A 72089-nucleotide genomic window follows, 5' to 3' on the forward strand; every position below is an offset into this window, starting at 1 on the left:
ACGTAAGTCCAGATAGCTTTAGGGTTGCTTTTGGCCCATGCTATTTCTGTGTAGAGATTGGTATTATGGTAAGATGATTACAAATAAAGAATTTTCAAGTGATACAATTTTTAGGAAAGCTAACAAAATCAGTCTTGACTTGCTTATTTTGAGGAAGAATTTACAGATATAAAGAAATATCGATGTATTTGAAAGAATCAGGATAAAGAAAGGATGTGAATATTTGAAGTGATTGTTGAAAGTATATACCTGAATATATGAATGTTATAAAGGAAAGAACACAAAGTAAAACAAACATAGACAGAAACAGACTTACAGACACAGAGAACAAACTTATGGTTACCAGGACTTAAAGGGGGTGGGAAGGGATAAATTGGGGATTCAAAAATTGCACCTCTTGGGAAGTGATGGAAATGTTAGCTATCTTGACTGTGATGGTGGTTTCATGGGTGTATACATCTACCAAAATTTATCAAATTGTACATCTGAAAAAGAAATATCCAAGTGAAGGGGTTAGACAACTTTCAAATGAGTACAGAAGCTAATCCTGATAATAAGTGAGCATAGTGGGTTATACCTAGGGTATCATTGACAATTAGTGCTAGAATGGTGAAGACAAAATTAAACATAAAGAAAAAAGAAGGAAGAGAGGAAACAGAACTTTAGTATGTGGGCAAAAGGGCTTAACTAATGTACATACTCATTTAATTCTCACAGCACTATAAAGTAAGCACAGGTTAAGGCTGAAGGCCACACAGTTACCCACACAACTGGATCCTCTTATATCGCTGGACATATAGAAATGGTTAAGGAAAAAAAGGCTCTCTGTGGCTTATCAAAATTCAATCATGAAGGATAAGAAATTAAGATATAAACTATCCAGAACTATCATAAGCGCAAGTGAAGTTTTTCTTCTGGACTTTTTAATTTAGGAGAAAGCCAAAATTGGTGAATATCTGAAGACAAGTAGTCATTTGGTAATAGAATTCTGGGACAAGAGGGAGTAACTATTGTTCTTACAAAAATAGTTCTTGAAAATCTACAGTTATAAAATAGAGAAAAGTTTGAAAAGAAAGAAAATTCAAAGGCTTTGCAATTTAGTCAGAGAAAAAAGTTTTATAGCAAGACATTCAAAATGCTATCTCATATCTAAGCATGGGCAAGTCATATTGCCGAGGTATGTAAGAAAGCCAGCTCCAACAAGGATTCTATTTTTATAAAAAACAAAACTGAAAACAACATAAAAATGAACAAGCAATTCCTGGGTTTTGGTGATAAAGTAGATGATTCTGAAAACTGTTCAAAACAATACCAGCTGAGGTTAATAGGTTTGCTGGAAGGTTGGAAGTTAGGAAGTGTGCCAGCTAATTTTATAGAGGTATACGATTAATGATATACCAGAAGATTCTCCAGGGTTATTTATGTTTGTTTTGTTGTTGTTGTTTTAATTGTCAGCAGAATGTCTACATCGGATGCCAGCTTCCTTCATCTCACTGAGAACTTTCCTGGAATAACGTTTTTTTAATAGTTTACTTCCTACTGATAATCAAAACCATTAAACCAAATTCTATTATATTGAAGTAGATGATGACTGGTAGTAACAATTATTTGAATTTTGTAGCTCTGTTAAACATTCCGAGGAGTTAACAAACTTTTATTAAGGGTTTAGGCATTAGAAATAGTTTAAATCATGATTTCACCACTTAGTATCTAGAAAATTTAGTACCTTAAGATGTAAAATGAACAAAATAATGCCTACAGTGTAGAGTGGTTCTTAGAATTGAAAGGACATGTAAATCTACTTGAATAGAATTTGTTACACGGTAGATGTTGAAAAAAATGACACTAACAGCTTGAAAGCCAATTGAAATGATACACATTTCAGCAATGTCAGCAACATTAAAATGTAATTTTGAAAAAGGTGTAACTGTGACTCTCACCTAAATATAATATGAATGCATTTCAAATATTTATTTTAACTCATTAATTAATGAGGGAGCATGAAAGATTTTACATCTGGTCAATGTAACCTATACCAAATGTAACCAATGTATCCTAAAAGCAGACACATATATAAGTGAACAGAAATACTGAAATAAATGTGCTAACAGATAAAAGAACTTGACTCTTCCTCAGGGTTTGTGGAAATCAACTGCACCTTCAGTAGTCAATATGCACCCGTATCTATATGAACAAAAAATATCTGCATCACTACCAGTTATCTACAAGATACAACATTCTAAAATAGCTCAAATGTAATGCAAGAGATAAGCAGGATCTGTGCACTAAACAAGACACAGTAATAATTTCTGCCCATTTCCATTTGTCCATTCACACTTACTTTTCTGACAGTCTTCCCACCTTATGTTCATCATAATATCAAAGAAATTTTATTATCAGTCACAGAAAAATAGACTTGTCTTGTTAGGTTTGATTTGGTTATTTACGTAGGTCCAGTAAGAGTTTTCACTAACCCTGAAGGTTTCCTTTAGAGTTCTTTTTCAAATCAAGTGCCATCAAGTACCGAACAACCCATGAGGCTACAGAATTCATTTCCATCCAAAATTTTTCATAAAAAATTTCTGATTATACTTTTAAATACCTCTATTTACTTGCTATCCAGAGAACGGGAAAACAAACCCAAGAAACTATCTCCAGCAGATTTCAACTACAGTGCCTATAAATTTGAGTGAATTCTTCTCTTCCAGAGATCCTCAAAATTTCCTAAGACTCCTAGCCTGTCAAAAATGTATCTTCCTTGCCATCTAGAAGACCCAGCCCTGTAAGCCAGGTATAAGACCAGTTTTCCTAACAGAACTTGGTGTGCACTGGCTCTGTCAATAAAACAATCAAGCATTGTTACTGAAAACTGGCTTGTCTTGTCACACCTGATTAAATATGAATCATTCCTAAATATAACACTCCGGATATGGCTGTGATTACACAATCTGTCAATTATGTACTGGTAAAAGATTCTTACGGAACCGATGCAATCTATTTTAATTTTCCATAAAAAGTAAGGAGACTCAGATTTCATGAATTCTGGGAGGTCAGTGAGAATCAGATTTTTAAAAAGTATTATTTCAAAGTATAAACGCGGAGTTACTAAATTGTTTGGAGTGGCAAATAGCTTAAAAAAGAAAAAGGACTTCCATATACTGGAAAATAGTACATTTACACAACATCAACAATATTGCAAATAAATAAAAACAATGTGTTTTCTCTCATCACTTCATTCAATCCTACATAATTAGTTTTTTGTTTGGGGGGATTTTTTCTGTTGGATTTTTTTTTCTGCTATGCCACCCATCTACTTGCAGGTAGCTAACTTTTTTTCTGGACTGAAATGAGCCCTAGAAATTTTGATTCTATTCACTAGTATGGTCTGAAAGTTATCTAAGTGATGTCTACTCAAAGCTTCTATCCATGAATTGACTCTTTAGTGTCAATAGTTTGAAGTGCCTAATGCAGTACTTTTGCACAAAGCTGTGAGACCTCCTTCCTCAAAAACACATTTTCTGAGCCACAGCTTGTATCAGAGTCTTCAAGAAAGCCTAACAGGAAAATAAAAACTATCTGTAGGTGATACTGGATTAATTTCTGATTGTGGTTAGTTTGTTTCTATCAGCAATAATATCAGGACAGAGGAGAGTAAAATTCTTTATGGCAGCACAGAACATAACTACCTTATAAGAGTTTTGATCAGTGCTTTCCCTGAGGGTAAATACATATTATGGAAAGAAGCATATTGACAAATCTCCAGAGTCTTCCCATAATGCATACAGTTTCTAAAATATTTATATTAATAATGCTTTATCTCTACAAACTTTGGGAAGACCGAGCATATCTTCTTATCTGACAATTTTCTATGCAACTCTTACAATAACATCAAACAAATCTATGATTTCTAGCATCTCCCTTTATATAATGAGAAAAAGGAAGTATGTATGATTTTCCAGTAGTGTCCAGACAATCTCAAAAGACAATTTTAAGGGGACTTTCTATAAATTTAGTGTAGATTTTGGAAAGGTGAAGTCAAAAGAGTTGTCAGAGATTTGGGCACTTGATTAGGATAGAATTATGGTTGCCTGCAAAGCAAAAGTTGGTTTTGTATCTAATCAAAGTGACAAAACATTTTAAGGGAACATAAAAAATAACACAGTTGTAAAGAACTTTTCCAAAGGTGAAAAAACTTTGTTTTTTTTTTCCTCCTCTAAGTAGTAAATAAAATTATAAATTCAGCATAAGACATAGAAAATTAATTTGACACAACACAGAATCTCTATCTAGGCAGACTGCATAAAATTGAAAAATAACCTCTCCTATTGAACCTAAATGCACTAATTAGAAACTCTGGACTTAAGTTCACTCCCAAACTGAGTAAATCCAAATGCTATCCTTCATTATGTCCCTTCATTCTCTGGAACCAATGGACACATCAGGATAGTAGTTCTCTCAGGGAGTCTGCAATAATTATTGTTATTTATATTAAAATGTAATGTGTTCATTATCACTATCTTCAAACAAACCAATAAGTATTAACAATACCAGTTTCTATTTCCAATACTGTAAATAAAGATAGTTAACACATTAAACGAAAGTTCTTTGAGGGCCACAAAAGTTCAGAGACTAAGAAGCCTGAGAACTACTGCATTAGGAAAAACCTACACTCTTCTTTTGATAAACAAAAACAGACACACATTGTATTCCTTTGTCACCAATATTCCTAGTATGAATTCGTAACTTTTAACAAACGTAATGACAATTTCACAGAAAAAGCAAGGGATTGGATAAATGAGAACTGTCTTACTAGTAGCTCCATGAACACACACAATAAAACTTTCTAAAGTCACACATACCGCTTTCACACATTCGTGACCTAAAGCTATAGCCTCTCCATACAATATTAAAGTAAAAAGGTATACAGAATCAAAATTATGCTTAGTAACCGGGCTTTGGTAATCTATTTTAGTTAAAATTATTTAGGTCTCCAATAAGTATCATTAATTAACTTAAGGTAATACCAGGCTGAGGTTTTAAATTATATAAGATCTCATAAATTTCCTTTGAGCTGACATACTACAAACATAATTACCGTAGAAATAAAAAGTTGAACAAAATAATTATTCAATTTGGTATAACAAATTTAAATTTTTCTTAATGTTAAATATAACTCAAGTAATTATTGCCTTATTTGATCAGTACAATTATAAAAGTTTGGGAAAACAAACCCAAGTAGAATGAACTATATACTTTTATTACACTTAACAATAATAAATCAGAGAAAAGATCACTGAAATCTAGAACTATTTTTTTGCAAAGATAAACAAAATTGATAAACCTCTAGCCAGACTCACCAAGAAGAGACGATCCAAATAAACAAAATAAGAAATGAAAGAGGAGAAACAAGTGATACCACAGAGATGCAAAAGTCATAAGAGAATACCCCAAACAGATATACACCAACAGACTTACAGATACAAAAAACAAACTAGTGGTTACCAGTGGAGAGAGGGAAGTGGGGAGGGGTGCGATAGGGGTATGGGATTAAGAGATACAAACTACTATGTATAAAATAAATAAGCAATAATGATATATTGTATAGCACAGGGAATTATAGCCATTATCTTGCAATAACTTTTAATGGAGCATAATCTATAAAAATACCAAATCACTATGCTGTGCACCTGAAACTAATACTCTAAATCAACCATACTTCAATTAAAAATTTAAAAATGGATAAACTATTAAAAAGGATAAACCACAACCCTCATACAGATAGAAAATGAACATATGTCAACATTTTTATTTAACTCATTAATTAATGAGGGAACAAGTAAGATACTGGAAAAAGTTCAAGAGAAAATTGAGAGATTCATATTAAGTAATCAGGAATGTTGAAATGAATTTGATCAATAGATGGAAAATTGACTTCTTTGGGAGGGAGAAGAAGGAAATCAATAGTACCTCTACTGGAGAAAATTTATTTTACTTGCCTATGAGGAAATCATATCCATTGCTACTATTTATATACAAATTAGATAACATAGCTAAAAGATAGTGAAGGATGAATGAGACAGAACACCCATTGATCTTTTTTGTGCATTTTAAAGTCATTCACAATTATTCCTGAATTTATCACTGAGAATAATTTGCCAAATTGTTCCCATTAAATGAACTGATCTCTAATTTTAGATAAAGAACAAGTGAATATAATCAACAATGTTCCCAACAGAACCAATCATAATTCAATGAAGAACTTAATGAAATTTATAAAATTGCAGATATTCAGTTTATTGAAAAATTGGATGTGGTAGAATGCAATCAGAGAGAAACTTTATTATTCCTCATAACGTCCTCTTTCAGTGCATCCTATAGACTGATATTCTGTCCTAACTCTAAATGAAGTCTCAAGAAAATCTCCTAAATTTCTGGTTCCTTTAAATTAATATAAGTATCTGTTAGTTTTACATCAAATCTTTAACTCCTCTTCAAGTCTACAATTTCTGTCTCATCAGCTGATAAGCAATCAAGGGAAGGGAAATGCATAGGTGTTTTGTCTTGAGCTCCTGCCCCACACCATGGCTCTTTAGGGAACCCCTCAAGATGAAGCAAGAGGAGTGGGGCGATATAAGGGTAAGAAGGTCTCACTTACCTGGAACAGGTTGTAATTCAGCACTAGTACCATGTGGGTTTAGTATATGCCAAAAAAAAAGCTAACTCATTCTCTTGTGAGACCTTCTTCATAGTTGCATAGCTTCCTGGAGTTCATGAATTAGTTGATGGTATTCCTTCTGTCACATGGTTGTTATGTCCCATCATTCATGCACTATCTCTTACAGTCCATGCTAGACTTCCAGTCTTTCCTGTGGAGGTTACCTCACTCCTGGTTGGCAGTCCTCTTGGAAGGGTACTTTAGTATGGCTCACTGTTGGCACTTTGTTCAGTATTCTTCTCTAGCACATGGAAAAACCAATACCTCTGCTTGGCAGCCAATGGAAGTGTAGCTCTCTCTCAAAGCAGTACTTTTGATGTTGTTGCAAGGAAACCAGCTCTGGTCACTTGCATTTAAACTTTTCTGACTTGAATAAAAACTTGGTTCACTTAAAGTTCACTATCATTTAGCTTGAGGTAAAGAAGAGATAGTGCCTCACCATAGGAGGTTAGAGGAAATCCACAATATACCAGCAACTCCTTCTCTCTAAAGACCACCATTACAATGTCAACTTCAATATGTTGCATGTTTTCCTCCTGCTCTTATATCTCCCAAGCACCTTATGGGATAGTAACTGGCAGATTTATTTTTCACAACATCTTAGAATTTGCATAAATAGGAACTTCATTGATAATTTCCTCCTATACCATTTGCCTTCATGGCTTTCTGCTAAAACTTAGAAAAAATGTTCAAGATCATATTTAACATTTGTCACATGTATTTAATTTTCACATGTCATGATTTGCACTGAATTAATTTTTGTAAAGTCCTTGAGGTATTTATCTTACTTTATAAAAATTCAAGAGGCTTGAATTACGTAAGGACATTTCTTTGTAATAAAACACATTGTGAATATTCATTTATATATCACCTTTTCAGTGTGGCCTACATTCACTTCTTATTTAAAATTGAAGCCACATCATTTCTAGTGCCTTTCCTTGCTTAATTTTCTTCCACAGCACTTGTCATGACCAAATCTAACTATGCTATATATTATGCTTATTCTTTTTATGTATATGTAGCTACATAGGAAACAGTAAGATTGTATCTTAGGGGAGAAAATGATAGTAGAAATAAATGGTGAAAAGTCATCAGATATAGTATAGACTTAAAATGCTGAGGTAATAGGACTTTTTGATGTACTGGATTTAAAAGGTAAAGGAAAAAAATAATTCAAATATGTGTTTTATTTTTTGAGCCAGAATAATCAGACATTTTTGTTGTAGTTGTTTGTGTTTTTTGTCATTGTTGCTTAACAACTGACTGAGAAATTGAAAAGAATAAAAAAGTGTGAACTTTGGTGAAGTCATCAAGAGTTTCCAAGAAACTAGAACACTTAATGTAAAGCTTTGAAGGATGAGGCAAGGAGACTAAGAAGGAACAGCTGGAAGGCAAACAAAGAAAGTTAGGACACTGATGTCATTGGATGAGATATTGAAAATAAAGGAAGTAGTCAATTCTGTCAAATGCCACTAAAGTAGGACAAGAAAAAGCTGGGAAAATATTCATTGTATTTATAGATATTAAGATTATTGAATAAACAGATGGATTTGAAAAGAAAGATAAGAGCCATATCCAGAATGAAGAAGTGAATGTGAGGTGAGGAATAAAGAAATCAAGCACAGCAGTTCTTTCAAGAAACTGGGATGGTGTCAGCGCAGAGCAGTAGAAGATGACAACTGGAAGGGGATGCAGGTTAGGAAAAGGGATCTGCATCTGAGGAGTATTTTATTGTTGTTTCTAAGAAAAGAAATCTGGGCGTGTTTATGGAAATAGATCAGCATAATTATAGAACACATGAGAGAAAAATAACACTTTCAAGTATAAGTGTTCTGATCAGATACAGAATCTACGTACTTTATAGGGTAGAACTATTGTCTATAAACAGGGAAAAGGTATACCATTTTATAAATCATACACATATGATGGTGATGACACTCATAAATCACACTGAGTGCTAATTATGTGTAGGAAAGAATAGTAAACATTTCACCTCTCATCTTAATTACTCATATCATTAAAATTTATAAAGCATCACTGTTATTATTGCCATTTATAGTTGGAGAAACTGATGCTTAGAGTTTAAAAGATTTGTCTAAGGTCACCCAGCTAGGAAATGCCTGGATAGAAGATTCAAATATAAGTTATTGACTGTAAAACACACACTTATATCTTTGAAGTGCAGTATTAAGGAAAGCTAAGGGGAAACGATGAAGGGAGTTTTTTCATCTTCATAACCAAGTCTAGCTGATAATGATATTTGACATGTGGGGAAAATAATTAGGGATTATAAAGTTTGTTTTTTTTTTATAATGACATTAGAAAGCTAAGAATTACTTGGTGGATCATACTCTAAGTCAGATAATTTCTGAAACTTTGTGAAAATGTATGCTTCATTTTGTAACAATTACTCTTCCAAAATAACTCTCTTGCTTCAATAAAGTTATTGAGTTTCCATAATTAGAAACAACATTTACGTTGGCAAGTATATGATGCATGCATATATATGATAATGCATCTTATCTCTTGTTTTTTGATCATGTATGGGAATATAATAAAAGACTGACAATCACTGAGCAAATTTCAACAAACTAGTTTACCAGTTTAATAAAAACAAATTCATGGAATGCATACATTCAAATACTTCACCTATTAAATTGCATGTCTAAAGGCTATTCTACAAGCAACAAAAATTACCATACATACATATTCATATGCATTGGATTGGTAGAGTGAGCCAGATTTGCATTCCATATATAAAACTGTCACCTCACATTTCCATGATAAATCATGAGAAGAATAAAGGGGTATGCAGGCATAGAAGCACTGCATATATTTTCTGGGCTGGCAAAGGTATTATCTCTGTGTGTCCAATTCATTTGTTGTGCCAATTTTCAGAACACCTGACATTTTACCAGATATGAAAAGTATTTAATATGATAGGTATACTTTAATATGGTCATTGTGAAAAAATATGGCATGTTTTCACAAATCTACAGAATATGGGCCATGAGTTTTAATTTTTAAAATTTTTATTTTCTAATAGGTTACAGATTTGGTAAAATCTTTATCAAAGAATCAGAAATTAAAGAAAAATATTTAGTCTAGTTCTCTTAAGTATTAAGTTGACTACCTTAGGATAGAACATAAACTTTTTTTATTATCTAATAATACCATTATATGAGGTAAGAAGAAAACATAGTGATGTTTTTATGTTTCATATACCTAGTTACTATGCAATAAATGACTAGGTGTAAACAACACTTAGCAAAAAGAATGTGTCCCTGCTCACATAAATATAGAATGTATAGTAGACATCACATCAACATTTCTTAAACTAAACTCTTTATATTCTCCTCCAAATCTGTCCATTGCAAACTTGCCCGGAATATGTCCACTTACTACTGTCAAAGATATTCTGTGATTTGAGATAGTATCATCCCTCTTCTACAATATCCTCTTAACTAGTCTTCCTGTTTCTATCCCTGGCACTGCTAATACATATTCTCAATACAATACATTGAGAGTTTTTTAAAGCAGTCAGATCTTGTCACTCATCTGCTAAAAATCCTGCAATGTCCATATAATTTACCTAAGTAAAAGGCAAAATCCTTTAAGGGGCTTATAAAGCCCTTAATGATCTAGCCCTGCATTATCATCCTGACATCACTTCTTATCACACCCCAGTCTCCCAAACAGGTCCCCTTCCAGTTACACTGGCCTCTATTACTCTGACTTGTCTTTCATGATCCTGCTTTAGGACCTCTGTACTGGCTGTTTCCTCTGCCTGGAGCACTCTTCCAAATTCCCGCAACCCCAGGGAGGGATATGGCTAACTCCCTACTCACCAATTGAGTCTTCATAAAAATGTCCCCTTCTTAGTGTGGGACATTTTTCTATCCCATTATTTTACTCTAACTCCAACTTCCCGTCACTCCCATTACATGTTTTACTTTTTCTTATTCCAATAATTACTATTCTCTAGCATTCTGTTTAATTAATATATTGATTATATTTGTCTATATCAATTACAATATAATTCCACCAAGCAAAGAATCGCATCTATTTTCTTCAAGGATGTAATTCAAAAATATAAAACAGGACCCTAGAAGGTATTCAACAGATACTTTGAAGAGAATAAATTATTTGAATTTAATGCTCACGATAAAGCATACACATACAATTTTAAATGTAGGAAGAGTAAGATAAGCAAGATAAGAAACATAAAATATTGTTGGTTTCAAAGGGAAAAGAATATATTTATTTGGATGGGAAGAAAAAATAAATGATTCACAGAAGATTGTATCTGAGATGAACCTGTAAAGATTGGTACAATTTTGATAAGTAGATAATCAAGGTGTGGGCACTGTAAGAATTCATTATAAGAAAAATTAAGAATAAAACTAAGTATTGTTTGCTTGTATGTTTTATCATTTTAATTAACACTGGGAAAACAAAGATGATCACTGATTTCAAATCACTTGCTGCTAGTGAAGTGTGTGTGTGTATGCGTATTTTAATTATTAAAATCAATCAATAATAAAGAGCTAAAAAAAAGAACATTTAGAAGACACTTGCAAAAGAACAAAAATTTTAAAAATCAATTCTTTTCAATAGTCAATAAATAGTCTTTACTTACACGGGGTATTTGTTAATACTGCCAAGGGAATAAAACAGCAGTTTCTAGACAGAATCTCAGTTCATGCTCAGATGGATAGGCAGTTGCAGCTGACTTTATAAAGCTTATTTATCAAATGTTCAGTTTGGACATAATATTGACACCATTGCATACGCCAAATCTATTTTTTGCCCAATTGTAGGGGTTGGCATCCAGGAATATGAATAAAAGGTAAGCTTGAGACAACTCCATGACTTTTATTCCTGAACAGAAAACTTCTGATAGCTATCCTCTTCCCATTTGTCCTATTCCAATAAAAGTGGTTGAGCAACTTAGAAAAAGACAAAAAGACCCTTAGCATTACTCACAGCTAAACTCCAGGCCTATCCTAAGCTTTCCCTCTTCTAAGCAAATCTCATTTCATCAGAATCTTCTAACACTCCAAAACAAATTACTTGCCAAAGGTTTTCCACAGATTAAAGAAAAGAGTAGAGAAATGAGAGTGATTTATACAATGCCCCAAGAACCCACCAACAAAAACCCCACTGTATCACAGACCCCAAATTCTACAATCAATCCCCAAAACTGCATACAAAAAGAACATTCTACCTCTTTTGCATGCAGTAGATTTGAGTTTCATTTTGATTCATTTGTTCTTTCTGCCAAAGCTAGATCTTTCTATGTATGTTTTCAACTCCCAGAAGTATTAAGGGAAATGAAAATAGAGCAACAGCATTTCTTTCATTTTTTGTTGTGGTTAACCTATTTTCTCTCAATCTTGTATTCAATAAATTCTGAAAGAATAAATAGAATCACTGTAAAGGGAAGAAGATGCTTCCTTTCAACTTGTATCCTTAAAATGACCAAATTTTCTTTTAAAGAGCATCTGCTACATTTTATCTGCACAAGTTTTATTGATGTGGATATATTAAACATCTGGCATGTTTTAAGTTGAAGTGTTTGTAAATACCTTAAATAAATCATTATGGTTCTTGCAATAATTCTATAATATGAATGAGTTGGTGCACAATTACCAAGGTGAACATCAGCAAAATATTTCAGTGGGGGTATATTCCCTTGGCTTTCCTCCCCTTTGGTATCGACTAAAAGATACCGTTTTCTTCTGACAGCCATCTGTTCCACTACCTTTGGGCCATAATTTACAGAACTAAAACTAAAATATACATGCAAGCTGGCAAAGTATTTTTTAAGCTTAGATGAATTAAAATAATACTGGGACAGGAGGAAAATAAAAATCTTCTTTTATCATCTTATTTTCCATTGAAGAAACTGAAGACTAAAAATTACATCCAAAAGAACCAGAATTAGAACCTTGGTTTCCTTCTGTGTTCTCTTTCCATTCTATCACATTCCACAGAACCTTCCTATATTTTATTAATTAGAAAATCATCAGAATACTCCATAAAATTAAAAACATCTCTTAAATTTTTAAACATCAATATAATCTTCTTTTTTAAACTTTGTTAAATCAGTAGTTCATCCTTTAGGTACTTTAGATACTAGAGATACTATATAAGATCTTTAATTATGCAATATTGAACATTTCACACAGAAAAATGATGTATTTCCTAAGCTCTCAGAGAAGAAAAAGAAAAACTCATTTAAGACAGAACTAAAGAAATTAATAGAAAAGTTCTCTTCAAGAGGAACACAATATGTTGGACTACAACACTTACGTATCATGAGGCCCAAAATTTCATGTGCTGCTGCCTTGACATTTTGAACCTTACAGGGCCCCTTCCTCTCACCATATATGCTTCCACACAGGGAGAAAAGCTCCCACCTGGCCAGATCAGCTGGACCAGTTGGGCCCTACTTGATCATCCTTGACCTAATGGGTTTCACCTGCCTGCAAATCTGAGCCATTATTCTAATATCCAATCATATCCTCCCACAGGTACCCAACCCTCTTTTTACTACAAAACCTACCTCCTAAACTCTCTGCTTATTCACTGTATCTCTGAGTGCAACCTCCGTGTGGCCCTGTGTGGCATGCCATGTCCTCCTCTGGGGCTGTGAGTGTCTTTAATTAATAAACTTTTGTTTGATTGTTGGATGGTATGTATATATGGCCATGAAACTGTGGGTGAAAACCATTTTACCTGACTTCACTAATCAAGGTCATTTAAAGACTAGCTTGTCCTCCAAGTGGCACACAGCCTATGTTTGCCCAAGTTATTTTCCAGGAACTTGGAGTCAACTGCCTCTAGTTCCAGCTGAGCTGGTTAAGGTTGGATAGGCCCACCAACCCTTCAACTAGGCATGTGTGAGTGTCCTTGGTGACTTTTGACATCACAGGGCAGAAAAGCACCTTCAGAAGGTGTAGAGGCCTGTAGCCTAATTATGTCTGAGCAGGACAATTACAGCACTTTTTCCTATCACCTTTCCCCATACTCCCCATGCCTCAGACCTCCCTGCTTCTTTACTGTTTATCCCATAAACACCCCAAGCCCCTTGCCTTCAAGGAGGTGAATGTGAGATTTGTTCTCCTGTCTCCTCACTTGGTTGTCTTGCAAATAAACTGGCTCTTTGATGCAAACCTCAGTGTCTCAGTGTTTTGCCTTGCTGTGTAGGGCAAAACAAATCTGGTTCAGTAATAGCCATTTCATACCATTTAGAGCAAAGGATCCCTTAATTAATAGCAAGGTGAACAGAAGGTGATCAAAACACTCTATAATTTGGTGCAAAGAAATGATAAAACAAAATAATTTCTCAACTTTTCTGCTGTACTTTAGGTTCCAAGTATCAGATTTTAATACCTTTTTCATCATCTTAGGTTGCATTACCTGAACTTAAAAACTTTATTCCAACTACAAAAAAATAATTGCATTGCATAGAATAGGAGAGTAAAAGAGAAGAACAGTAGAAAATGCAAGACCTGCCCTAAATTTTACATAAGTCCTGGGTGGAAGATTTCCACATTCACCTAGTCCCTGGTAGACTTTGGGGTTCACAAATGATATTCTAAAAATTAAGATAAGAAAATACAAAGGAACAAAAGGAATTCGGTTTCTGTCAATTTTAGTTGTTCCTTGATTCAGTGTAGTAGAATGAAAAAAAGTTAACTTAATTGAGATTAAGGACCTGAATTTATGAAAACAATGAAAGAGCCATTATAGTATTGTGCCCAAAAAACCATAAGTCCTTATGGAAGAGAGCATCAAAATGACTGATTTCGATATGAAGAAATCTTTCATATAACACTGAAGTGATTTAGAAGAATATAAGCCAAGTTTAACTAGATTGAAGGTAATGATTTTAAAACTTTTAAAAGTCAATAGGCATCTTACAAACTTCACATTAATTTTAAAATATTCAACAACTCTAGATATTAGAAGGTTTGTGGGAAGAGTCATTTGTTTTGTTCATTTTAGTTATACTGTTCAATTCCTTTGTAAGTTTTCACTGTATTTAAAAGTAGATCAATCTCACTTCACAAAGCATGCATTGTAAAATTGCAACTATGGAGTAAGCCTTTCTATTTAAAAAATGCAAAATTTTTCACAATTTTTAAAATATCATTCACTTTATTTTAAATTCTATAATTTATCAAAAGCAAATGGCTTATATCTGTCAATTTCCTTTCTCAATAAGCACATCCAAGAGCATACAGATTTGTTTCTTCTCACAAACTACAGATATTTATAAGGACCATCTCCACATGTGTCATACCTCCTTTAATTTTTTTCTTACTTCGTCCTTGTAGATTAACTTTATGAGTTTTATTCTGACCTATTACATTTATGGTATATGATACTTTGAGAAAGGATGCAAATGCATTTCCATTTTAACCCAGCACCTCGATAAACAGTTTCTTGACAGTGAGAACTAAACTGGTAGATATGTCTTAGGAAATCTATTCAGAATTTCAGATGTTAACAAAGTACATGACTGCAGTTCTAATTTGGGATTTACCACAATATAGCTATGTAAACTTAACTAAATCATAAAAGCTAAACTTCAACTTTTGTTTTTCACCAGTGAAGCGACGAGTATTGAACAATTTCAGCAACAAAATGCTATGAATATATAATTCTGAATCATTGATTTTAAATTTTTTTATTTTATTTTTTCATTCCCTTAGCATGTGAAATACATTTACATAATTCAAAAATCCAAAAGAAAAAACTGTAAACAGTGAGAAGCCTCAGACTCACCCAGTCACCATCAACTTAATTTACCCCACCTCACTCCATCAGAGGCAACCACTATTTTTACTTTTGGGTACATCACTTTGGGGTACTTTGTGCAAACATAATATATAGTTTTTCCCCTTTTTACTTCAAAAAAAGTAACTTGCTATAGACAATACTCTGCATGTTGCTTTTTCACCTGATGATGTATCTTGAGCTCTTTAATATCAGTATATAGAAAGTTTCCTTAATTTCTTTCCCTGCTTAACAAAAGTGGAATATTATCAGTTCCCTATTGATAAACACTTGGGTTGTTTCCACACTTTTGGACTTACAGATGACATTTCAGTGAACTACTTTACAGCTATGTCATCCTATCTATGCAAAAATGTGTATCAGAAAATTTCTGGGAAGAGAGATTTGTTGGTCACAGCGTAAAGGCACATATTTTGATGTATTTTTATAACTCTTTTTATTGGCATTATTCCATTTGTCCTTCCACCAGCAATGTATGAAAGAATCTGTTTTCCCTTAGCCTGGCCAACAGAACATTTTCTTATTTTCTCATCCCTTTGGATTCCTGCTAATATGAGAGGTGAAAAATAGCATCTTGGTTTATTTTTAATTTGCATTTCTCTTATGAGTGAGATTGAAAAAAATTTTAATTACTCTTTAAGGTATATTTAAATTTGTTTCTTTATGTTCTATCTATATCTTTCATCTTTTATATATCTAGGAGGTTTTTACATAATTAGGAAGATTAAACCTTCTTCTGATAGATGAGTTGAAAATACTTTTTTCCCAGCTTGTCACTTGTTTCTAGAGTTCACTTAGTGTTTTTTTTTCCCCCTTTTATTTTGCCATGCAGAAGTATTTGACTTTGGTATAGTCAAATTTATCAATATTTCCTTTAATGGATTCTAAATATTGAATCATAATTGGAAATCACTTCTCTACTCTAATCTTGTAAAAGAATTTAAACATATTTTATTTTAGTATATTTACTATTTTATTTTTTACACTGAATTCTTTCACTTCTCCGCCACATTTATTATTTCATTAGCTAGTACTTCTAGTACAGTTTTGAAAAGGAGTGATGAGAGAAAAGACCTTTGATTTTCAATTTATCTTAATGAAAAAGATTCAAGTTTTTCATTATTGAGTATGACGTTAGCTATATGATTTTTTTGTAGAAATTATTTTTCAAGTTGAGGATTTTCCCCTATATTCCTAGTTTACTGCGATTGTTTATCATGAATGAGCACTGGATTTTGCTAACATTTTTTCTGCATCTATTGATATGATCATGGGCTTTTTCTTTTTTTAGCCTGTTGATATGATGAAATACATAAATTGATATTTGAGTGTTGAACAAGCTTTGCATGTCTGGTATAAACCTCACTTGGTTGTGGAATATAATTATTTTTATACACTGTTAAATGTAATTTGCTAATATTTTGTTGAGCATTTTTGCATTTATGTTAATGAGAGATACTGGTCTGTAGTTGTCTTTTCTTCAATGCCTTTGGTTTTGTTTTTAGAGTAAGCTGGTCTCAAAGAATGAGTTAGGAAGTATCCCCTTGGCTTCTATCCTCTGAAAGGGACTGTAGAGATTTGGTGTAATTTCTTCCTTAAATGTTTAACAGAATTCACCAGTGAATCCATCCAGGCTTGGTGCTTTCTGTTTTGGAAGGTTATTATTTATTGATTAAGTTTCTTTAATAGATACACAAATATTCAGATTGTCTATTCTTATATAAGTTTTGGCAAATTATGTCTTTCAAGAAATTGGTCCATTACGTCTATGCTATCAAATTTGTGGGCACAGACTTTTTTATAATAAATCCTTTGTTATTCTTTTACTGTCTTTGGGGTCTCTAGTGATACCCCCTCTTTCTCACTTCTCATATTAGTAATCTGTGCCTTTTGTCTTTTTTTTCTTAGTTAGCCTGGCTGGAGGCTAATCAATGTGATTGATTAGAGTTGGGTATTTCCCTTCCCCACGTCACTTAAGCTCTGATGATACACCAGCAAGTTAGGCTCAGGTTAACTAGCTTCCCCTGAAGGGAGGCCTTGTTAACAAGAACAGAGTACTCTGTATTATTTCAAAATGTTTCCTTACCCCTCTCCCTGCCAGAAGCCTGAGGGTATTTTTCTCTGATGATTACTGTGGGAGCCTTGTAGAGCTCCTGAAGGTAAATCCAACAATATTGTGGGGGCTTCCCTATGACTGGCTTTCCTCAGAGTTCTTAATTCTCAGACTTGTCCATACTGGGCCTCCAATAATTTGTCAATTACAGTTCAGGTTTTCCTTCCCCAGCACTGGTTCTTATAGTGGTTTCTGCTTGTATGTCTCTCCTCTGGTAAGCTGTGACTGACTCCCTGTTTTCACCTGTCTTTCTCTCCAACTTTGGGGAAAGTGGTTTGCCTTGTGATCTCCCCTCTCACATGGATGCAAAAAGAAGTGTTGTTTTTCGGTCTGTTCAAATGTTTACTTGTTCTTAAGACAGAGCAGTGACTTCCAAGCTCGTTACATGTGGAAGCAGAAACTGTTTGAATCCCTACTCTGATTTTTCACTACTGGCTTCATTTGCTACTCCTAGACAAAAGTACTGATGTCAGAGCTCCTAACACTTTAATGTTTTCATAACTATGTTGAACAATTTTCTTTCCAATATAGTAATTTCCCTTTTTATTCAATTTTTTTCAATATAACTTCACTACGTATATTTACTAAAAAATAATGAAGAAAATGGGGAAGAGGAGACAATGGCTGGGGACAGACATCCATATCCTTGCCAGATGCTTTCACTTAAGAAAGCCTGGTAAAAGCCATGGTTAGCAAAACACCTCAAGGGGATGAGAAAAGAAAAAATGTTATTTTCCCAAAGACCTTGGGATTGGAGAAACTGGGAATATTTCCAGCCTCCCCTACTTATCTCTTTTGGCTCCAGTGCAGCAAAATATCTTCCCCTAAACACAAACATGCTTGAAGAACAAAAGTTAGTTAACCCTTTGACCACCATATATTTAGAGCAATATAGTATACATTAGAATCGTGAATCACTCTGGTAATAGCAAAACAGCTTTGACATGTTAGGCAAACATTCACTCTCAGAATCTCCCTAACTGGCCATGTATCATGCATTCACTTACATCATTCAAGGAGAAGTTTGGGGATAAAATTTCTTATTACCCACATTTTAGCAATGAAAATTCTATGTCACCTAAATACCTCTGACACTCCCCTGGAAGAGATATGGTCCAAGTATGAAATCATTTGTGGTCCTGTACTCTGAAGATAATCTTTAAAAAAAATTTTTTTAAATGTAGTGTACGTGTATAGTAATTAGCTTCTTAAATCATCAACCTGCATGTTCCGCACCTCATTCAGAGAAAAAAAGCCAGTAAAAACAGAGATTAGCTACTTATGCGTATTAAAACTGAGTTAATACTAATCTCATACTTGAAATTTTCTTTTCCTTACTCTACAATCTGCCTCTGTCTTTCTTTTCCCTTTTCAGAGAGCTTTGAGTCAAAGAACTTCTCAGCTCTTGTGTATTTTTACTTTATGATAAACTTTCATTTCAGAGAGGATGAGGTTGGAGTCCTCTGACCACCACCATTTCTAACATTAACACCCCAAGTAGTTATTCAAAAAAACATAAGGATCCAGAGTCTTAAGTTCTTGCTTTGCTTACCTACTAGATTTCTGGTTTAGTGCTTCTTCTTGGTGTCAGTTTCTGTTGGAAATTCTCAGGCATCTCAACTCCTTTGGTTAAAGCCAGTGGACTCTAAAATCAACAGGAGAAATGTACACTTTACCATTTTGGACTGTAATTTATTTTTAATCCAGTATAATTAACTATCTCAAATCTTGGGTCATATTCTACTGAAACAATCCTTCATGACTGCTAAATATAAATGGAGTCTTTGCTTTGAATGGTCTTGGTGCAATCTTAGCCTTTCGGTACCATTTCCTTGCCCAAGTGTTCTGTTGTTGTTGTTGTTTCTAATTCTTTCAAATCAAACTAATATTTAGGTCCTAATTCCTCCAAATCAACCTAATATTTAGGTTCCAGGTCTTTGTGCTAATCCATATTCCGACACCAACCTTTGAGGTTGATGAACAGATTGATGGAAAAATGTCAACTAATAAATTACATAAATATTCTTAAATGAAAAAATAACTAAAAAACTACTAAGATAACCATACAAGTAGGGGAAACACAGCATCTTCAGGCTTTCTAAGTCCCCAGTTCCCTATGAGAACCAATTATTTCTGCAGAAGACTATTCTAGCCATAAGAAAATTACTTTACTATTATGAAGAGGAATTTGTTCTGGTGACTTTTCTGGAAAACTTGGCTACTAAACTGTTATAAATAATTAATGCAAATAATTTCAGTCCATTTAAAAAGTTTTCTTGGACCCTGAATGAATCTGAATCATCAGTCTTCAAGGCAGTCCAAGGCTTCAGATTTGCTTGAGGTAAGTAACTTGCCTGGGGAGCCACAGGTGAGGTCAAACGTGAATTCAAAACTAGGTCACTATCCTTACACACTCTGCTGTGCACTGTCACTAAATTCTACAGAACTGATTTCATCTCATCTTTAAACTTTGAAATTTCACCTGAAATTATACTGAAAAGCATAGACATAGATGCAGAGCTTGCTTTGAATTAATTAAAAGTCTATGAAAGAAATTACTTTAAAATATAGGTATTTAAAATCTTCATGTCTACTTAGCACACATTTTCTCACAGACACAAGAAATTATGTTAATAACCACATTTTCATATTTTGTTTTCGCTATCAAGAAATACAGACTCTAATTCGGGAACCACTTTGTAATGTATAGGAAATTCTGGCCTCACTTCATTTACGCTTTCCTTGAATTTGTCAGTTTAACATTTTTCTTTAACAATGTTTCATAAGAGCAAAAACATCCACAATTAATACATGGATAATAAAAATTTAATAACTAATAATAACTGATTTTATTGTTTTACATAAATTATCTTGTTTAATTCTCACATTTTCCTTATGAGGTTTAAGCCTCATAAGGATTCAAGGGCAAAATCTTCCTTAAGGTTGTGATATGGAAGCTGCATTTAACTCTACCTGCATACATTTGGACCCAGTGTATCTTATAAGGATAGTCTAGGGATGCAGACTGCAGACCAGTGGCATTCTATGTGTATAACTAAAAGTAAGGAGAAGAAAATGGACTGTGAGGGATGGAAGAATCCATCAGAGCTTCTTCAGACAAAACTGAGAAGAAATTTAAAAAGCACCTAAATTGATATTTATTTAAATCTGAAGCAATTTGGTCTGAATTACTCAGTTCGATAGCTTATTTACATTGCTCAATGAAACTAGTAAATTTTTCCATTTCCCTCAGTTCATTTCTATATATAAGATTAAATTATGCCCTATCAATCTTTATTCTAAAATATGCAATGATATAACAAAAATTATTTTAAATTGCTTGAACATATTACAAATTGAAGAATACTCTACATTTAATTTGAAAATGCCCTCATCACCACCCATGCCCTTTTACTATGATTTTAGCTTACTTTCCTATAACAATGCATAGGTGCCATTTATTAACATTTTATATTGAATATGATTTATAACATTCTATTTTATTAAGGACATGTCAAAAACATCAGATTTTAATGCATTGGCTATCTTCCACCGTGGCACATAATTTATGTTTTATTCCACTAGTCATAAATTTGGCTATAAATTTGTGTCATGAAACTATTTTCAATAAATACACTGAAATTAATTTGTATTGACCTCAGTATTTAACAGGGATTCTGAAATAGAACTATAGATCAATAACTAATAAAATTCAAAATAACTGTTTTGACAGGTTTTTCCTTATTGGTAGATCCCATCAAACCAAATATTTATTGGATACTGGAGGTGTTATCTTTTTTGTGTCTCTAGTATTGTCTTAATTTCTAGATGGTTATAAAAACAGCAGGAACCATAACCTCCTTCCAGAGATACTTAAGAGACTGAAGCCTCCTGGGAAATAGACCTTCTTCAAAGATGCCCTGGACAATTAGACAATGTTGAGGACAGGGATGGAGTAATTTTTCAAAGGGAAAAAAAAAAAGGTTAGCTTTCTTTATGGAACTGTATGGAGATTGTATACTTGATTGATAACTTTAAATGGTATTTCTTTTCTCATTTGATAGTAATGATTTTGAAAATGAAATCATCTCTTTATATCTTTGTCTCTTATCACCCCTCTCTAGCTGGAAGTCCAGTGTCTTGTGAAAAAAAAACTGTCAGGAATGACTGAGATGTGACCTGAGGACCTCCACATTTGCTGCCCATGCTGGACTTTGAACACTCTAAATTAGACCTGCTGAATAGTTGCTGAGTTGCCAAAAGGACAGAATAATGCTGAGAACTGGGCTTTTCCTACACTAAGGAAAACACACCCCTCCCCAGTAAGGAATGAGATTCATGCCGTAACCCAATCACATGTATAAAACAATTTTACCCTCCAATCCAAATTCTTGGTAAACAATTTGTGAAAGCCTGCATTAACTTCCCTCTTTTTCCCCATAAAAACCCCTACACATTTTCCTCTGGTGGAACACTATTCTGGGTTCCTCTCGAATCTGAGATCCCCAAATCACAATTCTAAGACCCCCCAAAAAACTGTTTTTTTCCTTATATTTCGTGGTCCTTTCCATTGACAGTCTTAGAATCGATCTAAATCAATTTTCTGTTTTATAAACAAGTATATAGAACTTCAGGAAGATTAAATTACTTAATTGAAAAATGCATGAGTTAATGAAGAACACATCTATGTATTAAGTTAACAGTATTTATTATACCAGATCCTCGAGCAAGTGTGGCGAGGCGATAGTGTGGTAAACAAAGCAGACACATCCTCTGTCCTCGTGGAATTTCAAGGTCTAGTGAGGAAAAGGGACGCCACCAACGAAATACCTTGTAATACGGTTACAAGTATTATTAGTACTATGGAAAAAAATAAACTCCAGTTCATTTTTTGTAGAACTACAAGATGTGAGTAGGTGACCTCATCAAGCTCAAGGAAACAGGCAAAGCTTCTGTGAGAAAACGGCTCTTTACCTCAGATAAGGAGGAAGAGATGTTCAGCTATCGTTCATTTCACGGTAAACTTTTTTCTGTCACGTTTTAACATTTCTCAATTTAGGATATAACTTACTATCAGTGGAGCATCCTTAACTGACAGCCTCTCTTCTTTCTCTGTCTCTGTCTGTCTGTGACCCTCTCCCCTTCTCTCGCCTTCCCACCCGCGCGCGCGCGCGCTCTCGCGCTCTCTCCAGCGCAGGCGCGCTCTCTCGCGAGATTGCGATATTGTTCTCGCGCTCTCCCAGTCTCGCGCTCTCCCGTTCTCAAGCGATCTCGCGTTCTTGCCACATTCGCTGAGATCTTCCTCAGTTCTTCCTTACTTGACAGCAGCACTTAAGGTACTATTATAAAGCCAGAGTAAAATATCACTATGTATCTATCAAAATGGTTTTTAATAGTCTCAAATGCTGGCAAGGTTACAGAGAAACGTGATCACTCTTATGTTGCTGGTGGGAATGCAGTATAAAATGTTAAGCCACTCTAGGTAAGATTTAACCAGTTTCTTATAAAATTGAATATGCACTAACCCTATGGCCCAGAAACTGCACTTTTGGGCATTTGATCCAGAGAAGGTGAACGTTCCTAACAACTTTATAGGTAGCCAAAAACTGGAAACAGCCGGAATGTCCTTCAACCTGTGAATGATTAAACTATGATACACCTGTACTATGAAACACTACCTGTTAAAAAAAATGAAGCAAACTGTTGAAATGTATATACATATTGAGGACATCTAGCAGTCAGACTCTCAGTTTCTGATGACATGCTCTGATATGAGAAGCCAAAGATCCTTGGTTAAATGGGTAATTCTAGAACTGATGAAATAAATATGTAAGATGAGCCTGGAACATCTTGTATTGCCAGCAAGTGAGGAAGTTAAGTAATTGTTGTTAGGAAGGGAACAAACAAACCCAAAGATGGGGGTATGTGAAAGGGACACAAGAGCCAAATAAATGAGCTCCCAAAGCTGGAACAATAAGCAAGAAGATTAATAGTATTGGAATATAATCTAAAGTATAGAATAAGAACCCATGAATTTATACTGATTAAGTAAATGATCAAATAAATAAATAAATGTGGGAGAAGAGATAAATCTCCTGGAGAAGAATTCTGTGTAATTTATGTAAGCACTTCACCCTCAAGGAGGTGGCACATAACTCCCACTTGTGAAGAATGGACTATTCATAGTGACTGCCTTCCTAAGAGTACCATTTTGGAAAGGAGAGAAGGAAAAAAAAAAAACTTTTCAGTGGAGAAACCTGACAAATACTACCTCAGATGATCAAGGTTAATACCAGTGGTGATAAGTCATATTGACAGCATACACCCCTGATAAAAGAAATGAAAATGACACTTTATCTTTGTGGTCTTCTCCCCCAAACCCATAACCCCTGTCTGATCATGTGAAAAAAAATCAGACAAATCCAGTTGAGGGACGTTCTTCAGAATACCTTAACAATACTCCTCAAAACTGCGGGATTATCAAAACCAAAAAATTCTGAAAAATTGTCACAGCCAAAGGGAAACTAAGAATATCTGACAACAAAATGTAACGTGGTATTCTGAGTGGGACCCTGAAACAGAAAAGATGACCTTTAGGTAAGTACTAAAAAATATAAATAAAGCATCTACTTTAATGATAATGTATCAATCTTTTCCATTAATTGTAACAACTGTCCTGTATTAATATAAGATGTTAATGTTGGGAGACTGGATGTGGGGCATGTCAGACCTCTCTGAACCATCCTCATAATTCTTCTTTAAATCTAAAGGTGTCCTAAAATTTTAAAAATATATTACCAAAATTTTTTTTAATTAAAAGCTTACATACATTCCATTTATATAATACCCTTGAAATGAGAATATTGTAGAGGTGGAGAACAATTAATGGTTGCCAGGACTTATAAAGGGAGGGAGAAAGGAGATAGCTGTGGCTATAAAAAGATGTAACAGGGGACGACTGTGATGGAATTGTTCTGTATGTTGGCTATGGTAGTAGTGACATGATTCTACACATGCTAAAATTGTATGAAAATATACACATAAATCAGTGCGTATAAAAGCAGTGAAAACTGAATGATGTTGGTGGAGTGTATAAATGTTAACATCCTGGTTGTGATACTGCACTGTAATTATGTAAAGTGTTAACTGGCAGGAACTAGGTGAAAGATTTACTGGAATATCTGTGCATTATTTCTTAGAATTGTATAGGAATCTACAATTATCAGTAAAGAGTTCAAATAAAATATTATTGTACCTTACAATCATGGCAATCGATTTAATGGTATACGATAGGTGAAGTAGGATAGGGACACAGGTTGTGAAGATCTTTCTAGAGAGAGAGAAGATAACACATGCAAAAATAAGAGATTATGTTGCATTTATTGAACAAACGTGAAACAGATCCCATGTGACTGGAGTTTCAGAGTCTAGGAAACAGTGATTCAATATGAGGTTGGTGGGAAATAGTGACAATCTTGTTGAGTCTTTTAGGGCACATCAAAACTTTGTTCTTAGCTTTAAGTGCCTTTGTAAGCCAAGAAAGTGGGAGAGTTTGTTTAGCATTAACTTTTCAGCCAATACAGCCAGGGATAAATTTATATTTTAGAAATGCTTTGATATTTAGAAATGCTTATTCTTGTAAGATTAATTATATGTGCTTTTTGGCCAGATTTTTCTATATTTGTACAACAGATCCATATCCTTATTGGATATTTGACCTTTGAGTTAATTACTCAACCCTCCTAAACCTCAGTTTTTCATGTTATATTTACACAGATTTGCCTACCTAGTGGTCACCAAACCCTCACGAGAATGTGACCAGGATTAAACAAAATAATCCACGTGCAGCACTTAGTATAGTGTTTGGCACCTATTAACCTTTACACAATAGCCATTAATTTCTGTTTCTCATAGACTTTTAAGAATTATACAACTAATATAGGTTAACTATATAAAATGTCAGAAAATAAAGATGAAATAAAATTTAATATACTTGTTATGGCACCCTGCATTTATAATCACCCTTAAATGTCCATGCACTAGTTAAATTCAGTTATAATAAAAAAGGAGGACCATGGGGAACAACGAGGAATCTGCCGTATCAGTCTTCTTCATTAATTGTAAGGGCCCAGAACAACACTTTTAATCACTGTATCTCCAAAACAGAGAGGAGCACAAGAAATTTGCTAAATGGATGGGTAAATTAGAGATGATATATAATAGCCTTCATTTCCCCTGCAAAGTGAGGTAAGGTTTTCAACACAGAGAGGGGTGAGAACGTGAAGGAGAGAGGATTTGAGTGGTAAATCTTTGAAATAACAGCTACAGAAATGTAAAATACATAAAGAGGATTAATGCTAAAAAAGTGCTGAAGTTCCAGCTGAATTTGAAGAGCATACGTGTTGACTATCACAAATTAAATAGTTTTCCTTAATATGCTCTCCCATTGTAGCCTAGGACTAAAATCAAAGGAATGTGTAGCCCAGTTGAGCCAGTATTAAGAGCAGGCAGAGCAAGAATAGTGAGAGTAGAAGAAATATTAAAGGGTGTATTCCACATAAAAAGAGGATGTTATTGAAGTGGAGTAGACTGTAGATGCTTGAAAGAAATGATAGAAACACAGATAGTGTTGGTGTATACACAGAGTCATTATAACAGGACTAAGTGAAAGAACAGAATATTAGAATGATGAAAATGGTATATACAAATTGTTCTGTACTTCATCTTTCAACAGGACATTTATAAGGTTCACGTAAGGTGTTGAATGCATTGTCTGCACTTTATTATCTTCATATATTGTCAATTATTTGCTTTTATTCTCACATACTGTTAAATAAATTATTTATATCTAGGCCAAATTATAAATTAGAAACAACTGGTATGAGCACAATAATTATTTATATTACATTTTTAATATTTATTCAATCAAAATTTTGAGTATGTTTCATAATGTATAAATGTATTTGTATAGTACTATTTTATCAAATATATAAATAATTAAACATAAAAATATTGAGAGTACATATCACGATATGTTTAACAATTGGTTGCACAATCAGAACAGATTTGATATTAGTATCCAAGAGGATGAAAGAGCAAGTGTCAGTAGGTTTAATTAGTGTAAAAAATTGAACAGAAACCTCAGTTAAATAGAGTTGAGCTACCAGAAGGGGGAGCTTCCACACCCTGAGATGAAAGCAGAGCCCAACAGGAGAAATAGACTCTTCTTTCCTGGCAAGTGCTCAGTCATTGAGAAGCCGTGGACTTTTTGCTTATTAACTTCTTTCAACTTTCTTTTCCTCTCTATAAAAATTTTCTCTTTCTCTTGTTGTAGGGGGACTTGCATGTAGCTCACCATGGTTACATATTCCTAATTGCAGTTCTTTGCTGATCCCAAATAAACCCGTCTTTGCTGAGTAATATCTGGTAGATTTTTGTTTCAGGACAACATTAGATATTAACAAGAAAGTAAATATTAGAGAAGAATTAAGTTGGAGATATGGAATAGTTATTGGAAATTAACTCTGATTTTAGATTTAACCTGATATATTTATTCAGGAAAAAATTATACTTTCTTTAATGACCACAGAACACCTTTCAAAAGAAATATAAAAAGAAAAAAAGATTAAATTACATTTAAAAAGAGGGCCAGCCTGGGCAATATAAACAAATAAACAATAAAGAAACAATAAATACATAAACACACATGCCCCTAAAGAAATCATTTACCCTCTCTGAGTCTTAATTTCCTCATCTGGAAATGAAAATTATTGGCTTCTATTTCTAGTCAGAATTTTGTCCCAAAAACTCTTTAAGACAGCATAAGAAATAAGTATGATAAAATGATTTTTTCTTAATTTAAGAAAAATCTTAATGAAGGGAAAAAAGAAGTCAATTAGATGATGCCAGGAGAAACAATCCTGCCTATGAATAGGATTATTAATATATATATTTTTTTTACTGTGAAATTATTTTGTAAGTCATTGTACAAATGCAAAGAGTTGTTTTTGTTATCAAATATGTGAAAGAAGAAAGCTCATAGGCTATAGTATGTAGAGAGTTGATGTTTCTAACATCAGCCCTGAAGTATCACAGTATGACTTAAGCTTCTATTAATGCAAGAAGTAAGCAAAGGTTTTAGGAAGATGCCTTTAGTCCTTTTTACTCTCACACACAAAAATGACACAATTCTTTAAAACAAAATAAATGTTACTGATGTAGCAGATCATCTCTAGAGGAAAAGGATATAAAGAGCAACAAAGCTGTAGTGCCAATAGGAGAAAGACTTAGATGGAATGGCCCGATAAGCCACAAGTTTGAACCAAAGGAAATTTGTTGGAAATGATTGAGTCAGTCTTTTTATCTTTTACACAGCTGGTCAAAGGAATAAACCACTTCTAAAAATATAATCACTGGCTATTTTTATAGAACTCATATAAAAAGAGAAAGACTTCAAGTGGCTAAGATCCTTTTCAGACTTTCAATCACATATATATGACACTGCTTTCTTACTGATTTACTTCATTTTTTCGAGATTGGATTTTCTGTCTATATGGATTTTTTTTCATAGTGTATATATAAAGCATAGTGTAGCACACATATACAATTAAATTATATGCATTTCTTGGTATTTTGGAAGTGGTATCCTATAGCCAAAAATGTGTGTGTATGTGTGTATATGTGTGTGTGTGTGTGTAATTATCATTACTAGCATTTTTGGTACTATTTATTCATATAGTTGAACAGCAAAAAAGGAAATATCTTAAGACACAGTGTCTATAAAGATGTGACAGTTTAAAAATTTTAAAAATTTAATATTTAAAAATAACATTTAATGAAATGTTATTTGCATTCTTTTTTTACCCTTTTTTGAGTTGTAATAATTTTGTCCAGCTAAATACTGTAATAGTTTTATAATCCTTTATTTACCATTACTTTATAATTATATTTTATATGACTTTACCATCCACTTACTATTATTTAAAAGGACATTATCAATGAGCACCACTAAAGCAAATTTCTATGGTGCACATACCTATTTGTCTTTTTGTGAACTTGTAGTCATAATCTAATTGTGAGCATTATTTGAATGCACTAAACTCTGGAAATGTTCTCTGATATTTTGTCATATTTTTTTTTCTTTCTCCTGATTGTACATTGAATAATAGAACTACCAATTCTGAACATTTTTCCCAGAGTAGCTATTCAAATGTAGCCAGCAGATGTCTCTCTTAGACTCATCCAATCAATACAATGTGTTCCTTTCTCCTCCTTGAGTTGGAACTCATCATACAATTCAACTTTGTTTGGGACATTAGGATATAATGTTACTCATCTTGTACTTGTTCCTTGAGGTACTGTCAGTATAATTTAAACAGACTGCTAAATGTTGAGATGACCTAATTTACAAAACAAGGAGGAAAAAACAGTTCTTTTTTCTTTAGAGAAGTAACTCTGCCTGGTTCAACAATTAAACTATTAGACATAGTGAGGCTAAATGGTTAAAAATAATATCAACTAAAGCAAAAACGATATAATTCACATCTGTGAAGAAAAGGAATAGGTTTATTGAGGAAATAGATGACATATATACAGCATTGTGCAATATTTGTGTACATACAGATCTGGTGTGCTCTGTATTTGTTAAATTCTGATTTATCAAATAATGAAGAAAAACATAAGAATTGAAATTATATCTGTAATCAGTTGTATGTATGCGTAATATGGTGGTTAGAATTTAAAGGCATGTTCACCTTTGTTTTTGTTTGTATGTAGTGTTTAGGTCTTTAATCCATTTTGACTTTATTTTTGTATATGGTGTTAGAGAATGTTCTAACTACATTGATTTACATGTAGCTGTCCAGTTTTCCCAGAACCACTTATTGAAGAGACAGTCTTTCCTCCATTGTATACTCTTAAAGCCATGTTCAATTCTTGATGTTCAGTTTCTTCCCTCTATAGATGTTTCTACTACTGTATGTTAGCAAAGTAATTTAGTCCATATGCTTCTTTTGCACTTATACTGTGTCATGAATTGTAATCAAACTTAACAAATGATAATTCATATTTATAAAATTATTGAAAGTTATGAGTCAGTTTTTAAAGTTTCATTACTTTCTGTATGTCATTTTTCTTTAAGATTTATCCTTTTTGTTTTGTTTTGTTTTTATTACTGGTTGTAAATTCTACAAATAGCTATTGAAAAACCTGACACACAAGTATGCATCCACATTTCCAGAAGTGGAAAATAGCAGTTTTTTATACAAATACTAAGTTTTCTTAAAATTGGCACTGCTCTTTAGATCTGAGTTGGATGATTCTATTTGTTGGTTTTAGTAGTCATTTTTAATCATTTTCACAAACAGAGCTCATTGTCTCCTGCCACCCTTGTGTTTTTCATTAAAATTTTATGTTTTATAGCTGAAATTATTTCATCCATCTCTTCCATTTTTTAATCAAAGTATTTATAAATATACTTTGACTTTTTAAGTCAGATAGGTAATATATACTTATGGGAAATGTTAAATAACATTGGCTTATTTATTAGTTGGCTTCCTCCCATTGCTATCTGCCATTTCCCCAATTTCACTACCCATAGACAGGTTTTGATAATAATTTTTGCTTTATAAAGGTATTGAATGCATGTTAAACATATTTAACTTCCTTTTGAATACAAATGATAGAATACCACATTGTAGGAAAATGAAAACTAACAATCACACAAAGACCTGGTTAAAGCCGCATCTTCATTTACTCTGTGCATACATCTGAGCATCTGGAACATGGCTAGGGGGAAACATACAATCATACTCATTGGTCTCACTTTACCAAACTCAACTAAGCCTTTAATTGTACTTGGCAAACATACACTTTTTCTTTAATCCAGTCACTTTCTCAATCCCCAAGGTGACTATTTCATATTTCCTCCCGCTTCATAAATTTCCAAAATATCCTACTTCACTCTCAGCTGATGACTTTGTTCCTACTTCACTGAGAAAACAGAAATAATGAGAAGAGAATTTTCCACCTTTAATAGCCACACCTACACCTGTCTCAGGTACTCTGCCTTCTTCCCTGTTATTCCAGATGAGCTTCTTGCATTCCTAGCAAATATTTATTACTCATTTGTGTAGTAGATAATATCCTCTCTTGTCTACATGGGGTAGATTCTGGTAAATCTTCTCTTTTTCTGCTATGTCACTAATTGTTACCTCCCTATTTAATTATTTTCATGATGTTATTTCTGTTATTTAAAACACAATTCTATAAACAAACCTCTCTTGATCCAGTTTCCTCTTTAACTGTTGTGTCTTTTGTCCCTTCATTTATAACAAAGTTATTTGTCATCAAGTTTACCCTCCTCTACTGTCTTGAATCTAATTATATATGGTAAATATAATTATATTTATTATTATATATTATAAACTAATATAACTTATAATTATAATCAGTGGACATTGGAAAAATAAGACATTTCTAATAAGTTGATTTACATATTATTCATATTATTTAGATATTTTATATTCTTAATTATTATTTTGGGTTTGCTTGATATTTCTTCAGTAAAGAAAGAGGTAAAATAATGCCTGTTACTATTCTTGTTACTATTCCTATGTAACTTCTTTTAAAATGTTGGCTGTTTTTATTTTCCCTGATTATAAAATCTATAAAGTCATATTATAGAGAACTGGGAAATAGAGAAAACTAAAATTATGACAATATTATCTATGATTCTAGAAACATATTAGTGTTAAACAGATACTTTCTCTCACATACATTCATGTGTGCATGCACACACACAAATACAAATTTGAAATCATAGTGAAAATTCAACCTTGTTTCAACCTCTTATTCAGTTACGTGCTAGCAATCACCTCTATAATTTCTTTAATCACAGTGTTAATACATGAATAGCATTCTTCTATATGAGAATAATGTTGCTGATAATTTAGGTTTTCTACTTGTAAATTGAATAAGCATGACTCATGGAATATATATATTTTGGTTAGTTTCCTGTCTCTGAATAAATTTTGAGCAAGATTTTGGTTCTTCTTAGAACTATCAGTAATAAAAATACCCACAGTAATGTATTCTTGTAAAATACTATACTCCTTTGATCACTGTTACAAACAAAACTCTGAAATTGTTTAAATGTTAACTGAGTGGCTTCTCAGGAAATAGTGGAAACATTTTTTTCTTCTATCTTTTCCAACTTAAGCTTCTACATCTCATTTTTCATTCATTGTGGTTTCTGACCAGTTCATGGGGCACCTTCCTGCTGTTTCATATGCTTAGGTGAATGCACTCTTTTCTGGAAGTCACTTAGTCCCGCCTCAGACACTAGGAATCCTGCATTTCAGTTCCACTTTCACCTTTGCTGTAGGCTATTTGCTCCTCTTGATGGTTTATAGGACAAAATTAGAAAGATGATAACCTCCCCCCAAATTTTTTTCCTTCTGGCTCATGCATAACTTTGAGGTTCTTTATATGGACAAACTCTGAGAGTGGACACTGATCCCACAGCATTAGTGACTGTTCCAGAGTATCTGGCCAGAGTGTTGTCTTTTGCACAAAAGTGCAAGAAGTGCACAAAAACACAAATCACACTGTCGCCTCCAAATATTTTTTCTCTTTTTTTTTTAATTGAAGTGTGGTTGATTTATGTTTTGTTAATTTCTGATGTACAGCATAGTGATTCAGTTATACATATACTCTTTTTCATATTCTTTTTCATTATAGATTATTACAAGCTATTAAAATAGTTCCCTATGCTATTCAGAAGACCTGGCTGTTTAATCTATTTTGTATATAGTAGTTTGTATCTGCTAATCCCAAACTCCTAATTTATCCCCCCGCTGCCCTGCCTTTCCCCTTTGATGACCGTAAGTTTGTCTTCTATGTCTGTGAGTCTGTTTCTGTTCTGTAAATAAGCTCATTTCTGTCATTATTTTTAGGTTCCACATATAAGTGATATCATATGATATTTGTCTTCCTCTGTGTGACTTACTTCACTTACTATGACGATCTCCAGGTCCATCAATGTTACTGTAAATGTCATTATTATACTCCATTTTCTCCACACCCTCTCCAGCATTTATTCTTTGTGGACTTTTTAATGATGGTCATTCTGACCAGTGTGTGGTGATGCCTCATTGTAGTTTTGATTTGGCATTTCTCTGTTAATTAGTGATATTGAGCATTTTCTCATGTGCCTATTGGCCATTTGTATGTCTTTACCGGAGAAATGTCTGTTTAGGTCTTCCACCCATTTTTTTGATTAGTTGCTTGTTTGTTGTTGTTGTTGTTGTTGTTGTTGTTGTTGTTGTTATTACTAAGTTGTATGAGTTTTTTGTATATTCTGGAAATTAAGCCCTTGTCAGGCTTATCATTTGCAAATATTTTCTCCCAGTCCATAGGTTGTGTTTTCATTTTGTTTATGATTTACTTTGCTGTGCAAAAGCTCGTAAGTTTAATTACATCCCATTTGTTTATTTTTGCTTTTATTTCTGTTGGCTGGGTAGACTGCCCTAGGAGAACATTGCTAAGATTTATGTCAGAGGACATTTTGCCTATGTTCTCTTCTAGGAGGCTTATGGTATCCTGTCTCATGTAAGTATTTAAGGGGTTTTGAGTTTATTTTTGTGTATGGTGTGAGAAAGTGTTCTAACTTCACTGATTTACTTGCAACTGTCCAGCTTTCCCAACACCATATACCAAAGAGACTATATATTTTTGCCTCCTTTGTTGAAGATCAATTGACCATAGGTGTGTGGGTTTATTCCTGGGCTCTCTATTCTGTACCATTGATCTGTATGTCTCTTTTTGTGCCAGTACCAAGCTGTTTTAATTACTGTGGCTTTGCAATATTGTCTGAAGTCTGGTAGGTTTATGCCTGCAGCTTGGTTCTTTTTCTTCAGTATTTCTTTGACAATTCTGGGTCTTCTGTGATTCCATAGAAATTTTAGGATTATTTGCTCTAGTTCTGTGAAAAATGTCATGGGTAATTTGATAGAGACTGTATTAAATCTGTAGATTGCTTTGGGTAGCATGGCTGTTTTAACAATATTAATTCTTCTAATCCAAGAGCATGGGACATCTTTTCATTTCTTTAAATCATCTTTGATTTCCTAATGTTTTATAGTTCTCAGTGTATAAGTCTTTCACCTCCTTGGTCAGGTTTATTCCTAAGTCATCAAAACAAAGGACGGAAATCACATGATCATCTCAATAGATACAGAAAAATCATTTGATAAAATTCAACATCCATTTATGATAAGATCTCTTACCAAAGTGGATATAGAGGGAATATATCTCAACATAATAAAAGCTATTTATGACAAACCCACAGCCAACATAATAATCAATGGTGAAAGTTGAAAGCCTTCCCGCTAAAATCTGGAACTAGACAAGGATGTCCATTCTCACCAGTTCTATTCAACATTGTATTGGAAGTTGTAGCCATAGCAATCAGACAAAAATAAATAAATAAATAAAATGGATCTAAATTGCAAGGGAAAAAGTAAAATTGTCACTATATGTATATGGCATGATACTATGTATAGAAAATCCTAATGACTCCACACAAAAACTACTAGAGCTGATAAACAGATTCAGCAAGGTAGCAGGTTACAAGGTTAACATACAGAGATCTGTTGCATTTCTTTACACTAATAATGAAATACCAGAAAAAGAAAGTAAAAAACAATCCCTTCTAAAGTTGCATCAAAAAAAGATAAAATACTTAGAAGTCTAATTTTGAGGAAGCACTGCTCTTTTGACTTAAGATTAGAGAAAGTCACAACCCACCCCCTCTAGTCGGTGGGCTGGAATTTCAGAATACCCGTGTGTCTCTCTCAAAAAAACAAAAACCCAAAAACATTCTTCTCATGAATTGAATCTTATCTCATCTATGTTTCCAATCTTTCTGATTATTATGGTAACAGAGATTGTGGGCATAGTGGTGAGTAGAAAAAAAAAAAATGATAAGACATGAAAGGAATTTTAGCCAGGTAGGTAATATTTAATTATTTAGTGAAAACACAGACATTAAATGTGATAAAATGTTAGAGTAGTTATTACTAGAGGATGGAATATATGTGTTCATAATTTAGTCTTTGTTCCTGAGTGCATTTAAAAATTTTCTCAGTAGGATAGACATAAAAGGTTGTTAGTTCAGGTCAGCATTTCTCTTGCCAACTTACGTTATTTAAAATGATTTAATAAAAACTGTTTACCCCAACCCTAAGCTCACTATCTTAGTAACATAAAATAGAGTATATAACAGTATCTTGTTATTAAAAATTTATATATATTTTTAATTTTTTTTCTTTTTTACTTGTCTTCTCAAAGCTTCAACTGAAAGAAGAGAAAACAACGTGATCCCTACACCATTTACTCCTACAATATTCTAAGGCACTGAAGATGCCATGTAACTTTTTGATAGTGTCATTTTTATCAATTTAATTCATAAGACTGAAATTAAGTCAACACCTTTCTAAAATACTTGCAAGTTTTTCACCATGCCTTGGGATAAATTGTCCTATTTGTTGTTATGTTATGCCACGACTATCTAGTATTTCTTTTACTTAATCAAAATTATAATTGAGCACCTACACTGTAACTAATGCTATCTTATGTACAAGAATATAGCAGTAAAGACAATATAAATTAAATTAATTACAGTTAGAAATCATAGTCTAACAGGTGATAATGACGTGCTCCTTGGAGTGGATAGTCAGATCCAGAGATTTTGACATTAACGTTAGGACTTAGCTGCAAGAATTGTATTTCAAGGCACTATTTCAATTCCTGAGAGAAATGACACTTGACAGAACCATATTTCTGGATAAAATAATGCACTTAAATAGGAAGATAAGAATCCAGATATCAGGAACATTCAGAGGCTATGTTATAGATATAATGTGTGAGTGTGCATGTGTGTGTTTGTGTGCATGTGTGTGGTGGGTAGGAGATTGGTTCCAAGGGCTGGAATGCAAGGACCCATAAAGCAGAACCAACACATTTATTGATTCAGTTCTGGGAAGATGACCCATTGTCCTGTTTCAATGATGCAAAATTATTTCTTAATCTGGCTCTGTCAAGCACACACAAGATAAAGCTAGTCCAAGTCCTGACTGATTTTATTAGCAGTGGTACAGTGAGTCATTTTTAGATTCAGAGACTGTATTACTCACAATAGAGAAAAAAAAAATTAGCAAGATATACCAGTTTCCCATGGTCTTTGTCTCAACATCAAAAACAATGACACTGAAATAAAAAGGGCCAAATGAATAGTGCGATACTGTGTTTCTGAGGGACTAATTTTGACTGAAGCTAAGTAGTTTTATGTATTGAAGCTTTATTCTAGTGCAGAGTTCCAGAAACCTCCTATCTCATCAGAACCCAGGAGGTGATGAGAAACTGTCTCAAGATAACCTCTCAGGGGAAATGGAGGGGAATGAGTGGGAGATTGCTCTGTAGAAGCGCTTTCTTTACATGCCTTCTATCCTCTTGTGTTCTGGGAGTGTCACCAGGCATCTGCCAAGACTCAGATTAGCTGTGGATATGTGCAAGTTTGCCAAGGTGCCATGGGGCATGACCAAAAATTTTGAAAGTCATTGAAAATGCTTAATGTGTTACATTTTCATTTTTGTCCTTATAGATATTTCTAACATGCTATATAAGAGAAATTAGTTCAACTGTCACTTACTATGTGTGCTGCATCAGTTTTAAACTTCTTTCAAGCAATCTAAAAGATACTATATAAAATAACACTATTCCTTGCACTCCACTTTATTAAATTTCATAGGTAATAGACTACCCTTACCCTCTGTTCAGAAAGATCTGTGTTACCCAATGTAACTGAATATCGAGCTCCACTTTGGGGATCATCTTTTCAGTTATCCCAACTGAGTAACAGATATCTCTTGCCCCCCATATTATTTGTGTTGCCATTACCATGCCTCAAACACAAATCCTAAAAATGACTAGTGAAATCCCCAAGTAGTTTTTCTCTGTATAATGTTTAGCTAGTCTGATTAGCTGATGTTTTACTTTTCCCTCTTTTTAAAGAATAAATAGCTTTGCAGTATTTAAAATGTAATCTGAAACCAGTTTATTCATCACAAATTTTTAGTGTTTGGTGGTCTAGTATTTATTGCTACACTTTTTAAAAGGCTTTAAACCTAAATAAAATTGAATCATGCAATTATGCACAATGCATATTGTAAGGAGAGTTAATGGACTCTATAATTTTGGTGCTAACAGGCTGTTTTCTCCTCATAAATTCTATTCTTAGATTCCATCCACACTACCAACCAAAATAAAAACAGAAAGTTAGAGGAAAGAAATAGAGCAATATAAACATTTTTTTAGTTTTTTAAAAATCAGACTATTGTCTACTGACCAATGGAAAACAATCATATAATTCAGGTATATTTGAAAAAACTTCTCATTTCCTGCAAACAAAGAGAGAAAGAGGAGGAGATAGAGGGGGAGGAGGAGAAAACATAACTGGCACACTAGGAATGATCACTCAGATTTAATGATGTTAAATTTTGCCATATTTGATTCTAATATTTGTTAAAGAACTTAAATATTGTAAGGGAAGTTGAAGTCTCTTGAGTATCTTTACAATCCCATTACTTACCTTTGCTCCACTAAAGTAAACATTATTTCAGTTTTGTGATACTCCTTCCCTTGCTTGAATAAGTTTACCATGCAAGTATCCATAAATTTTCTTGTGTGTATTACTAATATTTATATCATTGTAATCTTACAAATACTTTCATTGCAATAAGTGTTGATAAGCTTCCCTTTACTTTTCTTTATCAGTGTTTTTTCTAATCTTACTTTTTTCATTTTTGTGTACATTTTAGGAAAAGTTGGATCAAATTCTGTGAAATACAATGGGTGAATAGATTTGCTTGGTCAGAACTGGCATGTTTACTATTCTGAGTTGTGCCACTCACAAACACAATATATATCTTCACTTGTTTAGCATTTTTTTTGTTTTGTCAATAGCTTTATAAGCTTTTTCCATAAATATATTACATTTCCTTTGTCAGAGTTATTCCCTTATAACGTAGTATTTCTTACCATGGTTATTGATTTTTAAATTATATTTCTTCTCTTTTAATTTTGCTTTATTTTCTCAAAATTATGCCTATAACAAACTCAAGTATTTAACTATTATCCCCCAAATCCTTCTAAAAACCAAGTAAGTTCAAAAAGACAAAAAGAAGGAAAAGATATACTACACATTACATCTTTTAAAAATGAGGCAACAAGAATACCCAAGAATTTCAAAAGAAGAATGAAGTTGACCAAGTGACCAAAGCAGTAACAATAGAACAGCAGCTGGTTGTGGGAGTGGCAGAGTGAAAATACAATACAAAAATACCTATAAACCATGTAAATAACTACCCCCTCCCAAAAAAGCCAAAAAATTCTCACCATTCAAAGCAATGTATTCCACCCTGAGTGGAAACCTGAATAGATGCAATGAGAATGACTGGTGAAACTGAGAAAATTCCTCACGGAGGCTGAGTAATTGCAGTGCAAAAGCCTGTGGACAGATACGGAAGATTAAATATTGCTATTTCAGAAACATATCCCCTTAAGAATTTCCAATATATTAAGCTAATACTCTCTTGCAAAGGAAGATGGCTCACACAAAAACCAAATACTAATTACAGAATTGAAACTGAATAGGACAAAAACACTGGACCTTCAGTTCAAATAATCTGGAATAGTATCCCAGGGAGCAAATGCTTGAGAAAGCCGTGAAATTTGAAAATGTGCCCCAGATATTTTCCCCGAAAAACCCTCATCATTTAAACATAAGATACTACAAAAATAAATCAATAATATAAAATCTAACCCCATGCAAGTGTATTCCAATAAAAAAGATAATGATAAACCAGATGTTTCAATAAATAATGGGAAAACACCAGAAATAAACAGCAACAAAGATTAAAAACAGTAATTTAATATATACAAGTGGGGAAAAAATTTTATGCAATAATTGAAAGTTCAGGTAAAATTAGATATGTAAAAGCTCAGAAATATATCTCTAGGAAACCTAAATGTATAAAACCAGACCTCTCAGATATTAGGAAAGAGATATGGGGTAAGGACTCATGGAATAAAACAAAGCAGGAGAGATACAGTAGGGAAAAAACAGAAAAGAGGAATATACAACAATATTAGAGAAATAAGAAAAACAGAGAAAAGAGGAGAGAAGCATTTTAAAAATCAAATATAAATGAAAAGTGTATTTTAAAATGATAGGTAATAAAACATAAGTTCTAGCCAAAATACAGTAACAGGTAACAGACTTATAGTCCCATCTGTAACAACAAAGAACACAGATCAAAACAAGAAACAATGGGGTTTTTTGCATATTTTAAATTGTGTTTTCCAAATTTCTTTGCAGAAACATTAGGTTAAATTCATTTTTATCAGTAGTATGTGAGAAAGTCTCTAATCATTTTAAAAGTCTTATCTGATGGAAAAAACATTGTTTTAATTTGCACTTCTTGATTAACAAAGTTGAAAATCATTTATTTTTTATCACTTATTTTCCTCCTTTTGTCTCTTTTACTTATACTATCAGTTTCCTGACAGTATTTTTTAATTAAGATTTTATTTTTAGAGCAGTTTTAGTTCATACAAAGTTGGGAGGTAGGTACAGAGATTTCCTGTATATCTCCTGCCCCCACATATGAAGAGTCTCCCTCTGTTATCAACATCCCCCACCAGAGTGGTACATTTGTTACAACTGATGAACCTACATTGACACATCATAATCACCTTAAGTCTGTAGTTCACATAATGGTTCACTCTTGGTGGTGTACATTCTGTGCATTTGGACAACTGTATCCATCATCATGCTATCATACAGAGTATTCTCACTGCTCTAAAAAAAATAGTTTTCAAGACAATAAACCTCAGACAACAAAAACAGTGATATCTGAAAGAAGGGAAGCAAACCAGCAAGAGCCTTATTTGCCCCAACTTCCTGCCTTGGGAAAGGTTCCAAGTCTGGTGCATAGCCCTGAAGACCCCCTGAACTAAGGAAGCTGAGTCACCTAGGGAGAACTAAGCAGCTATACTTGACAAGAGAAAGCACTGGAGAGGAGAAAAGTGCACAGGGAGAGAATTCTGGATATCTACAGAGAGTCTCCCTGAGTATTCAACAAAGTACTGAACAGCACATGCATATGAGCGAGACACCCAAGTATCTGGGGGAAGAATATTCAAGAAGATTAGAAGACAGTGACTGGTACTCACATAGGGCAGGGAATAGTACCTGTCGCCATCAGCCAGACTGGAATATCTCAAGATTTATAAAGCACTGAATGGAATATTCAGGACAGTCTTACCTCAGTAATCGGGATTAATTAGCCAAGTACTCAGCACTGCTCAGGAACTACCTAAAAAAATCATAAAAGCAAGACCAAAATGAATCCAACTGTTCTTGTTTTCAGGTAACTAAACTACCTCCTAGAATAAAGATTTTATATATATATATATATATATATATATATATATATATATATATATATATATATATATATATATATATATATATCTCAAATAGATATATATCTCTCTCAAATATATATATATATAGAATATTCTCAAATAGAATAGCAGCATTTGAATATAAAAATCAAAATGTATGCCATCCAATCGTAGAACTAGGCATGATAGGAAAAAGGAAAATATAACCTCTAATGAGGGGAAAAAATAATTATCAAAACTGACAGACAACTGACAAATGTTAGAATTTGTGAAAAAGGACTTTAAAGCCTTTATTGTAACTGTATTTCATATGGTCAAAAACTCAAAATTCTAGAGACAAAAACTAAAATATCTGAGATGAAAATATACACTGAATGAGATTAATGTAAGAGTATATAGTGCACTTGAAAAGATACGTGGATTTGAAGCCAAAACAATAGAAACTGCAAAATGAAACACAAAGATTATCTAAAAAAAAAAAGTTAGCATTATCCTTAATATCAAAGATTATATGCTTTCATCCTAAAATTGGGGCCAAGGCAAGTATATCTGCTTTCACTCCTTCTATTCAACATTGAATTCATAGTTCTAACCAGTACAGTAAAGAAAGAAAAAGTAAATATCAGATTGGAAAGGAACATGTAACATTTTTCTTATCCACAGACTTGACCACGGGTTTAATTTGAATATTTATCTTGTATCCATCATCTTAGTGAAGTCTAATTTTAAGGATTTGGTTTTTCGATATAGACTTTCATAAAGGATAGGCTTTATGAGAATGTATTTCTTCCTTTTTAAAGCTAAAGTCCTTTATTTTCTCTTCTTTTCTTTCTACACTGGCTAGAACCCTCATAGGTTTAAAGAAAAAAGGTCTTATTTTGTTCCTGTTTTCAAAGGAGATAGGTCTTAGTCATCATGTTGTAAGTACAATTCTTTTAAATAGAATTTGTTATTTTATAAAATCTAATGTTCTCTGTATTTAGAGAGGTAGATTTATATTTGGGCTATTTTAATCATTTTATTTTGTGTTTTGTGTATCAACTAATCTTATTAATTTTCCTACTTTTATTTCATTTTTCACTTCCCTACAATTTATAGAACTGTTTATATTACCTTTCCCCTTGACAATTTCAGATGTTATATACCCCGTATTTTGTGTACTTATACCTAACTTTTTTTTACCTCTTTATAGAAGTTGATTACTCTTAATTTTTGAACTCCACGAGTTTTCACAAAATGATCATTCCATTCTTAACCATTCTCCAGATTAAGAAGGAGATCACAAACATCCCAGAAAACTTCTGGTGTTCCCTGTCAGTCACTGTTACCTGCTGCTTAAACTTTCTCTGAGGCATGTTAGGTAATTTCCTTAGATCCATCTCCTAGTTCACCAGTTCTCTATTTAGCTCTGTCTAATCTTCTCTAGTCTTTCAAGTGATTTTTCAGTTCAATTATTTTATTTTTATTTTTTTTACTTTTTCATTGAAGTATAGTCAGTTTACAATGTTGTGTTAATTTCTGTATATAATTTCATTATAGGCCATTACAAGGTATTGAATATAGTTCCCTATGCTATATAATAGGACCTTGTTGTTTATCTATTTTATACATAGTAGTTAGCATCTACAAATCTTGAACTTCGAACTTATCTCCCATACTCCCTTTCCCCCTGGTAACCATGTGTTTTGTATCTCTTGAGTCTGTTTCTGTTTTCTAAATAAGTTCTTTTTTGTCCTTTTTAAAATATTACACATATAAGTGATATTATATAGTAATTTTGTTCTCTTTCTGACTTATTTCACTTAGTATGGAAGTCTCCAGGTTGCTCCATGTCTAATGCTGCAAATGGAATTATTTTATTCTTTTTTATGGCTGAGTAATATGCCATTGCATATATATATATGCATATATATATATATATATATATATATATACCATAGCTTCTTTATCCAGTCCTCTGTTGATGAACATTTAGGTTGTTTCCATGTCTTGGCTATTGTAAATAATACTGCTATGAACATAGCAGTGCATGTATCTTTTCAAATTAGAGTTTTCTGTGGATATATGCCTAGGAGTAGGGTTGCTAGATCATAGAGTAAGTCTATTTTCAGTTTTTTAAGTAATCTCCATACTTTTTTCCATAACGGCCTCACCAAACTACATTACCACCAACAGCATAGGGGATTCCCTTTTCTCCACACCCTTTCCAACATTTATCATTTGTGGACTTTTTAATAATGGTGGCCATTCTGACTGGTATGAGGTGATACCTGCTTGTAGTTTTGATTTGCGTTTCTCTGATAATTGGCAATGTTGAGCATTTTTTTTTAACGTGCCTATTGGCCATTTTTATGTCTTCATTGGAGAAATGTTTATGTCTTCTACCCATTTTTGAATTGGGTTGGTTGTTTTTTGTTATTGAATTGTATAAGCTGTTTGTATATTCTGGAAATTAAGCCCTTGTCAGTCAAAAAAAGGTTCAAATGACAGTTCAATTATTATACATATACTACTTACAAGTTCTATTTTTTGTTTGTTCTTTTCTTTCTTTGTTATCTCTTAAAGAATTTTAAGCGTATATTTAGTAGTTTCCTTCTTTTTATCCTATTATTTTCAGTTTTTAATGTCAATTTGTTTCTTGCATATACTAACTGTCATGGAGGCTCACTTCTCATGTTTTATAACTGGGTTTTAAGAGGTAATTTTCATCAGATAGTTTTTTCACATCTGGTTATATTCTTTCAATTTCCTTATTTCTGACAAGGTTATATGGCTTTCAGTGCTACTGGAAAAATTGTAGGTAAATATCATAAATATTACAGCTAGGCAGAGATGTGTTTTTCCCAAGACTTTGATTTTTTTTTCCAGCCATCTTTTTTACCTTTATACTAAAGACTATACAGAATGGAAATATTATGTCCACATTTTTGTGTGTAGAGATTTTTTATTTCACATTTAATAAATGGAGAATCTCTGAAAGGATTTTCAAGTAGTATTTCAGGGTCAGAAAGTAGAGTTTAACCACCTTCATTCAACAGCCTGAGGCCATTTGTCCTGTCTTCCTCTGTGGATTAGAAAGCTAGGCTTCAGCCTTTAAAGGCTAAATATAGGATGGAAATCACTATGGATTATAGGGCTGTCAGCTCACACCATACTGCTTCTTATTATTTTTTGTGCTTCTTGAATCATTCCTTTCATTCCTTTGTGCTTGATTAGATATTAGTTTTAGAGTTTCATTTTATCTATGATCTCATGTTTGTAGCAGAGGGGAAATTATCTGAGTCAGCTTAGGTCATTGTGCTTTTAATAAAAAGAAAGCGGTGTAAACAATCAACTAAGTTGTCCTATTAAAGACAGTAAGCAGCTGAACTCCATATCTGTTTCTCCTTTACTTTGGTTCTCTCATCCTCCATGTTCTCTCATCTCTTTTCCACATTTCTGTGCTAGCCTGTTTTCTCTTTCAAAATAACTAGAGACCTAATCTTGTCATTATTATGTGGCCATTCTACCACTTCACTCAGTTTTCTCCAGACACCAAAATTCCTTCTTGATCTTCAATTTAGTTAAATATAATTCCTGGAAATAATTTCTCTAGTTATAGGTTTAGATAATTATTTTATGGCATTATTTTAAAAATTATCTTTTAAATGTTGATTTTCAATAGCCTGCTCCAGAAGAGATACTTGCTGTTAGAGAAGACAAAGAACAAAAGACAAAACCCACAAAAATATCTAACATGCCCTAAAAGATTTGTAATTCTGAGATAAGAAGAAACTCGTTGGAAAATCACACACACAACTGTAAGAAGACGTAAAGCTATCGTGAAAGCCGTGACATTGCCACAACCCTTAATAAGCTGGAGTAGCCTTTATTAGATATCTTAGACTATATTTAAAGCAATATGATTCCAACAAAGAGTGGAATCATTCCAATACCTATTTCAGATTGTTTTTGTTTCTGTTTGCTTGTTTATTCCCTAGACTCAAATGTTTTCTCTATCTGATTTCTTGACACTATTTGTTTTTGTGTTTCAAAGCACTCTATACTTATTAAAAGTAAAGCACCACATAGTGAATGCACTAAATGCCACTGAATTGTACACCTGAAAATGACTGATTTTATGTTGTGTGAATTCCACTACAATAAAAAAATTGGAACTTTTCTCACCACCAGTGTTGTCAGAAAAGAGCCAATTAATTTCAACTTACGTACTGAGTTCAATCCTAACTTAGTCTTTGCTTAAGTTCAAATATGGAAATAAGACATTTGAGAGAGTTTGCCTGGCATCCCCTAATTTTCAAACCTAGTTTCTCATGAATCTATACATTTTGTTGAGTTGGAAGAGATTGCCTACCTTAAGCTTATTCCTTCCACCAGCTTACCTCCTGCTCAATTTTTAACCCTCTACAATTGGGCTTTCACCTGTGCCATTCCAGGAACAGCTCCTTCTAATACACTTTCCTACTCTTTAATAAATCCAATGAGTATTTTTTTTAACATTTTTATTGAGTTATAGTCATTTTACAATGTTGTGTCAAATTCCAGTGTAGAGCACAATTTTTCAGTTATACATGAAAATACATACATTCATTATCACTTTTTTTTTGCTGTGAGCTGCCACAAGATCTTGTATATATTTCCCTGTGCTATACAGTATAATATTGTTTATCTATTCTGCATATGCCTGTCAGTATCTACAAATTTTGAACTCCCAGTCTGTCCCTTCCCACCCTCCTCCCCTTTGGCAACCACAAGTTTGTATTCTATGTCTATGAGTCTGTTTTTGTTTTGTATTTATGTACATTCTTTTTTTTTTTTTTTTTTAAGATTCCACATATGAGTGATCTCATATGGTATTTTTCTTTCTTCTTTCTGGTTTACTTCACTTAGAATGACATTCTCCAGGGACATCCATGTTGCTGCAAATGGTATTATGTTGTCATTTTTTATGGCTGAATAGTATTCCATTGTATAAATATACGACATCTTCTTTATCCAGTCATCTGTTGATGGACATTCAGGCTGTTTCCATGTCTTGGCTATTGTAAATAGTGCTGCTATGAACATTGGGGTGCAGATGTCTTTTTGAAGTAGGGTTCCTTCTGGATATATGCCCAGGAGTGGGATTACTGGGTCATATGGTAAGTCTATTTCTAGTCTTTTGAGGAATCTCCACACTGTTTTCCACCATGGCTGTGCCAAACTGCATTGCCACCAGTAATGTAGGAGGGTTCCCTTTTCTCCACAGCCTCTCCAGCACTTGTCATTTGTGGACTTTTGAATGATGGCCATTCTGACTGGTGTGAGGGGATACCTCATTGTAGTTTTGATTTGCATTTCTCTGATAATTAGTGATATTGAGCAGTTTTTCATGTGCTTATTGACCATTCATATGTCTTTATTGGAGAATAGCTTGTTTAGGTCTTCTGCCCATTTTTGGATTGGTTTGTTTGTTTTTTTCTTATTAAGTCGTATGAGCTGCTTATGTATTCTGGAGATCAAGCCTTTGTTAATTTCATCATTTGCAAAACTTTTCTCCCATTCCATAGGTTGTCATTTTGTTTTACGTATGGTTTCCTTTGCTGTGCAGAAGCTTGTAAGTTTAATTAGGTCCAAGTATTTTCTAACCATAAGTTTTCTGCAATACTGAAAATGGAGATGACAATCTTCCTCTTGAATATCTCTTGTAATTTGTTTTTCTTTTAATGGCCTTGTCTGATTCTCCACCTTTCTCATTTCTTAGTATAGTTTGCTCATTCTAATTTTTCTACCTGTCCTTTTGATGTGGAAATTTCACATTATTTAGTGAACAGATCTCTTTTCTTATAGTTCTTTAATACATCCTTTATGCAATTTAAGCTCACACATCACTTACAGAAACACCTATTGTTCTGCTAAACCTCAGATTAATGTAGTAAATTAAGTGCAGTCTCTACTGCTACCAATAGGCTGCTGAATACCTCTAGATAAAATTACTTTATGTTGAAGGGTGCAAATTACATCTCTCCCAATCTCAGCTGTGCTCTCAGTTATTCCTTTCTGTCTTCAATCACTTGCCTATCTCATTCTCCAGAGCAAACATTCTGAACCTCTAAACACTCTTCAAGAAAATTCAGTTAATGTAAATTCCATGAGAAAAAGGACATATTAGCCATTCCATGCATATATTTACTGAATGAAATAATGAATGACAACCTGTATTTTACTTACATAATTGAATCTATGTTTTTATTTAGTACCTCGAAAATGTTTTCTTCTTTACATGTCTTACATAATAATAATAAACTATATATATTTATTCAATGATTCATGTATGCAGTAGGTAAATTTTGTATTATAAAATAGTCTATCCATTCTTCCCTGCGTATGTCAGTAAGCCTTAACTGAGATGCAGACTAATTACTACTGATAATTATTTCTTAGATGTATAAAATCTCCCTTTAGACCAGTATCAATGTTTTTGTAACCTAAACAGTATCAATGTAAGTAATCTAACATTACTTTTTCAAAGGAAAGTTACTGCTATTAAACTTAGAGTTAAGAAAGGAAGAAATAATTGTAACCATTTCTGGGCATTAAATAAAACAGTGAGTAATAATACTGTTCATTTGAAAGAACAATTTGTACCTGCATTTTTTCCTTTGGCTATATAAAGATATCTTTTAAAAATTATACGATGATGATAATATTTACTAACTTAATAAACTATCCCAATTTTTAATTATAAAAGAGTATGATAAAATCTTCCTAAAAATTAGCTACAGTAAAGCCAAATATATTATATAATGCCATAACTTAAAAGACTTTACCCAACTTATGATCAATACCATGTGATAATCAAGCTAGTGAAGTTATAGTTCTGTACTATCAGTCTTCTCACCTGATTTTGAATTAACATGTTTGTTTTGCCTTAACATTTTTATTGCTAAAGTTTACCTTTATAATTAACTCATTTTATAATTAAATCATTTTTCTTCTTCTTAGCCATTCTTGGAACAGTACATTCTTATTATATTACAATCATTGTCATTTTATTCAGTAGCCCCTTCTGCTGGTTTTATGCTGATTCTAAGCTGATGCAAATATTCTGACTTTCAAGCCATTTCATTTCCCCTACTACTTTTCTGAATAAATTATTTGTACCTGCATGTATCTTGTCCTTTTTTCTTCTTTTCCTAGCCCACTGAAATTAATTAAAAGAAAAATAGACATTCTTTAAAATATTCTCTCTTTAATCAATCTAACCTGGCTAGAGGGTGTCTGGTGGCTGAAGATTTGGTTCAGAGCTTCTTCAAAACAGTAAGTAAAGCTGAACCCCCCAACATGGCAACACCAGGATAGCTTCCCCTCAGGAAGCTTCACTCTAATTGTTCTTTCTAGGAGGCTGGTTTATTTTTATACCATGAACTTCCTTGACTAAGTCTTCATAGAAACTCTTTTTATTATTGACAACTACAGTGAATTCAAGATGACAGAAGAATATACATATAAATATGTCACAATTTAGAACAAGAAAAACAAGTAATGACAAAAAGAAAAACATATTAAAATCAATATGCATGTCTCTATTTTAGGGAGTCTTTATTTCCTCTTATTTCACAGACATTCAGAAAAAAACTACTATCTGAGCTGTCTCACCTTAGATCTCCTACTCATTCATATTTCCGTAAAATGCTGCATTTTTTTCTTGGTCATTTTTGCATGTAATTAAGCAGGATGTACGTTACCAATATACTTGTACTATAAAGATTTATGTCTACCTCACAGCCCCCATATTTACTTTCTAGGCCAACTTTGGTAAAATTTCACCTTGGCTGACTTATTCCAATGTTACTTTATCAATGAGAGAAGGTTGTTTAGACATATAAATGGTCTTGAAAGCCCTAATATAAACTTACATTAATGTAAATTAAAATAATTAAAAGAATAAGCATGGGTTCAAATTCTACCTTAAGCATTTACTGTTTGCAAGAGTTTGCCAAATTAGTTGACTTCCCTAAACCTAAGATTCTATAAACTTCGTGGGATGCTTTCTATTGTGCAGCCTTGGAAGTAATATATGGCAGCCCAAGAAAAAAAAATTTAATATGTTGAATATGAAATGTAACACAGACCTCTTTATTGTCTTTTTTCAGATGGAGGGGAGGAAGGTTAAGTTATATAATCTATGTAAGGTATTTAGAAGAGTATCTTGAACACAGCACTTTCCCAGTGATTAAGGGATATCAGTGTTAATAGTTTTTATCCTCCATCAACCTTTGCTGCACAAATACTTTTAAAATATTTAAAACTTTAGTATCCTATATCCCAGATAATTAATCCATTGTCTGCTGCCATTCATTTTAAGTACTTTGTCATAAATAGCATTAAAGTTTGTCATGTAACCTATCTTAATGTCAAAAAAAATCAGAAATATACTCATTATGCAGTAGTTTGTAAAAACACATATTTTGTTATTATGTAACAAAATAAGCATATTGCAATATCTGTGGATCTATGAATCTATGATTATTTACTTTATCTGACAATATCCTTATCCAGTAACACTTTATAGCATCAAAACCCTTTGGAACAGAGTATATACATACACAATAGAAATCTGCTAAGCACTACTTCATTACTCTAAAATAATTCATCGTAATTAATACATAATTTCAATAATTGACTTACCCTTGCTCTGCCTCAGTCTTGTCTTGAGTATTTTATGCTGGAGATGAAATGATATGCCCCATAGAGAAAACTTTTTACTGAAGACAAATTTAATTTGATTAAAGAGAACAAAATTAAAAGAAGAGTCACAATGTAACCGTTAGTGTGGAGTTGCCCAGTGTCCTTTGTGCTCGATAGTTGTCTTTCAGAAGTGTGAGATTGAAAGGAGGTTTGGGGATTGCCTCTGATTTGTAGTATTTGTTCTGAATTGTCTGGAATTCTATTTGTTTTCTAGCCCAGTGCTGACATGGGGTTGATGGCTGTAAGTGTCTTGTCATTGTCCCCACAGAATCCTTTTCCTTATCTGCTCTTGGCAGATTGTTACTACCATTTAAGGGAAGACTTCTCTACTGGTTTATCAGCCTTATTTTCATAGCTTCTTATTTCCCAGTGTCAAAAAGTATTATGTACATTAAAAAAATGTTCATTCATCCATGCCAGGCAATTGTAAGCAGAATTATATTTTAAGTGATATAGCCAGCAAAACTGACCTTGGTTAGCCTCAAAGCTTGTCAGAAATATGACCGTTTCTTCCATTCAGGTTTTATTTACAGAATGCAAGAGCTGAGCTTAAAGGAAAGTGGACTGTTTTATGAGCAGAAGGGCACAAATATTTCTTAAATATCATGCACTGTGCCTTCTTCAGCAAATAACAGCCTGGCATTTTATTTGTACAAAGTGACTAGAGTCCAGTATTCTGTTGTGTCCTACAGAGTTGATTTCCAGTATGTAGTCCCTGGAAGAGCAACAGCAGCATCGCCAGGGAACTTATTAGAAATTCAAATTCTCAGACTCCACCTCCCAAAATTCCAGGATCAGAAACTGGGGTGGAGCTCAAAATTTCAGTTGGTTTTAAACAGTCCTCCTGGTGATTCTGAAGCTCAATCAAGTTTGAGAACCACTAGAGTAAGCAAGCTGTAAGCCATATTTACAAGCAAGATGAGTTCATGTTTTTTAATTGCCATTTATTTCTGCAACTTCCCTAGTCATGAAATTCATTATGTGAAAATTAGTTAATTAATTGATTGATTAATTAGTTAAATAAAGGTCACTCAAAGCAGTGCTTGGAAGAAAACCAGAAAATGAAAGCTTACAAATTTGAAGTTCATCAATTCACACTGTTATTAAAAAAAAGAAGAAGAACAATGAGGGTAGGGGTTGAGTAGGTAACTGAAGTAAAAAATGCATACAGTAAACAGCAAAAGAAAACCATAGAGGGAGAACAACAAAAGTCAGAAAGGAAAGAACCCTAGTCCCAAATCTTGCAATAATCCCTTTGACTCACTGATAGTTACAAACAATTCCAATGATCTGTTACCAAACAAGGCAAGCATTCCAGACACACATGTTGGGAATTTACTCTACAGTGCAGCTTATGAAAACAGTGAACCCATTTGCTGCCATAAAAAAACAAGTGTGTACTACCCAGAAATGTCTCAAGAAAATACTGCCAGATTGGGTAATAGCTTTATGAATAAGACTGGAAAGTAGAGGGTTCTATGGAGCTTAATAGTCAAGACAGGGAGTTGGAAAAAATGCATTTTTTCTTCAGTCATTCATGTAACAGCAGTTTTATTTTAAAAGATTTCATGCTGAAACTAGAAATGCTCTGAAAAGAGAAACGGTGAGAATTCCCGTTTTGAAATGAGCTGAGTAGGAGTGAAAATATTGCCAAGTGGGCTGGCTGCATCTCAGGATCATTGTAAAAATAAGTTATGGTGAACTCAGGCCTGAGTCAAAGGCTACAACCACAGAGGGCAGGATAATGGCTGAGTGCTGAGGGTCACATTCCATTCCCATCGCTATGAAAATAGAAAGCAAATATGAAGAATGAAGCTTTGGTGTGCACAGAGAATGTCAGGCAGTTCAGTTACAGAATAGAAGGTTTGCTCTTTTCTCATCAAGAAAGGCTATATAAAACTGTATATTTTTCTTCAAATCCATAAAACATGCAACCTGCTAACAATATCATGATAAATCCTTGCCCTGTGCAATTGTTTTTTATGGAAATAAATGCAAACAATTAGAGTGAATCACTTACAATAATAAAAACATTATTTCCTTGCAATATGTATTTTATAAGGCAGAAGTTCCTTTAATATTGAATGGCCAAATTTTAAAAATAACTTTCAATTTGGAGAACAAACATAATATGACTTCCAAATAATAATCTTTAATGCATATTATACTTTTTCAAATCCTCAAACCTCACATAATACTTTCATTCTATATACAGTTCATAGCCAGTTGGCTGTCTCAAAATAGTAATGTTTATTTAATATTTACATAATGTTAAAGCCTGTAATTTGCTATTAGCCACTGCATTTCCTACTTATTGATAATTTTCTCCATCAGTCTTTGAGGTTAACTTTCATTGTTTTATGAAAGCAATTTAGCTATGACTCTAAATAAAAGAAAAACATATACAGAGCTCAGTACTTGAATTCAAGCCGTCAATGACTAATTTCCTACTTTGAACCAAATCATTATAAATAATGTATCCTTTGGAGAATTATCCACTGGAGAATAATTTTCTATACAAAAAAATCTTGAAAAATGATAGTATTTTAGGACCATAAAGAAATCTTACTGAAATATTGTCTAGTGTAATTCCCACTGCACAGAAAAGGAAGCTGAACTTCGAATTGCAGTAATTTGCCTATATCACATAGTGACAGAATTAAGAGCCAAATGGATTCCCAGCAGATTATAAACTCTTTGAGGGAAGAGTATTTTTTTTTATATTTTAAAGTATGCAGAGCACATATAATCACTAGGTAATTTTCATGAATGAAATATATTTTAGAGCTTTTTTCAAGTTGAAAACTGGGGATGATATATGTATGTCAAAGACAAACACTTAATCTCCCTGAAATTTAAACTTCTCTGGTATGTAGGGATAATATCGCATTTATTGTGTCTCAGAACAAAGCACAATATCTAGTACATAGTAAATGTTTAATAAAAAATGTTGAATTAGTGAATAAAAACAATATTTTACATATTGGTTGTAGTAATTAATAGTTACTATTTTTATTATATTTATATTAATATTAAGTGGTTGAGTTAATGAATATAAACATATATTATATCCAGTGTATCTAAAATATATCTCACTTTAAAAGAAAGCAAACTACAAAAACAGACAACCAAATGTGATAGTTTTATGTATCAACTTGGCAAGACCATAGTATCCAGTTATCTAATCAAACACTAAATAATATGTTGCTGTGAAGGTGTTTTGTAGATGTAGCTCACCCCTACATCAGTTGATTTTAACTAAAGGATATTACTCTGGATAATATGAGTAGGCCTCATCCTGTCAGTTAAAAACCTCAAGAGCAAACATTGAGGTTTCTTGAAGAGGAAATTCTGCCTCAAGACTATAACATGGAAATTCTGAGTTTCCAGCATGCCTGCCTACCTACAGATTTCAGAATTGCCAGCATCCACAATCACATGAGCCTAGTCCTTAATATATTATATATGTGTGTGTGTGTATATATATGTAGAGAGAGAGAGAATATCTATATACCTATATCTATATATTACTGGTTCTGTTTCTCTAGAGAATTCTGACTGACACACTAGAGTTATCAATTCAACTCGGAAAATACCTGGCACCTCCTGGTATGAGTTTTATTAGAAAATTACTGTCTTCTTTAATATTAGAGTATCTAATTCTTTACCAATACATGACCGAAAAAACAGAAAATAGTATTTTTCTGATTAGTTGGCCAAAAATGTGTATCTCATTTATTTATTTTCTCTTTCCTGACTGAACAAAGCATTCAGACTCTCCGCCAGGGCTTTCTGTTAGGTCATAATTTTCATGAAGATATTAGGATCCTCTAAAAGCAAACACAGTTTAAATATTCCTGCTTTGTGGCCTGCTTTATTTTCAATTCCTTGAATGTAATTACCTACTTCTCTATTGTTTGGCTAAAACATGTCACAGATAAGAAAACAATGGTTTACAATATATTACACCCAAATTTTGAAACATCCTAAATTAAGTTATTTATGTTTTTTTTTAAAGAACAAATTTGCAAAAACCAGACACTTAAACTGATTGGTGTACCCTTGCTGAGTATGTGTTTTGAGAAGAGTTTAACTGAAACCATCTGTTGATGATTCATTCACTGTTGAATCATCTAAAACTTTTTTTTTTTACCAATTTGTACCAATGTTCAACAAAATGCCTTCCAAACTTTCTGAATTACCTTCGTCCACTAAAAAAAGAAAGTCAACCGAAAAAGCAAATAAAGAAATAAATGAATCAGTACAATTTTCTGCAATTGATATGATCATGTGAATTTCATTAGTCTGTTTTTTCCATCCATGTGGTTTTATTTTTTTTTTCCCAGGTTTATTGATATATAATTGACACATAGCCTTGTGTAAGTTTAAGGTGTACCAAGTGTTGATTTGTTACATTTATAAATTACAAAATGATTATCACTATTATATTAGCTACCACTTCCATCTCATCATATACTTACCATTTCTTTTTTGTGATGAGAACATTTAAGATCTACTCTTTTAGCAACATTCAAATATACAATACCATATTATTAGCTATAATGGCCATGATGTACATTAGGTCCCTAAACTTGTTAATCTTATAACTGGAAATGTGTACCGTTTAGACAGTATCTCCCTGTTTCCCCTACCCTAGATCCTGGTAACCACCACTCTACTATTTGTTTCTCTGAGTTTGTCTTTTTTAGATGCCACATATAAGTAATATCATACAGTACCTGCATTTCTCTGACTTATTTCACTTTATGTGATGTCCTCTGGGTCCATCCAAGTTGTCACATGGCAGGATTTCCTTCTTTATCATGGCTGAATAATATTTCATTATATTACACTACATATATATGACATTTAGGTTGTTTCCCTATCTTGGCTATTGTGAATAATACTGCAATGAACAGGGGAATGCAGATAGCTCTACAAGATCCTGATCTCAATTCTTTTGAATATATACCCAGAGTGGGTTTGCTGGATCATATGGTAGTTCTAGTTGTAATTCTTTAGAAACCTCCATATTGTTGTCTGTAGCGGTTGTATCAAATTATATTCCCACCAACAGTACACTGGGGTTTCCTTTTCTCAACACCCATGCCAACATTTATCTCTTGCCTATTTGATGATAGCCATTCTAACTTTATGAGGTCGATATCTCATTATGGTTATAATTTGCATTTCCTTGACAATTAGTGATGCTGAGTGATGATTAATGATGTTGAGCACCTTTTCATATACCTGTTGGTCATTTGTATGTCTTCTTTAGAAAACTATTCAGTTCCTCTGCCCATTTCCTAATTGTGTTTTAGATTTTTTGCTATTGAGTTGTATGTGTTCTGTATATTTTCATGGTGTGATTCCCAGTGCTGCAGCTCTCTGTGGCCATGGAGCAGCCAGAGCTGGAAGCAACACTGGAAGGATACTGAAGCTTCATGGGACAGTGGGGGAAAAACTGAAGCTTCAGGGACACAGAGAAGGAAATCAAAGCCTCAGGGAACAGCAATAAGGGAGTGGCAACAAAAGTACAGTTTTCAAAATTAAGGCCAGAAACAGAGTTTTTAGTAAAGTATTTGGTCAATAATTTGAAGTAGAGGACATTCATGTTTCTGTAATAGATAGAACTAATAGAAAATCAGTAAGGATATAGAATACACAACACCATCAACCAACAAGATCTAATTAATATCTACAGAACACTGCACTCAACAACAGCAGAATATACAGATTTTGAAGTGCACATGGAACATTCACCAAGGTAGACCATTTAGGGAATCATAAGGACCACCTCAACAAATTGAAAAGAAGTGAAATAATACCAAGTATGTCCTTTAACTATAATGGAATTAAACTAGACTAATAACAAAAAGATAACAGAAAAAATTTGAAACATCTTGAAACTAAACAGTACAGTTCTAATTAATTACTGGGTCAAAAAGGATGTCTCAGGAAAAAAATAGAAAATACTGAGAATTGAATGAAAACAATAATGTAATATATCAAAATTTGTGACCATAGCAGTCCTTAGAGAGAAAGCACTAAAGCAATGCTACAGGAATGGAACAGCTAAACAATGCTGAAGGAGAAATTTATAAATGTTCTTATTAGAGAAGAAGAAAACTCTCAAATTAATAATCTAAACTTTCACTTTAAAAAAGTAAAATTTAAAAACTCTAAATAAATCTAAACCAAGGAGAAGGAAAGAAATAAAGAGCAGAAATCAATGAAATTGAAAACAGACCATTAGGATATACCTACATTTAGAAATGTGATAAGATGGTAAACCAGTGAAAGACTCAAGAGTTATGAGAGTAGGAAAGAAAAAAAAAGAGAGAGAGATAACTTTCTTTGGATTTTAGGGATAAGTTTAAAGAGGAATATGCTGGTCAGTAATGTTAATACTGCAAAGATCCAGGAGGAAAATTAGAAGCAGTGGATTAAGTGTGATAATTAGGGAATCATTCCTGATTTTTAATATAATGATAAAATCAAAGTGGTGTAGAAGAGAGATTTTGATTATCTGAATAGCGAGTAAGAGATAAAGAGATGGGAATAATTTTGTTGACTTTCTTGAGGAGTGAGTGTGAGCTTTATCAGGTGGCTGGATTAAAGAAAAGTGTTTTAGTATATATTCCAACTGACAATGATTGAAGGTCTTAGCAAAGAGCCGCAGGGAAAGAGTAAATAGAAGATGAATAATTAGAAGATGAAAGAACAGAAGGGGAAATGATCACTAGAACAAGATCAAGGGAATGTAGGTGTGATGGGACACCAGAATAGGCCAGAGGTGTCATGGCTGGGGAGGGTAAGATGACATTAACTTGGAAAAGGGGAATGGCAGTTCATCCTTTGAAAAGAGAAATGGTTAGCAAATCATGGACAATGAGCAGAGAAATTTTTACAAAGATGGATAGCAACCTTAAAGAAGTTCATATTAGACTGTTGCTATTTGTAAATTAAAAGGTAAGGTTAACTCACTGTTTTAGCGAGAGGGTCAGAATGGCCTTAGGGCCCTCAGAGTGGTGAAAATGCTGCAATATGTGCAATTAGGATCATGTATAAGGATTTATGTATGTATGAATAAAAAGAACCCTGTTTAGCACAGATGACCCAACTGAGGTTAGATGCAATGAATTTTAGTGAAACAAGGAAGCATGACTAAAGAATTTCTCAAAAATCTAGTGGTAAAATATCTCCACCATTTTCATGATACAAGAAGGAAACGATTGGAACCTGACAAGGGGATGGACTTTGGATATCAATTAATGGATACCTCAAATTTACAACCTTTCTATGATAGTAATTGAGTTATTAAAGTAATAGGAGACACTTACTGTTCCTGAAAATCTTACATAATGCAAAAAATAGTTTAACACTACTTTCACTCATGTTATAAGCTGCCATCTTAGTTCAAATCTCTTCATGTATTTTTATTTCTCTCCTGTATTTTCCTGGACTTCTTTATTTCCCGTTTTTCTCCTGTAGTTTTACCTGTCTCTTTATTCTACCACCTCACTTTCTTTTTATCACAGTGTGCTTTCTCCCTCCTCTCATTCTTCTCTGTAACTCTCCCAGAAATCTATATTTTAGGTAATTTAAATAAGTCAGTATTTTCTCCATATTTTAAAAAGTTAAGGTCTCTAAGAAAAAAATACTTATAAAGTATGATTTTAAAAATTAAGCAGTAATCTTTAATATTATAGCAACCTAATTATACAATATTAATTTTTAACCCATGCTCAGGTTTTCTATAAAAATTAATAAAAAGCTAAAAGCTTGTGAGCAGGACAAAACTATCAAAATAATCAATAGGAATAAATGTCCTTTTCTCCATATTTGGTTATTACTTGGCCTATCATTTTTATCGTTTTTATCCACACCCATTAAATCTTAGAACTTTTCAAAGAAAAGAAGAAAGCACTTTACTTGAAATTTTCATTTTTAATCCCAAATGTTGTTAGCAATGCAATTAACAAAAAAGCCAAAGAAATTCAGCTTTGCATATGAGCAGAGATAATTTCTTGAGCCACGATGTTCTACTAGATTTTCAGAAATATACTTTTGTCTAAGGCATGATGAATCTGATGGCAATAAGAATCCATATCAGAACAATGTTAATACTTTTGATTCACATTTTCAATTTAATTAAAATTCTTCCCTGTTTTAGATTGTTTTCCTTTCTATCTGAAGTTGAAGTTGAATCCCTTTATATCCTCTGCCTGTGGGCTCAAACTGATTTATGCAGTTGCTCTGGTAGACAGTTCAAAAACATGCTTTGAATAGTTTATTCCATTTTTGCTGTTTTAATTTAAATACATGCTTCAAAGATCAAGGGCAATCACCTCCTGAGGCCAATAGGAAAATTGTACAAGATTTCTTTCTAGTTCCCTCAGTAATTGTGGCACTACTAGACCTACTAACATGCCTAGTCTGAGTACTACATTTAAAGGCATATCTAACTGTTATGGAACAATTATAACTAGGAATGACATCAAACAAAGCTGAAAAGCACAGCCTGTGAGACATATTCTTCATAGAAATGAGAGCTCAGGCTTCAAAAAGCTTGCTGAAACTCTCAGACTCACACTCAAGTTCAATTGAAATGAAAATGCAAACATATTTTAATTTACAAATTGTATTGCCAGTTCTGTTGGTAGCAGAAAAGATTACAAAAATTAATTAAAAAGCAAAGAATCTGAAGGACATACCAGAGTATTAAATAGCATTCACTTTATAATTCTATGTGTAAAAAAGATATTTATTACTTAAACTCAAATCATAATCTTTGGAATCAAATATTTCTCCATGTTCAAAACATAATAATAAGAAATGTACAAAGATTGATAAACTGTTTAATATGGTAAGTCTGAGGTGTTAATTTTGCCTGTCATGGAATATAGCAATTTGATATAAAGTATATTTCTCAGTGGCCAATAATATTGCAGTTAATTATGGACTCTTTAACACACACACACACACAAACACACACATACTAAACAAACGAACAGTTTTATTAGAGAACTACTCTACAAATTATATAGTGAATTCCCCTACATCAAGTCCTTTGTTTATTAACCCTTGTAGGGTTTCCCTGTGCCAAGAACTCTTTTAAGCACTTTATGAATGCAGGCATACCTTGGGGATATCACAGGTTCAAATTCCAGACAACCACAATAAACTGAATATTGCAATAAAGCAAGTAACCTGATTTTCCAGTTTCACAGTGCATATAAAATTTATGTTTACACCACACTGTAGTCTATTAAGTGTGCAATAGCATTATGTCTAAAAAATGTACATACCTTAATTAAAAAATCCTTTATTGCTAAAAATTGCTAACCATTATCTGACAATGCAGGGTTGCTACCAACCTTCAATTTTTAAAAACTGTTATATCTGCAAGATGCAATAAAACAAAGTGCAATAAAATGAGGTATGCCTATACAAACATATTTAATATTCATAAAAGTCCTAAAGTTATGCACTATTAGTGCCACAGTTTTACGTAGGAGAAAACTGAGGCACAGAGGGGTTGAGTAACTTGCTCAAGGTGTCAAGTGTCAGACCCAGATTGTAAAAAGCTAAGATAGACTCAAGCCCAAGCACTCTATGCAGTTTCCTTTAGTGACCATGTAAATTACTGCTGAAAGCAAGCAAGCTTAGGGTCACCATTCTCTACGTACTGTCTACATGTATCTATTTTGGATGATTAGACCTTTTCATCAAGGTACCTATCATCTATTTTTCTTCCTTCCTACCTTTCCCCTCACCATCTTCTTTCCTTCCTCCTTTATTTCTTTCAATGCTGACTGAGCACCAGGCATTTTGCCAAGGCTCCGAGGAGACAAAAACAAGCACACAAAATGCTTAAAACAAATACAGTGGACAACAAGCATACAGACTGTGTGATCTGTACACAGGTGCTCACATCATATTAAGAGGCAGACAGGGTACAAAACCTTACCTGCTCTGATTGTAGGACCTTACTAGATTTCCTGAAAGTGACAACTAAAGGAGGCCTTGTAAAAGTTGTGATAATTCAGCAGCACGGGGCTGCAAAGCAAAGAGCAAGTGATACAAAGATGAGAGAACATGAACAGTTCTGAGAACTGCAAGAAGTGGATTATAAAGCCAGAACGTTAAGCAGGAATTAGAGTATTAAGTGACAAGTTGAGAAGGTAAGATTTTATTCTCCAGATTACACAAAACATTGAAGAATTTCAATTAGGGAAGTCTCTAAATTCTGTGAAGTAGTAAGATCGTCCTAGAAAATTCACCAAGTTAAACATGAGGAAATATTTAATCATTCACATGTGAAATTCTTAATGCCAGACTGATTGACCAGAGCAGGAGAATGAAGAAGAGAAGCCATATGGGGAAAACACCAAAAAAAAAAAAAAAAAAAAAAAAAGGTAATAAGCATAATTTAGGATGTTAAACGTTGATGTCTAACTATGGGGTATTCAGGCAGTGATGCAGAGTGGGTATTTCAAATAGAAAAATATCAATTGCAGAAAATCCTAAACTGAAGGTAGACCTCTTGGAGTCTCTAGCTTATGGAGGATAGGTACAGTTACTAGAAATGGTAAAGCTTCTCAGAAAGATTGCATATAATGGAAAGAAAAAAGGACTAAAGATCTAGCAGCAGAATGCACTAAGATTTAAAGACTGAGTTTCATGTGAGAAACTCAGGAAGAAGACTGAGAATGTCTGGGTAGGTAAGAGGAAAATCAGAACAGATGGAGCCAGGGAAACCAAGAGGATAGAGAATTTTTAAAGCATGGAGAGTTAAATGCTTTCAAATGATACAGCAATAATAAATGAGAACAGACAATGTTAAATGAATTTGGCAACAAAGATGTAATAAGCAACAGAAGCAAAAATAGTTTTGGTGACTTATTGGAGTGAAAGATAATGTAGCAATGTGGGTATCGAATGAGCAAAAAAGAGAAAAAGCAAGTATATGTTTTTTTCAAAAAGGCTTAGCCACACAGTTTCTTGGCTTCATCACTCCAATAAAGTTTCTCCTCCATTCACATTCTTTCTTTCCCAAAGTATCACAGCCACAACTGAAATTTACCATTAAGGGAAATTTCTTCACACCCCCCAGCCACAGTGTACTACCCCACAACCTCTCTCACACAATTTATCCAGCCTTCCACTCCTGCTCTCACTGCTTCTCAACTCTATAATGACCTTTCTCTGTAAATTCATAATCTCTCTATGTAACTCAGCATGATCAACCTATTAAATGATACTGCCTTAAGTACCATAGGATCCTTTTTTTTTTTTTCTGTGCATTAGTCAGGCTTGTGGGCCCACAAGTGACCAAAACTGAACTCCAAGTAGATTTAGAATGAAAGGAAATTTATTGGCTCGTGTAACTAAAAAGCCTATGGGATACCAGCTTTAGGCACAGCTGGACTCAGGTGATCAAACCATGCATTCATGAACACATCTCTCCATTTCTTATCTCTGCTTTATTCCACCTTGCAGTAATTCTCAGGCAGATATTCTTAATATGTTGATGAGAAGGATGATTCCCAGAAGCTCCAGACCTACGTACTTGTCATGGCTTGTGTGATGCTGTGATTTTAAAAAGAAATATATATTTGGTCTCCACTATTCCTGGCACAGAGCTCCTAAAACCTGTGAAAATAAATAAAGGAAACATCATTTAAAACAGAGTCAGGAAACCCTGAAGGAGGATCTCTCACTCGCGTATCACTCACCATAGCTTGCAAACCCCAGCAGGAGGAAAGATTTTCTGATCCAGCAACAAGCTGCCCACCGTCTGCAATCTACAGAGAACCACCACAGCCCTCCCTAATTTCCTTCTTTCCTCTAGAAAAGCAAACCCTTCTCCTCTGTTCTCTGAACTTAACTGTGGTTCCCCATAGTTCACTTGTCCTGAATTGCAGTTCTCTGCTATTCTCAAATAAATTCAGTTTGAATTTGCTGGTAAAATAACTGGCTCTTTTGTTTTTTAGAGGTCAACCTTGGAGTTTCTTAAGTGAGGAGAGAGCAAAGAAGATATCTTTTGTTAAGTTAATGAGGAGACTGTTGGAAAGCCATGGTTACCAGGAGAACCAGCCCTATGATTAGACAGTCAGAACTTTCAGTCCCACCCTCTGACCTCTGAGGAGGACAAAAGGGGCTGGAGGTTGAATTCAATCATCAGCGGCCAATCATTTCATCAATCATGCCTACGTAAGGGAGCCTCCACTAAAAACCCAAAAGGACAGGGTTTGGAGAACCCCTAGAGTTGGCAAACACATGGAGATTCAGGGAAAATAATGTGCTCAGACAGGGCATGGAAGCCCCAAGCCCTTTCCTCATACCTCACCTTATGTATCTCTTCCATCTGGCTATTCCTGAGTCATATCCTTTCATTATAAACTGATAGTCTAGTAAGTAAAATGTTTCTCTGAGTTCTGTGAGCCACTCTAGTAAATTAATCGAACCCAAGGAGGAGGTCTTTGGAACCTCCAGTCTATAGCCAGTCAATCAGAAGCACACTCCTGTGTTTACAATTGGTGTCTGAAGTTAGGTGGTGGTAGAGTCTTGTAGGAGTGAAACCCTAACCTGTGGGGTCTGGTGCTGTCTGCCAGTATAGTGTCAGAATTGAATGAAGTTGTAGGAGATCCAGCTGGTGTTGCAGAGAATTGCTTGCTAGTGTGGGGAAAAACATCTAAACACATTGGAATTGTGATCAAAATTGCTTTTTATTAAGATTTTGATGGGCCCACTAGCCAATTCTTGAAGTTAGGGAAAAGGAAAGAGAAGCTTCGTTAAAAAAAAAAAACAAAAAGGGAGGGATGCCATCTGGAAAATAAAACTAAATAAGGCTAATGTCCACAGCAAAACACCAACCATACTTCCCTGCTTGCCTTTTCAATCCATAAAACTGATTTCTTTCGCTAATGTAGGATATTGAAAAACTCATGGGTTTGAATCATTTACCTGGCAAGAATTAACTTGACAACCTATGTTCTGTCAGGCATCTGTCATACAATATGCTAGCCTGCTATAAATCTCCATGGAAACCCACTAGGACCTAGCGCTTAAAGCAGTCATTCCCAGTCCCCCAAACTCATGATCATGTCCAGGGAAAGGCTGGCCTTTGCCAACATGAACACTGGTATGAGGCATTCTGCCACTACCTTGCTATGTCATGAAGCTGCAACTATAAGGCTTGGAATACGCTTCTTAATGGCACCAAGGAATGAGCTGGTTCTCTCACACATGATTCATAACTACAAATGTTGAATGGGCAGGAGAGGGCTGGAGCAAAGGTTCTGTTAAGCTGCAGTACCTGAGTGGTGATCAAGCCATTGGAGGAGCCAATGTTTCTTTAATCATACAATTTACAAACCCCAGAACCCAGGGTCGTGTTTCCTCTCCCAGAGTCTGAAGCCTGAATCTTCTGGGCTTTTATGCACAGACCTGTAATGGACAATAGATAATGAAGGACCTGCACCCCAGTTTTTAAACTCTGTGCTGAGTCTTCCTTGAGAAACTTTCCTCCTGCAAACCTGCTGTGAGTGTTGTCTTATATTTGATTTTGTCCTGTGGCAGAATATCTATTTCATATCAAAGTCATTCTTTTTCTTTGGGAAAATTACTTACCCAAATGTATCCTTGATTACAGAGCAAAAGATCATTTTATAAGAGCTTAATCATTCATTTCCTCTTGTATTGTAAAATTTCCTGTATTTACCCACTTTCAACTAATTTTCCAAGATCTTACATGAAGAAATCTACTTTTTCCTTTTCAGACTTAAATCTCACACCTATGCCCCTTGTCACATACTTGCTACAACAGAAAACTTTCTTACATGTTTTCTTTTTTGGTTTATGTTTACAACATATATTATTACTTATTATTAATGTTATTATTTTTATAACACACAAAAAGTCACAAAATTTAAGCGATCCTATGAAATAGCCAGAGTAAAAATCCAAATAACGAAAACCAAGCTTAAAAAAATGCAACAATACATAAATCAAAAAACCCCCCTAATTCCTTTCCTCAATCATTGGACTGTCTCACCACTCCACTGGAAAACTCCTTTCCCTTCTTAGTAATCATTTCATTTCTACTGGTTTTCTAGTCTCTATATCATTTATTTCTGCTCTGATCTTTATAATTTTCTTCCTTCTATTAACTTTGGGCTCTTTTTGTCCTTCCTTTTCTAGTTTCTTTAGTTGTAAAATTAGATTTGAGATTTTTCTTATTTTCTGAGGTAGGGTTGTGTTGCTATAAACTTCTCTTAGAACTATTTTTGTCGCATCTCATAGATTTTGGAATGATGTGTTTCTATTTTGTTTGTCTCAGGTATTTTTAATTTATTTTTTGACTTCTTCAGTGACCCCCTTGGTTGTTAAGTAGCATGTTGGTTAGCCTCCATTTGTTTGTTTGTCTTCCAGTTTTCTTCTTGTAATCAATTTCTAGTTTCATACTGTTACTATTGGAGAAGATGATTGATATGTTTTCAATCTTTTTTATATTTATTGAAACTTATTTTGTGGCATAATATGTAATCCTGGAGAATATTCCATACACACTTGAAAAGATATGTATTTGCTATTTTTAGGTGGGATGTTCTGCTTATATCTATTAAGTCCTCTGATGTAGAGTGTCATTTAGGGTTAAACCAAGATCTTACAGATTTTCTATCTGGGTGCTCTGTCTATTACTGTAAGTGAGATGTTAAAGTCCCCTACTGTTACTATATTCTATGTCAATTTATCTCTTTATGTTCATTAATATTTGCTTTATGCATTTAGGTGATCCTATGTGGGTGTGTAAATATTTACAATATTTATAGTTATATACATAGATGTTTATAATTACATACTCTTTTTGGATTGATCCCTTTTTCTTATGTGATAGCTGCATTTTTTGTTATTATCTTTGTTTTAAAGTCTATCTTGTCTAAGTATTTCTACCCCAGCTTTCTTTTTATTTCCATTTGCACAGTGTATCTTTTTCCTTCCTTTTGCTTTCCATCTGTGTGTCTTTAGTTCTAAAGTGAATCTCTTGTAGGCATAGGTCTTGAAACAAGACCCATCTAAATGATGCCTACAGAAGTCTTGCTATCCTGTGATGTTTAATTCAAGCTTTTAGTCCATTTATATTAAAGTAATTATTGACAGATTTGTACTTATTGCCTTTTGTAAATTGTTTTCTGGTTGTTTTGTAGTTCTCTGTTTTCTTCTCTTGTTCTCTTCTACTGTGATTTGATAAATTTTGTAAGTGTTATGTTTGTATTTCTTCCTCTTTATATTTGTGTATCTGTTATAGATTTTTGGTTTGTGGTTATCATGAGGTTAATGTAGAACAACCTATGTATATAGGAGTCTAGATAGTCACTTAAATTTGAGTACATTTTAAAAGCACTACATTTTTTATATAGGGCTCCCCATTTTTTAATGTTTTTGATGTCATACTTACATCTTTTTAATTTTTTTCTATTGCTTAGTAAATTGTAGATACAAATGATTTTTACTACTGTTATCTTTTAACCTTCATATCTGATTGACCCACTACCTTTACTATGTATTTGTCTTTACTAGTAAAACATTTTCTGTGGACAAGATCTTCCTACTCTGCCGTCTTAATCTGGATCTCTCAACATCATCTTCTTCAGATTCATCCATGTGGTTGCAAGTAGCTGTAATTAATTTCCTTTCATTTCATTTTTGTATAGTAACCCATGGGTAATGCAAAAGACCAATGCTACATTCTCATACTTATCACTTAGTGCATATGTATATGAATTTCTGTGGGTCATAATCGTAGGAATGAAATTGCCAGGCCCATCTTCAACTCTAGTAGATAATACGAAATAGTTTTCCAAAACAGTTGTAACAGTTTTCATTCCCACTTTCAGGTTATTAGAGTTTCTGTTACCACATGTCTTACCACTGGTATTGTCAGTCTTTCTAAAATTTATCCATTCTGGTGGTAGTGGTAGTACATTGTAGTTTCAAATTGCATTACCTTGATTTTCATTCAAGTTGAAAACTCTGTATTATATTTATTAGGCATTTATAGATCCTCCTAAGAGGTTGCCTGTTTTTCTCTTATTGGTTTTAGCAGTTTCTTGTGTATTCTGGATTGACCATTTTGTTAGTTGCAAATATTTTCACCCCACCTGAAGCTCCTTTTGCACTCTCTTAGTAGTCATTACTGTGTTTTGCTAACCAACTTTGATTAAGATGGATCACTTACATTAAAAGTAGTTTATACCCAAAGGAAATGTAAAATATTTTAAGCACCAGTTAACTAATATATACCAAAGAAACTAGTCACTCTCCAGGAGACACAATATTTAAATATAAATATATTTGAGTTAAACATAGACACATAAACACACACACAAATCATCAGAGTTTATTGATTAAACAATTGTGTTACCAATTTCAAGTTGAAGAAATAAAAATTAGCAATCCAGAAGCCTCTCTCTTGTTCTTTCCTAATTATAAGCCTTTCTTCCTCTTTAATTTCTACCCTGACTTCTAAAACTAAAGTATAGCTTTGTGAGGTTTTGAACTTTAATTACATAGAATCATTCAAATGTGCTATTTTTTCTCACCCAATTTTATATTTGTCAGATTTATCCATGTTAATACATATAACAATAGTGCCTCATTTTTGTTGCTGTATAATGTTTCACTGTGTAGTAATATGGGCCATGCTTTATTTACTCTTTCTCTTCTTGCTATGCATTTAAGTTATTTTTAGTTTGAGGTGTTAAAAAATTCAACTGAGTAAATCTGAAGACTTAATTGGCTTTTTCCAGCTATTTACAAATCGAGAAGCATCCCATCCAGAAAACAGAAAAATGCTTTTTAGAACATTTTGGATAGAACAAGGAAGTCATAAACAAAAGAAAGGTATTTTTTCAGGTAAGGTCCCCTTTCATTGTGGGAAGGCAGGGCTCTATCAGGCAGATTACCTCACTAGTGCTGGCCAGGAGATTTTGGACAAATTGGTTAAGATTACATTCCTAGGAGAGGCTGAAACTGCAATCAGGTTAGGTATTAAATCTTGGTTTGCTGACCCGGGGTTTAGCACAAGTGACCCCATTTTGGCTCTGTTGTCTCTTTTTCAACAGGGGCTATGCTAAGTAATGCTGCTATGAACATTCATTATTCATGAGCATCTCACAAACACAGGGAATTCTGTTGGATATACACTTAGGTGTGGAATTTTAGATTCCTAGGGTATTCATATTCCAACTTTTGCTGAAAATGCCAATCAGATTCTGAAAATGATTGCATCAATGTGTATTTCCTTCAGCACTGTGTAAAGGTTTCATGTGTTCCACATCCTCATCAACACTTGGTATAATCAGTCTTTCATTTTAGCTATTCTTATTGGTATATAGTGACATCTATTTGTGACATTAATTTTCATTTACCAGATGAGGCTAAACATATTTCTGTAAAATTATTAACCATTTGGATATTCAATTTTCTTAAAATAAATGTTAAGTTTATTTGTCAAATTTTCTACTTTTTTATGGATTTGTAGGGATTATCTATATACATTTTGAATATAAGACCTTTTAATTAATTGAAAATTTAAAATTTTTATTTGTATATAAGCTAGAGAAATCTTTTTCCACTGTCTTAATTTTCTTTATTTTTACTCTGCTAATAATGCCTTCTGATGAAAGAAAAAAAAGCCTTAAATTTGATATGATTCAGTTCATTAATTATTTCCTTTATGTTTAGTACTTTATATATTCTGTTTCAGAAATCTTTCTCAACCATAATTGCATGATGGTGTACTCCTGTCTTATCTTCCAGGAGCATTTTGCTTTGCCTTTTTGTATTTAGATCTACAAAATGCCTGAAATTGAATTTTGTGTATGGTGGGAGGTAGGGGTCAAATTTCTTTTTTTTCCAAATATATACTGGACTGACTCAGTACCATTTAATAAAAATAGCATCTTTCCTTACTGCTTTTACATTGCCATTTTTGTTATAAATCATTCATCCAATTGACTTCTGACTTCCACTTTTCATGTTAAAAAATCAAGGAATAACTGAATCATTGCTGTGTAACAATGTATTTTTCATCCCACATGCTTTAGAAGTGTATCTCACCAACAGTGTAGGTGGGTTCCCTTTTCTCCACAGCCTCTCCATCATTTATTGTTTGTGAACTTTTGAATGATGGCCATTCTGACTGGTGTGAAGTGATACCTCATTATAGTTTTGATTTGCATTTCTCTGATAATTAGTGATATTGAGCATTTTTTCATGTGCCTATTGGCCGTTTGTATGTCTTCATTGGAGAATTGGTTGTTTAGGTCTTCTGCCCATTTTTGGTTTGGGTTGGTTGGTTGGTTGTTTTTCTTAGTATGTTGTGTGACCTGTTTATATATTCTGGAGATTAAGTCCTTGTCAGTCTCATCTTTTGGAAATATTTTTTCCCATTCTGTAGGCTGTCTTTTTTGTTTTGCTTATAGGTATGAAAAACAGTATGGAGACTCCTCAAAAGACTGAAAATAGACTTACCATATGATCCAGCGATCATACTCCTGGGCATATATCCAGAGGGAACCTTAATTCAAAAAGATACATACATCCCAATGTTCATAACAGCACTATTTACAATAGCCAAGACATGGAAACAACCTAAATGTCCATTGACAGATGACTGGATAAACAAGCTGTGGTACATTTATACAATGGAATACTACTCAGCCATAAAAAATAATACAATAATGCCATTTGCAGCAATATGGTTGGACCTGGAGAATGTCATTCTAAGCGAAGTAAGCCAGAAAGATATGATATCACTTATATGTGGAATCTAAGAAAAAGATAAACAAACTTATTTACAAAACAGAAACAGACTCACAGACATAGAGAACAAATTTATGGTTACCAGTGGGACAAGGGGGTGGGAAGGAATAAATTGGGAGTTTGAGATTTGCAGATAACCAACTACTATATATAAAATAAACAAGTTTATACTGTATAGCGCAGGAAACTATATTCAATATCTTGTAGTAACATGGTGAAAATGAATATGAAAATGAATATATGTATGTTCCTGTATGACTGAAGTATTGTGCTGTACACCAGAAATTGACACAACACTGTAAACTGACTATACTTTAATAAAAATACATAAAAAAGGAAAAAAAGTATATCTCTTTGTCCTTAATTTTCACTAGTGTTACTATAATGTCTATGTATAGATTTTTTTTATTTGTCCTGATATGATTTTGTGTCTTTCTTTACAATTGGGAAATTCTGAACCATTATATTTTCAGTTATTGTTTCTTCATTCTACCTTTCCTCTATATGAGGTTACATACATAGTAGATCATGTCACTGATTCTCCTGTTTCTTACTTGCTATTCTGTTTTATTCATTATTTTTTTCTATGCTTTTTTCTGAATATCTTGTTGTGATGTAACTTTCAATTCACTAATTCTTACTTCATCTGTTTCTCATTTACTGTTAAATGCTCATTTCATTTCAATATATTATTTTAGTTTTATTTCAAATATTTTAATCAATCTTCCATGTCATTTTTTGTGTTTTCCATTTTTTGATAAATTCTTAATCTTATTTTTTATGCCCTTGAAGAATAGAAGCTTACTTATTTAAAAATCGGATAGAAAACTCTAATATCTCAGGCCTCTGGTTTTAATTACTGTTGTTTTTGCTGGTTCTCCTCATATTTTCTTCCTTTTTTTTTACTGTATCTGGCTGTTTTGTATAGTGTGCCAGGATTTCTATTTGAAAGTTTGTTAAAATATTTCAGGGCTAGGATAATTCCATCTTCCTCCAGAAAAGATTGCTTTTGCTGATATTTGAGTAGTAGAAATCTTGGATCACCCTTCTTCAATTTTAAGGTAAAGATTCTAACCATCTCAAACCAAAGTATAAAGAATTTCCATACCAATCTTCTCCCTTCCCCTGCTTGGTATGCCCTAATCTTCAACTTGGTCAATTTAAGCCTGAGATGCTTCCAGAATTGCCACTTAGTCTTTCAGCTTCTTGTCTGTTTCTTCTGGTGTCAGCTAATACGTCCAGGTGAAAGTGCCTCCAGATAAATTGTTGTATCTAATTTCTCTAGATTATTTCTTTTCCATGATTTTCATCAGATAATTCCTCTTTTGTTTATTGGATCCCCAGTGCTTTGAAGAAAAATAAAAAACATAAATATTTTCAAGATTTTCTGTTTACCTAATGAGAAACACTGACTTAGATTTATAAGACCACCATTAATGGAAGTAAAGAAACTCCACTCTGGTCTTTTTTTTTTTTTTTTCTGGTTGTTGGGGGGGGGTGTCATTAACAACAATAAAAAAAAATCCGTCCTCACTGAAATGATCTGTTCTTCCTAGTGGAATATTAAATTTCTTAAAAACTAAAACATTCTCCAGGTAAACTTACCTTTTTAAAAAAAATAATCAATGCTAAACTTAATAGAAGAGCAGTATTTACTCATAATCATCACTTTCCTATGAAACATTTACTTTCTCAACTGTTATGATACTGGTTTTGATCTATATACATTCAATGAGTACCTAACATTTACCCACTCTACAAAAAATTGATCTCTGGTAGATAACTGAATTTCTTCACCTAATTGGTAATTCAAAACCCATTAAAAACATGAAGTTCCAGTAAAACTTGCTCATTCTTACATTTTGATTTATCTATAGTCGTGACCCTTTGGGTAACTCTTTTGAATTTAATTTGAAGTATCTGAGTAATTATCCTTTGTTTAATCTTCTTACTTCCTTAATTCCTTTTCTCTTGCTGTGTTTTCTAAAGCTTTATTTATGGCCCCATTATGTGTTTTCCCTTGTAGTTTTGAAGTACAAAATTAATACTAGTTGATTTTGGAAGAAGTCTGATTCCCCCCAAAATGCCCTGCAGAACATTGTTTTTTAGAAAAATGCCTGCATAGCACTCTTTAGCTAGGCCTCTCTAACATGAGCCATTTGTTTACATTTGTTTTCTGCAATAATCAAGACTTTTGAGTGTTCTGTTGTAATGGAGAAAAAAAAAACCCTTTAGATCCCTTTTTGGAGGTGACAGTTACTTTCTGATTGGATTCTAAGCTGAAAATAAATTTGTCACATTTTCTTTATTACCTCCTTCCAGAAAGAGAAGAAAACAGCCTAAGTACCATTATTAGTCATTTAATGCTCAGTACTATATAGATCTGAAGTGGGAGGAAAAGGGGGCAGGGCACAACTATTGAAGGAATGACACAGCAATTGAGGATGGGACAAACTGATTAGAACCAAGATGGTGGAATATTCGACTTCCAGTAGACCTTGAGCCTCAATGGCGCACCCACAGTGCCATGACAGTTCCCTGGCTGACCATAAAAGTTCAAAGTATGGGCGGGGGGGTTGTTTTCTGGAAATCTTGGCCCCTTCCCCAAAGTAGTTGGAATAATCCTCCTACTCATTAGTATATGAAATTACCAAGCCCATAAAACCTAACAGCTCTACACCTCGTGGTTGCTGTTGCTGTCACTCTCTCTCTTGCTTTCTGAGATGGCCTGCACTCTGTCTGTGGAGTGTGTATCTACTTTTACTTTAAACACGCCACACCTCTCAGCTCCTCTCCCTCTTACCTTTCTGAGATGGCCCACATTCTGCCTATGGAGCGTGCATCTCCTAAGCCATTTTCCCTTCTGAGTGAGACAGACCGCACTCTGTCAATGGGGTGTGTATCTCTAAATAAACATGCTTTCACTTTACTTTGCCTTACTCTTGAATTCTTTCCTGTGTTAGGCAAGAACCTAATCTCCCACAACAGATCTATGATTTCCAGATCTAACTGATTCTTAGAATATTTTTTTAAGAATACAGAACCCCATGATACAACCTACGCTTATTGAATCAGAACTCCTGAGGATAGAACCTAGCAACTTTCTGTTGTCATTTGATTTGTTTGCCCTTTGACCTCATTTGAAAATTGTGATAATCAGCCAGGACTGGGATCTGCTGCAATAGATTGCTTATACCTCTCAAATAAAATCTACCCAAAACACTTACCACTTTAGTTTTTACTTATCACTTGTCACATCCTGATATGTCTATTTAAATCCATGTCTTTACTAATTATTTTACAATTCCTAACCACCTAGGAACGAAATACCAGACCTATAATTGACTTTTTTTCTCCTCTTTCATCATTGACTTTTTCTTTCCTGTTTTTGCCTCTCCAATTTTTATCCAGTCTCCAAAACTTATTGATTTTATTTCTACAATATTTCTCTCATCTGTTTTCTCGTCTACATTTCCAGTGTAACTACTCTTATTCAACTCCCATTTCTCTTGCTAAGACTTTTTAAAAAGCCTGTTCTCCCTGACTCGAAGATCAACACCACATAATCCTTCCTACCTCCTAATCTCAAAAACCATAGCTTGACCTCAGCGTGACTTTTTCAAATATTTTAATAGCTTTTCATTTTCTACAATGTAAAGTGATTATTCATAGGCTGGCATTCAATACCTATTACTACCTGGTCACTATATGTACCATTTTAACTTTGTCTCTGTTTTTCTCCTTTATGAATCTATGTGTTTGTCTATCTATTCCCCCAAACCTACTATGTACTTTTTAGCTTTTATGTATTTGCTTTCATGTGATTTGGTATCCTTTTCATCTGATTTGGCCTTCTTTCTTCTAATATTAGTTCTAGTATTATTGTTCTATATTATTTATATGTTTTAATTAAAACTTTATTGTGGTATAATTGACATAAAATAAATTGTACATGTATAAATCATGCATTTATAAGTTTTGACCTATGCATATACTCATTAAACCATCACCATCACTTCCAAAGTTTAAGTCAGTCCTCTTTCTCTTACTCCCCTGTCTCCCCTCCCATATTTATGATATATAACTAAAATGATACAGTGTATACTCCTTTTTGTCTAGATTTTCTTTTTTTTATTGAAGTATAGTCAGTTTACAATGTTATTTAATATCTGGTGTACAGCATAGTGATTCGATTATACATATGTAAATATTTTGTATTCTTTTCCATTATTGGCTACTGCAATATATTGAATATAGTTCCCTGTGCTATACAGTAAGACCTTGTTTATTTTATATATAGTAGTTAGTATCTGCAAATCCCAAACTCCCAATTTATCCCTTCACCCCCTTCTTTGCCCCCTG

General features: G+C 33.4%; 1 long non-coding RNA gene across 1 annotated transcript; it reads right to left on the minus strand.

Moving 5' to 3' along the window:
* Positions 1-37796: 37796 nt before the first annotated feature.
* LOC116658565 lies at positions 37797-49255 on the minus strand. Its single transcript, XR_004313807.1, has 3 exons — positions 48834-49255; positions 40022-40072; positions 37797-38202 (listed from the first exon to the last, which is right to left on the minus strand). It is a non-coding gene; the product is annotated as an uncharacterized LOC116658565 (long non-coding RNA).
* Positions 49256-72089: the final 22834 nt, after the last annotated feature.

Source organism: Camelus ferus, chromosome 2, assembly GCF_009834535.1.
Source record: "Camelus ferus isolate YT-003-E chromosome 2, BCGSAC_Cfer_1.0, whole genome shotgun sequence".
Classification (NCBI taxonomy): Eukaryota; Metazoa; Chordata; class Mammalia; order Artiodactyla; family Camelidae; genus Camelus; species Camelus ferus.